Source organism: Rutidosis leptorrhynchoides, chromosome 1 (genome assembly GCF_046630445.1).
Source record: "Rutidosis leptorrhynchoides isolate AG116_Rl617_1_P2 chromosome 1, CSIRO_AGI_Rlap_v1, whole genome shotgun sequence".
Classification (NCBI taxonomy): domain Eukaryota; kingdom Viridiplantae; phylum Streptophyta; class Magnoliopsida; order Asterales; family Asteraceae; genus Rutidosis; species Rutidosis leptorrhynchoides.
Genome location: NC_092333.1, coordinates 620666003 through 620738091, shown reverse-complemented (window position 1 = coordinate 620738091; position 72089 = coordinate 620666003).

Below are 72089 nucleotides of genomic sequence, written 5' to 3'. Positions count from 1 at the left end.
TTCTCAAGTTCCTCTCATATTAGGAAGACCATTCTTAAACACGGCTAAAGCAATGATAGACGTGTTCGGTAAGAAACTGACCCTAAGTATAGAGGATGAGAGTGTTACCTTTTCAGTTGATAGAGCAATGCAACAACCACAATCTGCAGATGATACATGTTATTATATTCAAACTATAGATGCACATGCGGAATTATTAGAAGAATTTCCAGAATTACAAGGAACAGGAGAATGTTCTTTAGGAGAAGGTAATGAACCAATTGATGAAGCTGAAATGTTAGCTACACTTATAGCTAATGGATATGAACCAACAACAGAAGAAATTCAAATGCTAAAAGAAGAAGACAGATATCGATATAAATCATCGATAGAAGAACCTCCGAAATTAGAGTTAAAGCCACTTCCAAACCATTTGGAATACGCTTATTTACATGGTGAATCTGAATTACCTGTAATAATATCGTCTTCTCTTACTGAAAATGAGAAATCACAACTCATTTCTGTGTTGAAAGCTCATAAACCAGCCATTGCATGGAAGATTCATGATATTAAAGGAATAAGTCCTTCGTATTGCACACATAAAATCCTTATGGAAGAAGGTCATAAAACGTATGTGCAACGCCAACGAAGACTAAATCCTAATATGCAAGATGTAGTTAAGAAAGAGATTATTAAACTGCTAGATGCAGGTTTAATATATCCAATCTCTGATAGTCCATGGGTAAGCCCAGTTCAATGCGTGCCTAAGAAGGGTGGCATGACTGTCATCACAAATGAGAAAAATGAGCTTATTCCTACTAGGACTGTAACAGGATGGCGTGTATGTATTGATTATAGAAAATTAAATGACGCCACCAGAAAAGATCACTTTCCCTTACCTTTCATAGATCAAATGTTGGAAAGATTAGCCGGAAATAGTTACTATTGTTTTCTAGATGGATTTTCCGGATATTTTCAAATTCCAATAGCACCCGAAGATCAAGAGAAAACCACATTCACGTGCCCTTATGGTACTTTTGCTTACAAAAGAATGCCATTTGGACTTTGTAACGCCCCTGCAACCTTTCAAAGGTGTATGATGGCGATTTTTCACGACATGATAGAAGAATGCATGGAAGTATTCATGGATGACTTTTCAGTCTTCGGTGATACATTTAAATCATGTCTAGTTAATCTGGAACGAATGCTAATTAGATGCGAAAAATCAAATCTAGTACTTAATTGGGAGAAATGCCATTTCATGGTTAAAGAAGGCATCGTTCTTGGACATAAAATTTCAAAAGAAGGAATTGAAGTGGATAGAGCTAAAGTAGATGTAATTGCTAAACTTCCACATCCCACCAATGTTAGAGGAGTTAGGAGTTTTCTAGGGCATGCCGGTTTTTACCGACGTTTCATAAAAGATTTTTCTAAAATTGCCACTCCTATGAATAAACTCCTAGAAAAGGATGCGCCATTCATCTTTTCAGATGAATGTATCAAATCTTTTAATATTCTTAAAGAAAAACTCACTAATGCACCAATCATGATAACACCAAATTGGAATCTACCATTTGAACTAATGTGCGATGCAAGTGATTTTGCAATGGGAGCCGTTTTAGGACAAAGGATTGAAAAACGATTTCAACCTATATATTATGCTAGTAAGACATTACAAGGAGCACAAACGAACTATACAACTACTGAAAAAGAACTCCTTGCTATTGTCTTTGCTTTTGACAAATTTCGATCATATCTCGTTCTAGCAAAAACGGTGGTCTATACCGACCATTCTGCTCTTAGATACCTATTTTCAAAACAAGATGCTAAACCAAGATTAATCCGTTGGATCTTACTCTTACAAGAGTTTGATATTGAAATCCGAGATAAAAGAGGAGCAGAAAATCTCGCCGCTGATCATCTTTCTCGTCTTGAAAATCCCGAATTAGAAGTTCTGAATGAATCGGCCATACAAGACAACTTTCCTGATGAATATCTATTGAAGATAGATTATAAAGAAATCCCATGGTTTGCAGACTATGCAAACTACTTAGTTTGTGGATTCCTTGAAAAAGGATTATCGTACCAAAGACGAAAGAAATTCTTCAGTGATATAAAACACTATTTCTGGGAAGATCCACATCTGTTTAAAAGTTGTCCCGATGGAATAATACGCCGATGCGTATTTGGAGATGAAGCTAGTAAAATTTTAAACCATTGTCACACAGGACCAACAGGAGGGCATTATGGGCCTCAACTAACAGCAAGAAAAGTTTATGAAGCTGGATTCTATTGGCCTACAATTTACAAAGACGCACACCTTCTTTGCAAATCCTGTGATGCATGTCAAAGGGCCGGAAAAATAAGTCAACGTGATGAAATGCCACAAAATATCATCCAAGTATGTGAAGTATTTGACATTTGGGGTATTGACTTTATGGGTCCATTTCCAAAATCTCATAATAATCTATATATACTCGTAGCCATTGATTATGTATCTAAATGGGCGGAAGCACAAGCTCTCCCAACTAACGATGCACGAGTTGTAGTCAACTTTTTAAAACGTCTTTTTGCAAGGTTTGGAACACCGAAAGCTTTAATAAGTGATCGGGGTACTCATTTCTGTAATAATCAACTTGAGAAAGTTCTTAAAAGATATGGAGTAACTCATAAAATCTCCACCGCTTATCATCCACAAACAAGTGGACAAGTTGAAAATACCAACCGAGCTTTAAAACGTATTCTAGAGAAAACCGTAGGATCAAATCCGAAGGAATGGTCCATTAAATTGGAGGATGCACTCTGGGCTTTTAGAACAGCCTACAAAACTCCAATTGGAACCACACCTTTTAGACTTGTTTATGGAAAAGCGTGTCATCTTCCAGTAGAAATTGAACACAAAGCATTTTGGGCTTTGAAGACATGTAATCTTGATTTACATGAAGCCGGACGTCTACGATTAAGTCAACTAAACGAATTAGAAGAATTAAGACATGAAGCATACGAAAATTCGTTAATCTATAAAGAAAGAACGAAGAAATGGCATGATAAAAGAATCAGAAGTTCAAAAGAATTTAAAGAAGGAGACAGAGTTCTTCTTTTCAATTCACGATTCAAGCTATTTCCTGGAAAATTGAAATCAAGATGGTCTGGACCATTCATAGTCAAAAGAGTTTTCCCATACGGAACGATAGAATTAATAAATTCAAATGGGATTGAATTTAAAGTTAATGGTCACAGAGTTAAACATTACATACAAGGTCCGGTGGAAGTCGACAACGAAGTTAATCACAATTTCGACACCACAGCTAACTAAGTGTGGGGAGAATCAAGTCTTTAAAGGATAATATGTATTTCTGTTAGAGTTAGATTGTCTGTTTTCGTGTAGTTCTCGAAAATGGAACACGTATGGTCTTTCCCTAGCAGACCCTAAAGAACTAGTCTTCTCCCCCCATTCTGAATTTTTATTTTTTTAGGTTTTTACGAAATGAAGACTGCCTGTGAACTAAACCATGGTCTAATGCTACACGCTTTGATCACTAAACGTAATAATGACATACTCCCGAGTGAAATAGTATCAGTAATCAGAGAAAGAATGGACGGAGTCAGAAAAGGATCCAGATGCGAAGATAATAAGATACAATTTGGTAAAGGAAAATCAAAATCCGCAGCGAAAAGAAGAGCACGACACCTAGAACGATGTCACAAATGCGGAAAATGGTCACATGGAGGTAAATGTTCAAATAATCAAACCTATTCAAATACCGAATTTGTTACTTTATGCAGAGACGGACCGTTCATATGTTTAGAAGAAAAGACAATGAATGCTCGAGGTTACGCCTATGCAGCCATGGAAAATCAATTAAACCGACTATCTTATGAATATAATAGATCATATAACTAAGAAATCTATTTCACAGGTAAGTCTGTACAGTTTTTATTTTTATTTTTATTTTTAACCTTTTGATAATAAACGCTACTTTGTTCGCTAAAAAGTATTAAATTGGTATTAAATAAAATTAGGTTTGGCGACCGAAATTATTGATATCGTTCAAAAATTTATTACATCACTGCGAAATTTAACGTTTATTCTTAAGGTATAAATATCTTTAATCAATCAACCCAAAATATTTCAAAAATTCGTCATGAGTTAAATTAGGTCTTGGAACCGAAATTACTTTACCGAAAAGAGGGGCGCATATTTTTGATAATATTTGATTGATTAAAGTGGGATAAAAAAACAAAAAGATTTTCAATTTTATTTTTACCATGTTTTTAAAAAATTAATATTTAAATCTTAAATTAATATTGTAAACTTTGTAAAAACAATATTTTTAAAATTGTAAATATTTGAAAAATTAATATAAGTTTGGTGTGAATTTATAATATGAATTTTTAAATTAAGTTTGGTGTGAATTTTTAATTTTTAAAATATGAATTTTAATTTTATGCATTTTAAATTTTGAGTTTGGTGTGAATTTTTAATTTTAATTTTGAATTTTATATTTATGTTGTGTGAATTTAAAAACAAAAATTTACTTTATCTAATTAAGTTAAGAATATGATTTTTAAAATTCGTCGTAAGTTGAAGACTAGGTCTTTGAACCGAAATTGCTTTACCCGAGGGAGGGACGAGAACTTTTATTATCATTATTTTTAATCTTATTGATTTAAAGTATGCCAAAAACATTGAAAAAACCCAAAAATCTTAGCTTTTAAAACAATCGCTACAAAAAGACAAATTTTAAAATTTTGTCGAGGGACGGACTAGGACATCGATCCGAAACGACCTCGTCCTAAATAACAAGGGAAACAAAATTTTAAAATTAATTTCTTAATTGTTTTATAAGTTAAAGATTATATAAAAAAAAAAAAAAAAAAAAAAAAAAAGGGTAAACTCCGCGACTCGCGGAGTTTGCAGTGCAAACCTCCGCGACTCGCGGAGGGTCCAAAACCCAGAAAAAAAAATAAAAGAGCTGCTCGATCAGTTTACCTCCCCCACACAAAAACACTGCGAACAAACTGCGAAAAAGAACCCGAAAATACACCCAAAAACACTCCAAAAATCTCAATTTTTAACCGTTAATCACCAAATTTTTTGCTACAATCATGTTGAGAAGGATGATATCTAGGAACTACTCAAGAAAAACGGTAAATTTCTACACCTAAACACCATTTAATTCGAATTTTAGTGTTCTTGAGCTATTTTTCCCCAATTTGATTTTGATGCTTTTTAGTGTAATTAGACTTAAATTGTTTATGTATTATGCTTGTATAACCTAGATTGATGCTGTTTAACATGATTAGAAACCTTAAACTTCAAATTTTGAATAATCTAGGGTTTGTGTTCTTGAGCAATTTGGGGCTTTTTGATATAAACAGGTTATGGCCGATTTTTATCATGAATTGTTGCTAAATTGAGTAGTGTAACATGTCTAGGTAGTTAAATGATCCAAACTTTGAGCCTAAACATGATTTTGAGAATTAAAGAGGACTTTTTCAAGTCCAAAATTCATGAACTTGATTTTTGAAAGATAATGCCATTTGAGACTTGTTTATTTGCTAGTAATGATTATTTTGACATGTTATTTGAGTTGAATGCTTATGAACTTGGCGAAAATTTTCGTATATGCTTATTTGAAAAAGTATAGATTTGATAAAAATGTGAAAATAAGCTTAAGTTTGATGTAAATTGATAATGTCATTGTAATTATTTTGATTGATGATTTTGCTGACACTAATGCATATTTGGATGCACAAAATTTGTGTTTGATGTGTTTTGCAGAATGAAAGGGGTGAATCTTCATCCCAAGCCCGCCATGCTCCTGCTGAGAACTTGGAACAACAGGAGGTAGATAACTATTACAAGCAGGATGTACCTCATCCAGTCATGACCTTTTCAGATATGCACTTGGAACAGTTGCACCCGAACCTGCGATTTGACAGACTATGGATAGATTATCCAAAATATCAACGGGGTTTGCATACTCTTCATTCCAAGGTTGTTGAGGTACCGAGGGTCATAGAATGGGGACCCTTGGAAGCTGTAGAATTGGCCGGGCCAATTAGGGAATTACTGGTACAGAGGTATGGTAATTCTTCTTTTAATGACTGGATATGTTTATTCACCATACGCAGACCTGTATATAAAGTATGGTGTGAAGAATTGTTATGTAGTATAGAGTTGAATGATCGGGTAGCTAGTTTAACCGATCGTTCTTTTATTAGATTTTTGTTAGGCGGTTCGATGCGCCACATGTCTTTACTGGACATGGCTCAGGCTTTACGTATATATACGCCTGAGGAATTAGCGTCTGCCGATTGTAGAGGATTGATACTAAACGGTAGAAAGATAGATGAGAATTTTGATACACACGGTGTGTGGAGTCAAATGACAAGCCATCACCGTTTCAAAGGGGGAAACTACTCTTATTTGGATATAGATAGAGCCGAATTAAGAGTAATACATAGGTTTTTAGCTAATTCGATTACACAAAGGGGTAAAAACAAAGAAAAGGTAAATGAACAAGATTTGTTTTACCATATGTGTATTCGAGACCCACACAGCGCTGTAAGTATACCATATTGTGTGGGTTATTATTTATCAGCTATGGTTCGAGGGATGCGTCCACATAGCATAATAGGAGGTGGTATTTTTATTACTTTGATTGGTGAATATCTCGGTGTGGATATAAGTCGGGGGGATTATTAGTAGAAGAGCCGGAACCCCGCGACACTATAGGTTTAAATGTATACCATGGTGCGAAAGTTTTGAAGCGGCGAAATAACGCCGCAGTACGATACAATGGTAGACATCCACAGGTAGAGAGAAACCAGGAACAAGGTAATGTAGGAGGGGGGAATGAGATGCAAGAAATGCATAGGTTTATAGCTTCTCAGGAATACGAAAATGCTAGACAGAGAGCATTTGAAGATTGGCAAGTTCATCAGAACCAGATCATAGCGCATTGCCAACATATAGGTAGAAACTATATTCCTACACCAAAACCCGTCTTCCCTCCTTGGTCGATAGAGATGCAGCCACCATATCCTACGTATGATCCTGCCGAAGCATTCTATAGCACGTATGGGTATGCCTGGAACCCCTATTGGTACCAATATCATCCTTAGTTTACTTATTATTTTTTTTATTATTTTGTAATTTGTAATTATTGATACATTTAATATTTTTGTTAATATTGTAATCATTTTTATAATTATCTAACTTTTATTCATAGATTTTAATAATTTTTGAATGTGGGGTAATAAACCAAACTTCAAAAATATGTATATATATGTTTGCAGTTTATCTTATGTACACAACAGGGTAAAACAACGCATTTTCAAAGACTGGCATTAAGTTCAGCAAAAGCAACTAATTTTGACGACAAGATGCAAAATGTATGTGAAATAACAACAAGACGGAATGAACAAATGACGTGCACCATTTATCATTCAGCAAACAAACGCCAATATATTTGGAAACTTTGGTAAAAATTTAATCATTTTCACACAAATCACCCTCAATAATTTAAATTGTTACTGATTTCTTGCAAATGAGGGCATTGCAAGATCTTAAGTGTGGGAAGGGGTTAAATTCTTTCGGATTTTAAAATTTTTATAGTAAACACTTGGTTACCATTAAAAATACTAGTAAAGCAGTAGTTGTATTAGAATCTAGTGCTCTCTGATAAAAAAAGAACAGCCCTAGTCTTATATACTGACTACCCAATTCTAGTAAAATTTTTCAAAATTTTCAATTAAATGAATTCAAATCATGTTTATACATATTTATGAACGATAAAACTAGGTTTTAACACCGAAATTATTGTTACCTCGGAAAGGACATAAATTGAGAAACAAACTAAAATGTTAAAATTCATTTAAAATGGAATAGAGGACGATAAAAAGAAAAATAAAAACCAAGTGTGGGAAAATTTACCAAGTTATTTTAAACATATGTCACATATATCTGTAACAAATAACTGAAAATACTTTTGCTTTGGACTAAACTAAACTGTTTTACCCGATGAAAGAAAAGAAGAGATGGATCTACACGATGAATCAATTCCATCATTAAAAGGAAGTAAAGTCTTCCGAAAAAGACACGCGCTTCTTGATTTAGGTCATGAAGTTGTCGTCCAGACCAGCTGTAGGTTGACGAAAAATCTAGAAAAGTCATCACTAAAATCAGCTGGAAATCCACGGACCTCAGCATTAAACAGGGTCGCCAAGTGGTCAGATTTATCCTAACCATGAGAAGGATTTATCTCGTACAATGGGGGGGCACCATGCAAATTAGCTGGATAAGACTAATGAATCAGATCCCCAGAAAGGATAATCTCCTTAAAGATTAAAAATCAGCTTTTAAGCCTGATATTACTCAATCCTAGAGATTGACCTTAAAGATTGAGAATTCAAACTCATGGAATTCAATGATATCTAAACTCGAGCTTGAACGAGAAAATATTTTGATCAAAAATACAAACCGATTTGTTTTCTGAAAACCCATTTTCAATGCGTTCATTACCATTGAACGTAAAATCCTAGGAATTCACCTGGAATTCATTAGGTCACCTGAACTAAATCGGGTGTCAACCGTAAGAACGGTGGTTGCATAGCATGGTCAAAGACAGGACCTTGTGCCAGACTGACAAATTATAAGGGTGAGCTTTACTATTGCTCCTACCAAGGATAGTAATTGCGTCCGACACGTTATAGACCATAATCAAAAGCATGTCACGGGACATTGCCTTAACAGTTGCTTGTTCAACGCTTTCCTTTACAACCGGACGGTAGTTTGCCGAAAGGTAATATACGGGACAAGTAAACTGGACGTGTTGCTTTCCAAATACAAGGTTAGCAAGTGGGTGACACAAAACCGCAAGTTTTGAGCTAAAATTTTCAAATCTGAAACCCACCAAACCCACAAAAATATTTTGCAAACACCGGTAAAGGGTTATTCCGGAAAACTTATCTAGGGTAAAAACTAGATTTAATTTTCAAAAGATCAAATGTTTTCATAAAGATCCAATTTCCTTAATGGATCTAAATTTTTATAGTCATGTGGGACTGTAAACCATATCGTTACTACCATTGTTTATACCGCCGTATAGAAATCACTGATGTACAAAGTGTGAAGAATAAAGAAGTGATTCTAGTATTTCAAGACGATATTGCTTGAGGACAAGCAACGCTCAAGTGTGGGAATATTTGATAATGCTAAAAACGAACATATATTTCATAGCATTATTCCTCAAGAAAGACAAGCTTTTAGTTGCAATTGTTCTATTTACAAGTGATATTCGTTTAAAGAATAAAAGGTGAAGACAAAAGACAGATTCGACGAATTGAAGACGCAAACGACCAAAAAGCTCAAAAGTACAAAAGACAATCAAAAAGGTTCCAATTATTGATAAGAAACGTCTCGAAATCACAAGAGTACAAGATTCAAAACGCAAAGTACAAGATATTAAATTGTACGCGAGGACGTTCGAAAATCCGGAACCGGGACTAGAGTCAACTCTTAACGCTCGACGCAACGGACTAAAAATTACAAGTTAACTATGTATATAAATATAATATAATATATAATTAATTATATTAATTATATATATATTATATATATATATTAAAAACCGTCGGCAGCAGGAAACTCCAAGGGTGTGAGCTGTAAATATATCTCCGCGACTCGCGGAGTTTTAAGGCCATTTTGCCGCGAGTCGCGGAGCCCCAATTTTCAACCCTGGCTATAAAGCAACCCGAATTCTGATAAAAAAAACACATCTTTTTTCTCTTCCTCTTCATACGTAAATATATTTATATTTATAATTTATATTTTAATTTTAATTATAATTCTAATAATAAGGGTATGTTAGCGAATGTTGTAAGGGTGTAAGTCGAAATTCTGTCCGTGTAACGCTACGCTATTTTTAATCATTGTAAGTTATGTTCAACCTTTTTATATTAATGTCTCGTAGCTAAGTTATTATTATGCTTATTTAAAACGAAGTAATCATGATGTTGGGCTAATTACTAAAATTGGGTAATTGGGCTTTGTACCATAATTGGGGTTTGGACAAAAGAACGACACTTGTGGAAACTAGGCTATGGGCTATTAATGGGCTTTATATTTGTTTAACTAAATGAAAGTTTGTTAATGTTAATATAAAGATTTACAATTGGGCGTCCCTATAAATTACCATATACACTCGATCGGACACGATGGGCGGGGTATTTATATGTACGAATAATCATTCATTTAACCGGACACGGGAATGGATTAATAGCCACTAGAATAATTAAAACAGGGGTGAAATTACATTCAAGGGTAATTGGTGTAATTGTTAACAAAGTAGTAAAACCTTGGTTTACACGCAGTCGATAACCTGGTGTATTCATTAAACAAAGTATTAAAACCTTGTTACAATTCGAATCCCCAATTAGTTGGAATATTTAACTTCGGGTATAATAATAATTTGACAAGGACACTTGCACTTTATATTTATGACTGATGGACTGTTATGGACAAAAACCAGACGGACATATTGAATAATCCAGGACAAAGGACAATTAACCCATGGGCATAAAACTAAAATCAACACGTCAAACATCATGATTACGGAAGTTTAAATAAGCATAATTCTTTTATTTCATATTTAATTTCCTTTATTTTATATTTAATTGCACTTCTAATTATCGCACTTTTATTTATTGTTATTTTATTTAATCGCACTTTTAATTATCGTACTTTTAATTATCGCAATTTAATTTTATCGCATTTTTATTATTCGCAATTTCATTATCGTTATTTACTTTACGCTTTAATTTAAAGTCTTGTATTTATTTTATATTTTACATTAAGTTTTAACTGCGACTAAAGTTTTAAAATCGACAAACCGGTCATTAAACGGTAAAACCCCCCCTTTATAATAATAATATTACTTATATATATATTTGTATTTCTATAAAAGTAAACTAATATAGCGTTGAGCTTTGTTTAAAGATCTCCCTGTGGAACGAACCGGACTTACTAAAAACTACACTACTGTACGATTAGGTACACTGCCTATAAGTGTTGTAGCAAGGTTTAAGTATATCCATTCTATAAATAAATAAATATCTTGTGTAAAATTGTATCGTATTTAATAGTATTTTCCTAGTAAAATAATAACTATTTTATATACACCTCGTTCGACATCAACATCCTTATGTTGACTAATTATAAACTAGTACCACCTTTTGTTAACTAAAAAATATAAAACAAAATAAAATCATTAATTAGAACATCCTTATGTTGACTAACACTCTAATACTTGCACTATATAAACTCCTAGTTTCTCATTCACAAATCACACCAAAATCCTCTCTAAAAAAAACAATCTCTCCCTCTCCCTCTCTTGTGGTATTCGGATCTTCAAGCTTGTTCTTCGTGTTCTTCAAGAATCTTCAAGGAGTTCTTCAAGATTTTCAAGGCTTTGATCTTCCATCTTCATCGTGTTCATCTTTTCTTTGTTAATTATCTTGAATCTTCAAAGGTATAACATAAACCCTAAACTATTTACATAAACTTTAATCTTTGTTAATTCATATTCATATTATAAACTTGTTATTCATACGTATATACATAAACACACCTAGATTTATATATACATATATACATGTAAAAATAAAATATTTTTATATATATATATATACATATATATACGAATTATATATACATATACATATTAAAACCTTAAACCCTAATACTACTTATACTAGTACTTAACATGTATACACTATTACTATTACTATTACTAGCACCTATAACCTACTACTTATATTGTAGCACAAAAACATTTTGGGATATGTATTAGAGATGTATAGATCTTCGAACTTTCTTGACGAATGGTTTCTACGAGATTCTAGGCAGAGGGTTTGGATTTCCGATTTAAAGGGTCCTATGGCTCAAGCCCCTAGATCTAAATTAGCCATTCGAAGGGAAAGGGGTGATTGGAAGCTTATCTAATACGGCAAGTATCCTAAAATGGAAAACACTCATAAAAGTAGAAACTCTCTAGTCATAGAAGCTTAGTAAAATAAGAAACTTTCTAAAAATGGAAACTTTATAAAAATAGTAACGTACTAAGAATAGAAACTTAGTAAAACAAACTATACTTAAACACATACTTAAACTTAAACATGAGCAAAACACTTAACTACTCTTAAATGTCAATAGGTTGACTTTCCTGCTCACTCGTTCAACTCTTTATTTCGAGGAATAACTCTCTCTACTTACTAAGGTGAATTCATAGCCCCACTCTTTATTGCTAGCAAACTTATTTAACTTTTTGGGGTGAGACACATGCTGCTTTTACTATTTACAATTTAGACACAAGTACTAACTGCTAAAACTATGCTATACCCGGCTATGTCCGACTAAGTCCCTACAGTGATATTTTTAAGTGCTGCGGCATGCTTATTTATTGGGGGTAGGCCTATCGGGAGTAACGTCCCCGATACATTTGACTCAGTCTTTGTATTACTTGATAATGAAATTTAAACCGACAAGGACAGACACAACTTGTCATGGGGCAAACTTGAACGTTTAGTCTAAATATCACGCACTGGCATAACTTTTGATCCTGCGGGAGATCAACGTTACAAACTAAATCTTGTGGTCTAAAACAACGATAACTACTTTTGTTAAACCTATGAACTTCACTCAACCTTTTTGGTTGACACTTTAGCATGTTTTGTCTCAGGTGCCGTTTGATTCAAGCTTTCTTATCTACTACTTATGTGATGCTACTTGGACTTAGGATCAAGAGATATCGCATTTATTACTTCTGCATATGAACAATTACTTTATCGTTATTTCCATTATTGTAATGACATTTCATTTTCCGCTGCGTACTCAATAAAGTTAAATTTTCTCATTTAGTATTGTTCTCGCATTATAATATGTTGGTTTATTTGATATTAGTAACATTTCTTCCAGACCCTACTGGGAGGACGTTACAGATTGGTATCAGAGCATAACCAGGCTGTTATAGAGAACCAGGATTGCATTTTTATGTGTGCCTTACTTGCTAGCTAGGGTGCCTTAGCAATCTAGGAAACTATAACCTTTCCTTAGACTTAAAGCACTTAGGATTGCCTTATAATCTTAACAATCATGCATTACCAAACTTAACTTAAAGATTCTAATCAAAGTCTCTTTCCTAATGTAGGACTACAACTTTCCTTGACCATAGTGCCTGTAATTGTTGCATTTAACTGTTAAATGCTACACTATACTTTAAAAACTTTACTTATCTTAGAATGCCGAGCTATTCTAAGAACTCTGCTCACTTTCCTGAGTACTATCCAATTACACCACCGCATCTAAATGCGACACAATGATTTCAGAAATTCTTGACATTCATAAGTCATCTATCATGGTTATGTGTATTACATATGTATTACATGAAATATTATCCATGATTTTGAAACTCTTATAATTGTTACTACTCACACTCAAACGTATATAACTTTCTGTTATATCACGTACCTATATGCCTTATGCCTTTATGCATCATTTTGCGAATCAAAAAATGTCATTGGGTTATCACAGTATACGAATTGAAAGTCTTTAATCAAAAGATTATTAGATTACATACTTATCACTTTATGATCTCGACACGTCCTACTGCCATTATTAAAGTATAGACACATCATATCTTATTATATCTTATCGTATCTATCCCAATAGATTTTGTCTAAACACTTTTCCTAAATTCCCTCCGTAAATTATGGAAATCTTTTTGCTATATACACGTATTCGAGGAGACGAATATATCATCCAGTATTCAACACTAATCTCATATCAAAAACCCTAATTCCAAACACATAATATGGATTCCTCGAACTCTTCGAGCTCCAATGGTAGCGTAACCGGAATGAACCAACCAATCAGTCATCATCTATTTTGGATGAATTGGGGATGGGTTCATAGTAAACTTAATCAATGGAGAGAAGAAGAAGGTGATCCCTTCCACCAACCGAATTCACCTCTTGGTGAAGAACCTGAAGCACTTACTGGCGAACCCGTTCGGAACACTATTTTCACCCTCATTTTCAGGATATCCAGTCACGAATATATAATATCTAAAATTTTAGATCTTATTCATCCACTTGTCCGAACCGCCAATCATCCCGGAATAATAGAAGAAGTCAACGAGCTTCGCGCTCGAGTAGTGGCTCTGGAGAATATGGTGCGAAACCTACGAACACCAGCAGCATAACCAGTACCACCAGTACCATCAGCATCACCACCAACATCACCAGCTTCACCAACGACAACATCCACATTTCACGCCTCAACATCACACTCAGTACCTCAAACATCAACATCATACGCCCCATAGATACCACGGAATATTAGTAATAATGAGTTAAGATGTATTGACTCATTCTTCCTGAAGAATTACATATGTATACTTTATATATATGGGTTGGAACAATAATAAATCTTTTCGTGCTAAGCTATTACGTGTGAATCTTAACTAGTATGTACTACATGGTTAATTCATATCACAATATGCTATGATGTACATCTTTTGTTAATAACTTAACAATCGTTAATCATTGCTTCAACACAATAAACTTCATTTCGTAATAAACCAAGTGTATTACTCAAATACATGATTGATTGTATACTTTAATTTTCGATGTACTCGAAACTTTCTAGAAAACATCATTAGTGCCTTATGAATTTCACAAGAATTCCACGAGCACCAACATCATATACCGAAATATATCAATAACAATGAACGATGAAGTATTGATTCATAACTTCATTAGCGAAATATTTCACGACAATTATGAAATCTCTAAGGTTTTGGAGATTATTTATTCTCGTTTCAACAGCAAATCAAATGAGTTTAATATTATATTAACTCATTAAAACCATGATTACATCTGAAGAATACATATATGAACGTATATCTTCTTTTTTTGTACAAACTGTTAATTGTAAAAAAATATTTTAATGGGTAGGTAAAACCCGAGAGATATTCATATCTCATATAAATATGTTACATTGTACATTCTTCCATTCTGATTCAGCAGTTGTTAACTACACTACTTACATTCACATGATGTATGTATATGTTCACCAAAGAACAACCATTTTCATACAAATTCAGTTACATACTCTGATTTTGACATATCGGAACTTAAGTAAAGCTTTAGCAAGTGTTATCTTCCTAAAGATCACTACATTCATGAATTATATTCATTCGTATTCTATGATGAATTATCACATCAAACCACCGAACTTACCATTCCTTACTTTTGAAAATCACAACATTTCTTCGTCAACCGTTAGATCCATTGATGGATGCATCTTACACTTAAACACTTCAAATTCAAAATTCTTAAAAACATCCTTTGAATCTTGACGATCATAATTAGCATTTAATCATCTAAAAACGAAATTTCTTGAAACCATATCGGATTGATAACCGATGATTCAAATATGGCTGCATTAAATGCAGAGGAAACAGAAAAATTGTAGATGGTCTTAAGGGCCAATAGTTTGATAATAAAGAATGGTACGTTGGAAAAGCTCAAAAGAAAATTTGGAACTGAAAAACGGATTGAGCTAACCATGGAGGAGACCAAGGACAAACACAAGGGCCAAACCCTATATTCAAAGAATCCAGGTAATTCTGGATCCAGTGAAATCTTTAGAGAATATCTTGCTCCGAAGTCATGTTAAAAGCTTGCGGAAAATTTTTCTTCATCAACTTTCGAACTTAGAAATTCCAAAATATCATCATAAATATCCTCTATATTTCGGAAGATATCTTCATAACGATTCATGTCCGCAATTAAGTATCTCTTTGCGATATCTTTATAAAGGAAACTGTTTTAGTTTCTATATTCTGTAAAATTCGAGTTTAAATTATAAATGCTTTGAAGAAGTGTTGGCAATTGAAGCATGAGTTAGTATAATATAATGACGTCAGGCCAACGTGATTATATTACAGTAAGTCATGCTAAGTTTTTAATGGAAGATGATGATTCATAGATTTTATAATCATCATTTGCCATGTTACACGACTCTTACATTCTGTTTAACCTCTAAACATATCAAGAAAATATTTTTCTTGATGATTCGGTCTTTTCCGGATATTCTGGTAATATGACAAATCAAATCGTGCTATTACCTTTCCTTTCTACTTTATATATTATGATCATTCGAAACTTCATACCTATGAATTCTGGACCATTACTCGCTTGACTTGAAGTCGGGAAGAAGAAACAAAAGCATAAAGCTCCGACATATAAGGGAAAATATAAAGCCCGATAACGACTCCGAAATTACAAACCGTGTATATCAATACGTATAGCAATATAAAGACACGGGATAATTAAAAACACTATAACCCCAAGAGCATAGTAGAAGTAAACAGATTCCTCTGGCGGTAAAAGAAAAAGAAGAATGACTGCAAATATGGTCAATATAATAACCAGGATCAGAACTGGATTAAGCATTTTCTTAATCTTTTGGAAGTTTGAAATGAGGAAGAAAGTATAGAAGTAGTGAAGATAATGAAACGGAAGAAGCTAATTTATAGAAAAATTCCAAACACAACAATCGAGACAATCCACCGCATTTAATCAAAGAAAATCTCAAATTCCTTAATTACCGGATAATCAAATCTTATAGATTACGAAGATTTCTTTTAATTCCTTGAATTCAGGAAATCAATCGTGACTACGTCAAAAGTTAAGGCGAACATTTAATTTTCTCATTTCACTCTTTTATGATAGCTTCGTTTATACTCTTCCTATAAACGAATCGTTCTATCCATATTATTCAATAGTGATAAAACTTTATTTTTCAACTTATATTCATCATTAAAATATTCTTGTTGTAAACAATGAAGATCTCTATCAAATTTCATGACTGTGGTTTTCACGAAATCCTCTGTGTTTGTCTGCCCTAATATTGTGGCATAAAATGCTCAAGGTTTTAAATGAGCTCAATACTATTCATAACACATTTCATGTATCCAATTTACTGAAATGACTTGTATAACATCATCATTTTGAATGATCTTCACATTAATGATAAAATGCACTTCGTTGAATAATCTATAGAAATCATGGAAGGAGAGGTCAAACAAACGCGTAAAAGCAACATACCTATCATTAAAGTCTGTTGAAATTCGCGTAGAGGCCCTGAATATACCTGGGAACGCAAAGACCATATGAAACGGAAATATCCCCATCTCTTCTCAACTGTTGATGCATCCGAGAAGTCTACCTAAAACTTCGGGATGAAGTTTTTATTAACGGGGATGTACTATAACAACCCTCACTTTTTGACTTCTGAAATTACTGAAATAACCCTAGGGTTTACTGTCTGACTATACGTATTAATTATTTAAGGGTTGTTATATACACAATCAATTTAACGTTGACCAAATAATAAACTTTTATTCGACACTCACTGCTAATTAAAATTTATGCATTTCAGTAATATTATTTATAACTATTAATCTATAAGTAATAAATAAAAAGTGTCATTTATATAAATAATAAAACAATTGGGAACTAAATAAAAATAAATACAAGTCATGAATTAGTAAAAAGAAAATAATACTTATCATGTAGTAAATGTAATAATAATAATAATAATAATAATAATAATAATAATAATAATAATAATAGTAATAATAATGAGACTAAAGAATCTTAAACAATTACATCCTTATGTTGACTAAAAATAAAGTATAAACTAGTACATCCTTATATTGACTAATTATAAACTAGTACCACCTTTTGTTGACTAAAAAATATAAAACAAAATAAAATCATTAATTAGAACATCCTTATGTTGACTAACACTCTAATACTTGCACTATATAAACTCCTAGTTTCTCATTCACAAATCACACCAAAATCCTCTCTAAAAAAAAACAATCTCTCCCTCTCCCTCTCTTGTGGTATTCGGATCTTCAAGCTTGTTCTTCGTGTTCTTCAAGAATCTTTAAGGAGTTCTTCAAGATTTTCAAGGCTTTGATATTCCATCTTCATCGTGTTCATCTTTTCTTTGTTAATTATCTTGAATCTTCAAAGGTATAACATAAACCCTAAACTATTTACATAAAATTTAATCTTTGTTAATTCATATTCATATTATAAACTTGTTATTCATACATATATACATAAACACACCTAGATTTATATATACATATATACATGTAAAAATAAAATATTTATATATATATATACATATATATACGAATTATATATACATATACATATTAAAACCTTAAAACCTAATACTACTTATACTAGTACTTAACATGTATACACTATTACTATTACTAGCACCTATAACCTACTACTTATATTGTAGCACAAAAACATTTTGGGAAATGTATTAGAGATGTATAGATCTTCGAACTTTCTTGACGAATGGTTTCTACGAGATTCTAGGCAGAGGGTTTGGATTTCCGATTTAAAGGGTCCTATGGCTTAAGCCCCTAGATCTAAATTAGCCATTCGAAGGGAAAGGGGTGATTGGAAGCTTATCTAATACGGCAAGTATCCTAAAATGGAAAACACTCATCAAAGTAGAAACTCTCTAGTCATAGAAGCTTAGTAAAATAAGAAACTTTCTAAAAATGGAAACTTTATAAAAATAGTAACGTACTAAGAATAGAAACTTAGTAAAACAAACTATACTTAAACACATACTTAAACTTAAACATGAGCAAAACACTTAACTACTCTTAAATGTCAATAGGTTGACTTTCCTGCTCACTCGTTCAACTCTTTATTCCGAGGAATAACTCTCTCTACTTACTAAGGTGAATTCATAGCCCCACTCTTTATTGCTAGCAAACTTATTTAACTTTTTGGGGTGAGACACATGCTGCTTTTACTATTTACAATTTAGACACAAGTACCAACTGCTAAAACTATGCTATACCCGGCTATGTCCGACTAAGTCCCTACAGTGATATTTTTAAGTGCTGCGGCATGCTTATTTATTGGGGGTAGGCCTATCGGGAGTAACGTCCCCGATACATTTGACTCAGTCTTTGTATTACTTGATAATGAAATTTAAACCGACAAGGACAGACACAACTTGTCATGGGGCAAACTTGAACGTTTAGTCTAAATATCACGCACTGGCATAACTTTTGATCCTGCGGGAGATCAACGTTACAAACTAAATCTTGTGGTCTAAAACAACGATAACTACTTTTGTTAAACCTATGAACTTCACTTAACCTTTTTGGTTGACACTTTAGCATGTTTTGTCTCAGGTGCCGTTTGATTCAAGCTTTCTTATCTACTACTTATGTGATGCTACTTGGACTTAGGATCAAGAGATATCGCATTTATTACTTCTGCATATGAACAATTACTTTATCGTTATTTCCATTATTGTAATGACATTTCATTTTCCGCTGCGTACTCAATAAAGTTAAATTTTCTCATTTAGTATTGTTCTCGTATTATAATATGTTGGTTTATTTGATATTAGTAACGTTTCTTCCAGACCCTATTGGGAGGACGTTACACTAGAGGAGTGTATATTCTTGTGTCTTTGTGTTAGAAGCTCTATGCAAGGTGAGTACATAAGTAGGTAAATGGGGTCGTATGCCCTTAGGTGCATACATGAAAGTGATGGAATATGATTTTGAGAAAGAGTCTCCAATGAGGTAGGTGGTTAAGTAGCCGTGTGCAGTTATCACATTGATTTTGTGCATGTGGTAATTGTATTGTACTATTTTGATGCTAGTTTGACCATGAATCCATAGGTTATGCGGCAGTATGTGGTAGTAAGTGATGTTATATATATATATATATATATATATATATATATATATGTGTGTGTGTGTGTGTGTGTGTGTGTGTGTGTGTGTGTGTGTGGTAGGATCAAGGGGGAAGTAACCAATCGGGGAGAAGCGGGGGGAAGCAAATGTTTTTTTTTCTTTCCATTTTTTGAAAAAACTTTGTTCACGAACATTATAGATTGCATGAAAATATGAACATTTAATAAAGACACTTTGTGATAAATGTTTTTATCTTGGCGGGAAAACACTCGAAGAATTAATATATAACAATTATCGTGTTTTTCGAGCGTATGTTGAGGTTTTAGATATTAGGGTTTACAGGGTTTAGATATTAGGGTTTAGAAATTTAGGGTTTAGGGTTTAGATTTAGGATTTAGATTGAATTTTTAACACGAACGGTTTAGAGTTAGGGGTTTAGGGTTTAGGGTTTAGGGTTTAGGGTTTTGGGTTTAGGGACCCTAAAATCTAAACCGGGCTAAATTTTACTTCACAAAACATGAAGAAAAAAAAAAACGTTAACATTCTTCACGATCAACATTATCTTGAATGTTATTTTTTTAGATCGTTTTCCCGCCTAAATAATAACATTTAGCACGAAGTGTCTTTTTTAAATGTTCATATTTTCGTGTGATCTTGATGCCTGAAAAACAAAATTCCAAAATAAATAAATAAATTTTTGTTTCCCTCCGTTTCCCCCTGATTGGTTACTTCCCTATTGATCATGCCCCTATACACACACACATACACACACACACACACACATATATATATATATATACACACACACACACACACACACACACACATTGCTACATGGTAGATTTATCTGTTTATGTATTTATGTACTCACTAAGCTTAATGCTTACTCGTTATAGTGTGGATATTTTGATAGGTTTGAAGGTTTACGGACATGTGGGATGCAATTGATGGTAGCTCGGGATTAGCTTAAAGATGCTCTAGGGTAAGTGGATATTCTATTTTTCCATCCTCATGAAGATAAAGACCACTACAACGTAAAATGCTATTTCGGTAGTCATGTTGCCAGTTTTATTGTGTCATTCAAGTTTTGAGTTAAAGGTATGAAGTTTTGTTTGGAGGTCATTTTGTTGGAATATGGTCAAGCCAAATTGTATGCGATTTTGTAATCAAAGTTATAGAAGTCAAAGTGATTTATTAACATTGTAGATTAAAATATCAAAATGATAGTAGTGCGGAACTGAAGTTGATTAGTTTTAGAATGCAAAATGTGAAGTGGTACGGTATGATTAAATCGCCAATGGAGTGGATCATTGAATGTTTATAAATTTAATGAAACATTTAAGGTTGTTCCTTTGAAGTGGAGTCTTGAAGATATTTGTTTTGTATAATATGTCATTTTGTCACATTTGTAAGTATTGTGTAATGATTAAAGTCGTTTTGGAGTCAAACGGGCTAGATGTCAATTTGGGTCAAATATGAAAATTGTAAGCAAGTCTGGTTTTAGGGCATTACATAAGTATCACGTGAACTGAACAAATTTGAATTTTAACCCAAAACATAAATTCAAGTTTATCGTGAATAAATGAGTTAAACCAACCAGGTTTCAACTCAACCAGCTTAAACCAGGTTTCAACCAAATAAGTTTCAACCCAACGGTTAAACCAACCCGGTTTAAACACAAATAGGTAAACCAAAATGTTTCAACTAAACAGTTAAACTAACCTGTTTAACATAAACGGATAAACCATACATATTTTAACCCAACTATTAAATCAAAGATGTTTAAAATCAGTTTAATAACGATCTAAAACTTTTGGAAATAGTCTGAAAACTGTTCAAAAGCAGTCCAAAACAGACTAGAAACGGTCAGGTAATAGTCCGAAAACCTGTTCAAGACCATGTTCAAATACAGTCCGGAAATGGTCTAAAATGGTTCAAATACACATTATAGAACAAACCGGCTATGTCATTCAATACGTAGTTACGTCATAAAGAATCTGAATGATGTCAAGCCTGAACTGCACTCACAATTTGAGCATCTTGTTCCCCTTTAACAAGTTGGGGATCAGTTTCAGTCAAGAACCTTGCAAGGTTCAACGTGGTCAGGTAAAAGAACATCTTTTGCTGCCAACTTTTAAAGTTCACACATGTGAGCTTATCAGGTGTTTCAGCCTAAGTAATAAGTGCATTAGGATGCAGTGCAATAAACGAGCTAGTAACAGTGCTAGTAGCAGAGGTCATGATCGGCTGAGTGCTCGAGAGCATCATTCCATTTGATAATAGGTCAAAACAGAATCAATAAACACCAATTAATTAATAAACACTAATTAATTAATAAACGCCAATTACTTAGGTAGATTGACAAATGTACATTTATCAGTTTGAGTAAATCGTATAAACAATGATGTCGAAAATTCTAATCAAAATGAATATATTTCACATATATAGGCTATGGTTCTCTATATGCATTAGAGATATATCTATATGTTAATCATTATGATATATATATATATATATATATATATATATATATATATATATATATATATATATATATATATATATATATATATATATATATATATATATATATATATATATATATATGGGCATGATCAATGGGAAGTAACCAATCGGGGGAAGCAAATTTTTTTTTCTTCGTTTTTTTGGAATTTTTTTTCTCAGGCATTAAAATCACACGAAAATATGAACATTTAAAAAGACACTTTGTGATGAATGTTATTATTTATGCGGGAAAACGATCGACACAAATAACATTCAAGATAATATTGATCGTGAAGAATGTTAACGTTTTTTTTCATTTTTTGTGAAGTGCCTTTTATCAAAATTTAGCCCGATTTAGAGTTTAGGGTTCAGGGTTTAGTGTTTTGGGTTTAGGGACTAAACCCAAAACACTAAACCTTAAACCCTAAACTCTAAACCGTTCGTGTTAAAAACTCAATCTAAATCCTAAATCTAAACCCTAAACCCTAAATTTCTAAACCCTAATATCTAAACCCTAATATATAAAACCTCAAAATCCGCTCGAAAAAAACGATAATTGTTATATATTGATTCTTCGAGCATTTTTCCCGCCAAAATAAATACATTTATCACAAAATGTCTTTATTAAATGTTCATATTTTCATCCAATCTATAATGTTCGTGAACAAAGGTTTTTCAAAAAATGAAAAAAACAAAATTTGCTTCCCTCCGATTGGTTACTTCCCCCCTTGATCCTACCAAATATATATATATATATATATATATATATATATATATATATATATATATATATATATATATATATATATATATATATATATATATATATATATATATATGATGACGACAAAGAAACCATGAGAAATAACTTTGTTCTGTTATCTTTAAACATCTTTTCTTGGAGAGTAAAACGTAAAAAAATTTCGGTTCGGATTGAGCTTGATAAAAGAAGTATTGACATGGATACTCAGTACGAAATCACAATGTATCAAACAATCATGCTACAATTTAATAATGTGCAGTTTCATCTACCTATTAAACAATAAAATTAAATCAATCAATCAGCAAATAAGACTTTTTACGAATTCGATCAACATATTTATTTAGCATATTACATTCAGTTTCGGACAACGAATGTGTTTAAGTCTGTAGGTAAAATATATACGAAATTTAAATAAGCAAACATATCACACCAAACATGAAAATCTTACTATAAGCATTCATAACAAATAATTAGATTATTAACAGAAAATTAAAACGATCTAACCGATAATAGGATGAATAGGCTTATGTGACACAATTTCCTTAAACAAATTCTTTGTTTGTTCCCAGGGTACACTGGTTCGAAGCAGCGTACTGCCGAACATGAAAATTTGTCCGAAAAATAACCGGAATAGAGAGACCATGTTGCGACTGAGAGGTAAAAGAAAACTTATGTGTATATTTACTCAACTTGTGATGTATGTTACTATACATATTTTGATGCCTCTTTCAACAAAACCTAAAAACTTTATTTAAAGTGGAGGCTAACTCCTTAAGTTTCTTCCCACTTTCGATGTGGGATAACTTTCACTTCTTTTCAATCCTTTCAATTTTTGCACTAAACTACCAATTTTGAGACTCGATATCTCATTCACCTTTAATCTGTTTTGGACACTCTTTAATTTGCTGTAAAGCCCTCGTTAGAAGCTACAAACTCCACTAAAGTGGTTATCAATATACGTCACTCAACTATATAGCTATTTGTGTCTAAAGTTGGTGAAAACATATCAATTTTTCCAACAAATCTATGGTGTTAACACTTGCGAGCATGTTCTATGATCACTAACTTTCTCTTAACTATGTCCATTTTAAAGAGCTTTCCCTAAATGTCTAGATTATATTTTCATCGCGTGTAGATTCGTAATTACTTTATTGAGGAATTATCTGAGTTGGTGGAATGACCCATATCATGGCCGTTACCTATTTGAGATTCAAATGCTATTAGTTCGGGTAACTACTCACTAGGTTCGGAGAAAGGAAATAAGTTGAGCTTGTGATACAATCTATTCGAGTCGGTTAAACTCCAAGAAATGAGACTTTTGGAAGGGAAAACACTTGAAGCAATTTTCTCATATATTCCATTACTAAACCATGCATTACAAATTACAAATTTATACTAAGAAAAGAAATCAACGGTTACATATCAACTACTTTTGTTGGAATTTAGTTAGTTTCTAGACATACCAGAAATGAGCTGCCGAAACGAGTAGGATCGACGTTTAGATCACCGGTCGGGAAAACAATCACAAATGAAAAGTTTTCACAGTTTCACGGCCTAAGTTCATTCAACGGTTTGCAATGTCCTACTTGAACAAGTGTACTCACAATCTCTCATAAACTATTGTATCACTGTATGTTATTCGAATGTGTATTGTTATTTGCAGTGATCGATCATGCAAATGGGTCAACAACTCCCATTATTATATTATATAATATCAACATATGATAGTGGAAATGAGATAGCACTTATTATACAATACAAACATGTACTAGTGGCAATGAAATGTCAATGAGTCAACAACCACTCTCACTCATAAAACAATTATTTGTGGGTGACATCAATTAATTTCTAACAACTTTGACCCACTATTCTGATGCATGAAATCATGAGATCATGGAAGCTGCATGCGAAACTTGGGGAGTACTTGAAGACTCTTTCTATCCCACGTGCACTTACCAATCTTTATTATGCAAATATGACTGGAACTAAAATCAAATACACTGATGGGCTTCTTATTTCATGATGGGCCTAGAGCCATCAATCTCTATAACGGGCCGGTAATACTTTAGTACGAGTGGGTCTTCCAGATACTTGGGCTCCTGCTTGTGGATCACTATCAGCTTGTTACAAGATATGTGTTACTATAGTGAATATGGCAGTGGCAAAATTAAGGTGATCGATTCATTGTGTTCCGGGATCAAGGAATTAATGACATTATGATAAGCAAAAGGTTGTTATCTCATTTTTGGTTATCCAATCAGCGTAGATAGTTCAAGTCTAGCATGGAAAAATAGAAAGCGAATCTGAAAGGCATGGTGGAAAACCTCTAGTATAAGACTGCAGGATAGGAGTTGTTTATAATTGTATCGTAATAGTGTAGCTTCTTGGGTCTCAGATTGTATATAAAGGAGTCCATTTGGAGGTTCGCCTCTAATACCCCATCATTGTAACTTGGATTTGAGCTTTTCAAGTTTTAATAAATTTCTAGCTTTTCAAAAAAATAATAATAAAAAAGTAAAAAAATTACTGAGGATTTTGTTAATACTTTTGCTATAAAATGGGGAGGTAGTTGTAAAATAGTTCTTCAATATGAATTTGAATTTGCTATTGTAAACTTCTCAAGATCCGTATAATATTATACACGTCGATAGTATTTATTCAACATATTAAAACCTACTAACATTATATAACTCACAATTAAAACGAGTGTTACGTAAAAATATTCATCATTATATATTATTACAGAAACATCAGAGTTATTGAAACTGTGTCAAATATATCATGGTCAACATAGCTCCATCTCATCCTAAAACATGCAATCATCTAACTTGCAGGGGAATATGTGTAGCACGAAGCTAAATGAAGGAGATACCCAAAAAGATATCACTATAATGTTTTAAGCCCAGCTTCTAGCAAAAAAAGTAAGCACATACTAAGGTATAACAAGAGGACCGACAACCCATAGCTAATCGGGCTAGAGTGTACAATTAGTCCTTGCTACTGATTCACTAGCATAGTATTCCCAACGCAACATATGCGTCATTTGAACTACACCACTTAGACAGTATATATCACTTGAACCCAACCTACTCTCCCGTCTAATAACACCAAGGTGGAAGGGTTGACCTCTTACATCTGATAACACTAAGACGATTAAGTCCGATAACACCAAGACGATAAACAATTGGCGCACATATAATCACATATAGTCACATATACACAGTTTACACAATAACAATATAATCACTTATAAAAAACCAATCTAATCATGCAATTCATGCCAATAACTAGTAACTACGCATGTTAGTATGTTACTAAATAACAACATCCGCAAGGATAGTCCGAGTCACTGATTACCATTAACACTCAATGATCATATATTACTGAGTGTTCTCATTTTCTTTATCACCTCAGTTGATGTAATTCACTATATCACTATCACGAATTCAATTGCTTGTTAACGTGAGGATTGAAGAATCAAATTTCTTAGGGTTGAAGCAAGATGATGCGATTGGTTTTCTTGTTTTCCAAAAATGAAAATCAAAATTGAATTGATACATATGATGGGAACCGCCTCAAGTAGACACTCACATAAACACAATGTTCACGTTAGGCGGCCCTAATAGAGTCCAAATGAGACAAACATATATATTTTGCGACCATTGTTACAAAATGAATTCATGTGAGCAGTTAATAAATTATAAACCACATAATTTATTATTTCACTTTTGTAATTAATTGTAGGAATATAGTATACGAAACTGAAACACGCTAAATAGGTTATTACAAACAAAATAATCTGATTACTAATAAATAATTAAAAGAGAAAGTTAAAAATGATCTAACCGATATTAGGTTGAACCAGGCTTGTGTTTGATACAATTCCCTTAAACAAATCCGACGTATGTTCCCAGGTACACCGGCTCGAGCAGCGTACTGCCGGACTTGAACACTTGCCTGAAAGGTAACTGAAACGGGGAGACCTTGTTGCGACTAAGAGGAAAAAACTAATTGTGTTTGTGCTCTCTAGTTTTTGGTGTCTTTCAACAAAGCCTAAAGGCTTTATTTATAGTGGAGAATAAGGCCTTAGGTTTGTTCTCACTTTCGATGTGGGACAACCTCCACTTCTTTTCAATCTCTTTAATTTTGCACCAAACTAGAAACTTTGAGACTCGATATCTCATTCACCAATCATCCGTTTTGGATACTCTTTAGTTCGTTGTAAAGCCCTCATCAAAGGCTACATACCCCACCAAATGGTTATCGATTTTTGTCACTCAACTATATAATTATTTGTGTCCAAAGTTGATGAAAACTCACTTTTCAACACATTTTTTTCAACATTAATTCCCATTCATCAACCACAATTTAAATATCATATTCTAACTATACAATATACAATACTAAACATAAAATTATTTATTTTATTCAGACCAATAATTCAGGTGTTACAAATAGAGTGAAAACACACGTCACTAGAAAATAAAAAAACTTCTAATGTACCAAATAGAAAATCTTAAATATCAAATATAATAAAACAACAAACATGTTTATTCATTATTTTTAAATGGATCAAAGAATTTGAGATCACTGATGTGACGTGGGGATACCATGCATAACTCTCAAAATTTATATAAGATGCAAATATTACAAATAAGCACGCACAACTATCGAGCACTTAAAACCCGGTTATTATAGCACTTAATGTAAGTATTCTTATCAAGTTCGTCCCGTGAGATCGGTGTAAGTTGAATACTTGAAACTAATAGTTATCCTAGGGGTTTGTTTGATTGGGGGGTTTGCGAGAGATTTTAACTAACAACTAAACTTTGCAATTAAACAAACTAAAACTTAACTAGCAACAAGTAGCAAGTAATTAAGAAATGAAATTTAATCAATAAGACAAAGAGTGTTCACTTATCTAATTCTCTCTATGCTTGGATGGCCCTTGTTTTACCCAATTTGATATCACTTAAGTTGTTTGAACTAGTAAATGTTCTTAATCAAATTATACTTTAGCAAATTCACATAAGCATGGTATCCTAAGATCAAGTAATGTATGAGTTGATTATTGAGATTATGCTTGGGTTGAAATCACTTAAAACCCTTCAACCATCAAAGTCACCTAAGATAGTCAAACATCACTATGATGAACAAAGGTCAATTGAAAACTAACCTAGACTAGAAACACAATCACTTGAAATCCCTATTCTAGTTGTCTAGATCACCTAAGGTGTTGAAGCACAAGTTGATTCACTTCTCAAATCACTTAGAGAGCTGCTCAACCTATGTAATCAAAGTAAAACCAATATCAAACATAGCAATGGACCTCATAGCTAACTCAATGACACTAGCTCATGTATTTTCATTCAAAACAACTTCATTCAATACATTAAGGGCACATCTTATGCATTAGAGATTCATAGATAAGCAAACACAAGTGATTTAGCCAAACATAGCAAAGATTACACTAGCAATAATCATAAAAACATCAATAAACATCATCTTGAGTGATTACAAGCAATACATTCAAAGCTAGATGAAGATAAACAAAGATTACAACTAATTAATGCAAGATATGTAAAATAAAGTATAGATTACAACCAATTAGTGCAAAATAGATAAAGTAAAGTAGAGATTACAACCCAAAATGAATAAAAGAGAAAGATCTAGAGCTAATGATGATGAAACTTGAGCTTGCTTCCTCCAATTCACCTTAGAACTCTAATGGATTATGAAATTAGGGTTTTGTGTGTGAAATTCGAAGTAAAAACTGCAGCTCTCTTGAAAATGACCTATCTCTTTCCTTTTATAGTGGTGAAAATTCGGCTGAAACAGCGTCAGGAGCGCCGCTTTTCCTTCAGGGGCAGCGCTTTTTGTCATAACCCGTCCTTAACCATAAGAACGTGTTAAATAACGTATGATTTCATTGCGAGGTATTGACCTCTATATGCGACATTTTTAAAAGAAAAACTGCATATATTATACATTACAAACCATGATTCTTATTTTTGTTACAAGCTTTGGACAACATAAAAATGATTATCGTTTAGCGATAATCTTCGACTTACAAACTTTACATATAATGATAACAACACGGTTTCTAGCATATTTTACAACACAGATCCTCGGGTATGCAGTTTTATTTTTGACACAAATATGCGTACGCAAGATCCTGCTCAAATTCAACATTATGCAGCGGAAGCTTTAGTAATCTCCTGAGAATAGACATGTTTTAAAAGGTCAACATAAAGTTGGTGAGATATAGGTTTAGTGCCGGCAGTAATATATATATATATAGACCACAAGATTTCGTATATAAACAGTTTAATAAAAATATTCTAAGTGGTTGAGCACTTGGTAACCATACTTAACATTTAATCACGTCGCATATTCCCTTTAATATGAAATCTTACTACACCGTACCAAGTGTAGTCACAAAACAAAGTACTGTGCAACCGTTGAATACTGGTCGTCCAGTACGGTTGGGGTTGTCAGGCCCGATAGATCTATCAACAGGATTCGCGTTTACAATACCGCTGTAAATAACAGTTACCAAGCTACAGGGAAGTATGCCAGTGGTACAACTCAACGTAGAATATATTTTCAGTTACTTGTGTCCATAACGTAAAACATAAAATACATGTATTCTCATCCCGAAATATTTAGAGTTTAAAAGTGGGACTATATACTCACTTTCGTCTTGAAGATATGTAATTTTGACTTGGTCTCCGATTGATATCACGAACCTATCCATATATAATATATCAATACCTTTTTCTTTTTAAACAACCGTCACATATATATACATATTATACTTTTAATACTTTTAATAATTCCTTAGTCCGTAGTTAGCAGTCTGATGTTAGTAATTCAATTTTAATGGTTCATTTTTAGGTGATTAATAAACCCCCAATGAAATAAATAAAAACCCCATCGTATATGTATTGGTCGAGATTAATCTTGACCCATGGTACCGGTGTTGTCAAATGACGTGTTGCGTACATAAAGTACCGGTGTTGTCAAATGACGTGTTGCGTACAATCATGGGATCTTATGATTAATCTTCTCGTATTGTTTACGGGTGATCCTGAACCATATAAAATTAAATTATGAGTACATATATATAAAATATCATGTTATTTTAGAAAGATGTGATTTATTTAATTTTTTTCCAATTAATCACGTAGCTAAATTAGTCTTGGATATCCGATTTCGTTTTGGTCATAGTTTCTTCGTTACAACTCTGTTTTCGTTGGTTCAACTTGCCACTTCCTTGGATCGAGTCCCTCTTTAAGAATATGAACTGTGAATATCTTAGTTTGTATTCGAAATCACAGGTCATAGGTCAAACTTTGGTGAAACTTATGAAGTTAATCATTTTCCATCATGTAAACAACCTTAAATGATTATTTTTCTAAAAATACTTATACTTTGAGTTAAATCATAAAATTTTTATGTGTTAACATATTCATAGTAAAAATCATTTTTCCAGAAAATAAACCTCCAATTCAAAGTTTAAGATGGTTTTTAATTATCCAACCCAAAACAGCCCCCGGTTACACTCCGACGTCGTAAAAACAGTTTTTAAGGTGTTCTTTGAAAAACCAAGTTAAACCTTGTTAAATTAGCATATATTTAAGATATATTACAGGTCTGGAAATATTTTAAAAGTTAAGTTAGAAGGATCTATTTAGTTTGCAAACAAGTTTGAAAACATTCAAACTATGTTCTTGTTGTTAAAATTTTATACCACAAAATAAGATAGCTATATATATATATGAATCGAATAAGGTTATGAACAAAGTTACTACCTCAAGTTACTTGGACAAGATTGCTGTAAAAGAGGAGTAAGAACCTAGAACCAAAAGGGTGATGGAATTGGATGAAAGATTGGAAGTAAGTTTGTGTTCTTGGAAGGATTCTTGAAGTGTTTTTGTAAGAGTTTTCTTATGGTGATTAAGTGATGTTTTTATGGCTAGATCTTCATGGATATTAGCTGAATGGTTATGGAGTTTAAGACTCTTAAAAGTGTGTGTGTTTTTAGCTAGAGGTTTGAGGTAAAAATGAATCAAAAATTGAAAATGGATGGAGTATAAATGGTGATGTAAAAGGTGTATAAGTTTGTGATTTTGTGAAAAAATCTTTTAATCATGTGAAATTGTCATACTAGATAACAAAAGTAGTTACCTTATACATAAGGCATTGAACAAGGGCTGGTTGGTGGTGATTTGATGTGTATATACCAATAGTAAATACGTATAGAAGCTAGGTATGATACGAGTACATGTACTCTAGATATACGTATAGAAATTTTGTGAAAAATGGAATGAGAATTCAAATATAGCTATCTTTTGTGAATACACTTATATTGTTTTATGTATTTAAGTCCTTAAAAAGTGATTAAATACATTACTTATACGATATATGTATAAACATTATAGGTCATAAGTATTTATGTCAAATAACGTTACGTATGGTTATCGTTTTGAAAACTTAAGTTAGTAGTTTCAAAATATACTTATAACTTATTGTTATTAATACAAAATGAGGTATTAAAACATCCTTAGATCATGTTAAATATGTATATATACATATATATACACAAACGTATAATTATCATATATTGTATAGTTCGTGATATCATCGGTCAAACTAGACGGTCAAACGTTGTGTAAAACTCATTTCAAAAACATAAGTCTCAACAATTTGGATTGCTTATCATGTTGGTAAGGTTTAATTTATGTAAATATTAATCTTATAAGTATAAATTGATCGAAAAAGTGCGGGTCATTACAGTACCTACCCGTTAAATAAATTTCGTCCCGAAATTTTAAAATTGTACCTATTTTGCGTCATCGAGAAACAAGTGCGGGTATTTTTGTTTCATTTGATCCTCTCGCTCCCAAGTAAACTCGGGACCTCTTCGTGCATTCCAACGAACTTTAACGATCGGTATGTTGCTCTGCTTGAGCCGTTTAACTTCACGATCCATGATTTCGATTGGTTCTTCGATGAATTGTAGTTTCTCGTCGACATGGATTTCTTCAAGAGGAATGGTGAGGTCTTCCTTTGCAAGACACTTCTTAAGGTTCGAGACGTGAAAGGTATTATGTACTCCGGCGAGTTGTTGCGGTAACTCGAGTCGATAAGCTACCGGTCCAATGCGTTCGATGATCTTGAACGGGCCTACATATCTTGGGTTCAGTTTACCTCTTTTACCGAAACGTATTACACCTTTCCAAGGTGACACCTTTAGCATAACCATGTCACCGATCTGAAACTCTAATGGTTTCCTTCGGACATCGGCGTAGCTCTTTTGGCGACTACGGGCTGTTTTCAATCTCTCTTTGATTTGTACTATCTTTTCAGTAGTTTCATGTATGATCTCGGGACCAGTTAATTGTCGATCTCCTACTTCATTCCAACAGATAGGAGATCTACACTTCCTTTCGTACAATGCTTCGAATGGTGCAGCTTTAATGCTCGCATGATAACTATTATTATACGAGAATTCTGCTAATGGTAGATACTTATCCCATCCGTTTCCAAAATCGATCACACATGCCCTGAGCATGTCTTCAAGAGTCTGAATTGTTATTTCACTCTGCCCGTCCGTTTGCGGATGATATGCGGTACTCATATCCAAACGAGTTCCTAGTGCCTCCTGTAGTGATTGCCAGAACTTTGAGGTAAATCTACTATCACGATCAGATATAATGGAAATAGGTATTCCATGCCTTGAAACTATTTCCTTTATATATAATCGTAATAATTTCTCCATTCTATCTGTTTCCTTTATAGGCAAGAAATGTGCAGATTTGGTAAGACGATCAACAATTACCCAAATGGTGTCGTATCCCCAGGCAGTCTTTGGTAACTTCGTGATGAAATCCATGGTAATACCGTCCCATTTCCATTCTGGAATTTCTGGTTGTTGAAGTAACCCTGACGGCTTCTGGTGTTCTGCTTTGACTTTGGAACAAGTTAAACATTCCCCAACATATGTTGCAACGTCTGTCTTCAAATTAGGCCACCAATAATGCGTTTTAAGATCTTGGTACATCTTTCCAACTCCAGGATGTATCGAATATCTTGTCTTATGTGCCTCGTTCAATATCAACTTCCTTAATCCACCCAACTTCGGTACCCAAATACGATTTGCAAAATATCGAATTCCATCTTCCCGCATAACGAGTTGCTTCTCATACTTCTTCATTATTTCATTTCCTATATTTTCTTTAGTAAGTGCTTCTCGTTGAACTTCTTTGATTTGTGAGTTGAGATTCATGCGAATTTTTATGTTCATCGCTCGTACTCGAATTGGTTGTCGTTCCTTTCTGCTTAATGCGTCAGCCACTACATTCGCTTTCCCGGGATGATAGCGAATCTCACAATCGTAGTCGTTTATCAGCTCGACCCACCTACGTTGCCTCATGTTCAGCTGTTTCTGATCGAAAATATGTTGAAGACTTTTATGATCAGTAAACACAGTGCATCTAACCCCATATAAGTAGTGTCTCCATATCTTTAACGCATACACGACTGCTCCCAGTTCTAGATCATGCGTCGTATAATTCCGCTCGTGAATCTTCAATTGTCGAGATGCGTATGCAATAACTTTCTTTCGTTGCATAAGAACACAACCAAAACCTTGTCGCGAAGCGTCACAATATATTTCAAAATCATCGTTCCCTTCAGGTAACGATAAAATAGGCGCCGTAGTTAACTTCTTCTTCAGTAATTGAAATGCGTTCTCCTGCTCCGAGGTCCATTCGTATTTCTTCCCTTTTTGCGTTAATGCTGTCAACGGCTTAGCTATTCAGGAAAAATCTTGAATAAACCTTCTATAATAACCGGCTAAACCCAAAAATTGGCGTATCTGCGTTGGTGTCTTAGGAGTCTCCCATTTTTCAATGGCTTCAATTTTTGCTGGATCAACCTGAATTCCTTTGCTACTAACAACGTGGCCAAGAAATTGCACTTCTTTCAACCAGAAAGCACATTTAGAAAATTTAGCATATAGCTGTTCTTTTCTTAACAACTCTAATATCAACCTTACATGCTGCTCATGCTCTTGCTCACTCTTGGAATAGATAAGAATATCATCAATGAAAACGATAACAAACTTATCTAAATATGGACTACAAACTCGATTCATGAGGTCCATGAATACAGCTGGCGCATTCGTCAATCCAAACGGCATAACCAAAAATTCGTAATGACCGTAGCGTGTCCGAAAAGCAGTTGTCGGTATATCTTCTTCTTTGACACGTAATTGATGATAGCCCGATCTTAGGTCAATTTTCGAGTACACACATGATCCTTGGAGTTGATCAAATAAGTCGTCAATTCTCGGTAGTGGATACCGATTCTTGATAGTTAACTTATTTAATTCACGATAATCTATACACATTCGGAAAGATCCGTCTTTCTTCTTGACGAATAAAATTGGAGCTCCCCACGGTGAAGTACTTGGTCGTATGAATCCACGATCCAGTAATTCTTTTAAATGACTCTGAAGTTCTTTTAACTCGGACGGTGCAAGTCTATATGGAGCACGGGCAACCGGTGCAGCTCCTGGTACAAGATCTATTTGAAATTCTACAGATCTAAATGGAGGTAATCCCGGCAACTCTTCCGGAAATACTTCAGGAAAATCTCTTGCCACAGGCACGTCATTGATGCACTTCTCTTTTTCTTTCTTTTCGACTTTATTAACATGTGCTAAGATAGCATAGCACCCTTTCTTCAAGCACTTTTGAGCTTTCAAATAACTAATGAGTTTTAGCTTTGAGTTACCCTTCTCTCCATAAATCATTACTGGCGTTTTATTCTTACGAGGAATGCGAATTGCCTTCTTGGCGCACACAACTTCGGCTCCTATTTTGGACATCCAGTCCATGCCGAATATTACATCAAAACTTCCTAATTCTACGGGTATCAAATCAATCTTAAATGTTTCTCCGGCTAAATTTATTTTACAATCACGGCAAATTTTATCGGCTTTAATTAGTTTACCATTAGCTAACTCAATCATGTACTTAGCATCTAGAGATAATGATGAACAATTCAATTTAGCGTGAAAGTCTCTACACACGTAACTTCTATCAGCACCAGTATCAAATATAATAGATGCGGATAAGTTATTAATGGTAAACGTACCCGTAACAAGCTCCGGGTCTTCACACGCCTCTCTAGCATTAATAACAAATGCTCTACCTCGTGCAGGTCCGATATTTTTCTCTGGATTCGGGCACTGGCTCTTATAGTGACCTTGTTTTCCACACCCATAACAAGTAATGGTAGCCAAAGCAGTTCTATTTGCATTGGTGGCAGGAGTCTTGGTACCATTTGTATTTATAACGAGAGCCCTACAATCTTCAGCAAGATGACCCTTTCGATTACATTTGTTGCACACCACATTACAGTAACCAGAGTGATGTTTGTGGCATCGGTTGCATAAAGGATTTTGTCCTTTATAACCAAAGCTTAAACCACTACCCGCACCTTGCGTGATTTCTTGTTTCTTAAAAGATTGTTGTTGGTTACCTCGATCATAATTTCCATTCCACTTTTTTTTGTTACCTGATACCTTCACATCAGTATTGGATACTTTCTTATCCATGATGACCTGATCCATTAGCTAGTTTGCCATGGTTATAGCTTCATGAATTGTCTTAGGTTTCGATGCTGTAACGTTTGCCTTGACCTTTTTGGGCAAACCATCTTTGTACATTTCAATCTTCCGTTCTTCGGTTGGAACCAATTCAGGACATAGCAAAACTAATTCCATGAATCGCTGATTGTAGTTGGTGATTTCAGTACCAACAACCTTCAGACTTCGTAATTCATCTTCCAACTTCCTAACCTCGTTCCTTGGACAATATTCGTTGATTAACATTGTTTTGAATTCTTCCCTTGGAGTATCATAAGCTACATCTCATCCTACAGCCTTCACATAATTTTTTCACCACGTGAGTGCACTATCTTGTAAAGTGCATGATGCATACTTGGTCATGTCCTTTTCAACACAACCACTGATTTTAAACACAGTCTCCATCTTTTCTATCCATCGGGTTAAACCGATCGGTCCTTCTGTTCCACTGAATGATGAGGGCTTGCAAGCTTGAAAAGTTTTGTAAGTGCACCCCACACGAGGATTTGGGTTAACTGCAGCACCTCTTGCAGCCTCGACCCATAACATTCTGTCGTTCACTCGTTGATTGATGAGTTCCTGGATTTCTTGTTCCGTCATTCGGTTCAATCGCGCCATATTCTTCTATAAGAATGAAAAGAAAATAATTATTCACATGGAATATTATAGATGTAGTGTATATTTACAGTACATTATAGCTTATTAATAATATGAACCAGGTATTATTATAAAAGCCTTTTCTTCTTATTAGCGTTTTATAATTATATCTAGGGTAGTACCTACCCGTTAATGTCCATACTTAATAGCTTAGTACAGAATCAATTACTACCATCTAAATAATACTTAACCATGGAAAATTATTGCATTTCACACTTCACTATTTTACATATGCTTATCTTACATCGAACATTAAGCAAACCACACTAATAATATTATACAAAACATTATATGATCCTATGGTTTAATACGGCAGCGCATCGTTTGGTCTATTTTCTAGGACGTTTAGGTTCAAAGAATCGCTTAACGCTTATCCTGGCTGTCTGCCTATATTTTGGCTGTGGGACTGAAGAACTGGATGCCGGGATAGAACGAATAGGAATAGCGGGAATAGGGGTGGTAGTGTCTAGTGGAGTTGGTGCCACATCATCCTTATTAAACTCAGGATTTGAATTTTCTAATTCATTAGCCTTTCGTTTCTTTCCTAGTTCGAACTCGTCTTTTGTAATTTCCTGTATTTCTTCCTCGGGTTCACTTTCCTCCTCGGGTTCACTTTCCTCCTCGGGTTCACTTTCCTCCTCGGGTTCACTTTCCGGGTTCTCTATAGTTGGTTCATCCGGAATTTGTGAGTCTTCCCCAAAGATATCATTTTCGTCATCGGATAGGTTAATGACTGGAACACCATCTGAAGATTCTGGTTCGGAGTCGCTGAATGTGATAACAAGTTTTGAGCCCGACATCTATCATACAACAACTAACCCATTAGTACTACATAATATTTACATATAAATTTTAACCAACAATGATAAGCAATGGTTTTTAAATCAGACCCGGTCAAAGTCCAGACTTACTAATGTATCCTAACGACTTATCGGTTAGACACACTAATGCAAACCTGGTTCGCTAAGACCACCGCTCTGATACCACAGTCATAACCCGTCCTTAACCATAAGAACGTGTTAAATAACGTATGATTTCATTGCGAGGTATTGACCTCTATATGCGACATTTTTAAAAGAAAAACTGCATATATTATACATTACAAACCATGATTCTTATTTTTGTTACAAGCTTTGGACAACATAAAAATGATTATCGTTTAGCGATAATCTTCGACTTACAAACTTTACATATAATGATAACAACACGGTTTCTAGCATATTTTACAACACAGATCCTCGGGTATGCAGTTTTATTTTTGACACAAATATGCGTACGCAAGATCCTGCTCAAATTCAACATTATGCAGCGGAAGCTTTAGTAATCTCCTGAGAATAGACATGTTTTAAAAGGTCAACATAAAGTTGGTGAGATATAGGTTTAGTGCCGGCAGCAATATATATATATAGACCACAAGATTTCGTATATAAACAGTTTAATAAAAATATTCTAAGTGGTTGAGCACTTGGTAACCATACTTAACATTTAATCACGTTGCATATTCCCTTTAATATGAAATCTTACTACACCGTACCAAGTGTAGTCACAAAACAAAGTACTGTGCAACCGTTGAATACTGGTCGTCCAGTCCGGTTGGGGTTGTCAGGCCCGATAGATCTATCATCAGGATTCGCGTTTACAATACCGCTGTAAATAACAGTTACCAAGCTACAGGGAAGTATGCCAGTGGTACAACTCAACGTAGAATATATTTTTCAGTTACTTGTGTCCATAACGTAAAACATAAAATACATGTATTCTCATCCCGAAATATTTAGAGTTTAAAATTGGGACTATATACTCACTTTCGTCTTGAAGATATGTAATTTTGACTTGGTCTCCGATTGATATCACGAACCTATCCATATATAATATATCAATACCTTTTTCTTTTTAAATAACCGTCACATATATATACATATTATACTTTTAATACTTTTAATAATTCCTTAGTCCGTAGTTAGCAGTCTGATGTTAGTAATTCAATTTTAATGGTTCATTTTTAGGTGATTAATAAACCCCCAATGAAATAAATAAAAACCCCATCGTATATGTATTGGCCGAGATTAATCTTGACCCATGGTACCGGTGTTGTCAAATGACGTGTTGCGTACATAAAGTACCGGTGTTGTCAAATGACGTGTTGCGTACAATCATGGGATCTTATGATTAATCTTCTCGTATTGTTTACGGGTGATCCTGAACCATATAAAATTAAATTATGAGTACATATATATAAAATATCATGTTATTTTAGAAAGATGTGATTTATTTAATTTTTTTCCAATTAATCACGTAGCTAAATTAGTCTTGGATATCCGATTTCGTTTTGGTCATAGTTTCTTCGTTACAACTCTGTTTTCGTTGGTTCAACTTGCCACTTCCTTGGATCGAGTCCCTCTTTAAGAATATGAACTGTGAATATCTTAGTTTGTATTCGAAATCACAGGTCATAGGTCAAACTTTGGTGAAACTTATGAAGTTAATCATTTTCCATCATGTAAACAACCTTAAATGATTATTTTTCTAAAAATACTTATACTTTGAGTTAAATCATAAAATTTTTATGTGTTAACATATTCATAGTAAAAATCATTTTTCCAGAAAATAAACCTCCAATTCAAAGTTTAAGATGGTTTTTAATTATCCAACCCAAAACAGCCCCCGGTTACACTCCGACGTCGTAAAAACAGTTTTTAAGGTGTTCTTTGAAAAACCAAGTTAAACCTTGTTAAATTAGCATATATTTAAGATATATTACAGGTCTTGAAGTATTTTAAAAGTTAAGTTAGAAGGATCTATTTAGTTTGCAAACAAGTTTGAAAACATTCAAACTATGTTCTTGTTGTTAAAATTTTATACCACAAAATAAGATAGCTATATATATATGAATCGAATAAGGTTATGAACAAAGTTACTACCTCAAGTTACTTGGACAAGATTGCTGTAAAAGAGGAGTAAGAACCTAGAACCAAAAGGGTGATGGAATTGGATGAAAGATTGGAAGTAAGTTTGTGTTCTTGGAAGGATTCTTGAAGTGTTTTTGTAAGAGTTTTCTTATGGTGATTAAGTGATGTTTTTATGGCTAGATCTTCATGGATATTAGCTGAATGGTTATGGAGTTTAAGACTCTTAAAAGTGTGTGTGTTTTTAGCTAGAGGTTTGAGGTAAAAATGAATCAAAAATTGAAAATGGATGGAGTATAAATGGTGATGTAAAAGGTGTATAAGTTTGTAATTTTGTGAAAAAATCTTTTAATCATGTGAAATTGTCATACTAGATAACAAAAGTAGTTACCTTATACATAAGGCATTGAACAAGGGCTGGTTGGTGGTGATTTGATGTGTATATACCAATAGTAAATACGTATAGAAGCTAGGTATGATACGAGTACATGTACTCTAGATATACGTATAGAAATTTTGTGAAAAATGGAATGAGAATTCAAATATAGCTATCTTTTGTGAATACACTTATATTGTTTTATGTATTTAAGTCCTTAAAAAGTGATTAAATACATTACTTATACGATATATGTATAAACATTATAGGTCATAAGTATTTATGTCAAATAACGTTACGTATGGTTATCGTTTTGAAAACTTAAGTTAGTAGTTTCAAAATATACTTATAACTTATTGTTATTAATACAAAATGAGGTATTAAAACATCCTTAGATCATGTTAAATATGTATATATACATATATATACACAAACGTATAATTATCATATATTGTATAGTTCGTGATATCATCGGTCAAACTAGACGGTCAAACGTTGTGTAAAACTCATTTCAAAAACATAAGTCTCAACAATTTGGATTGCTTATCATGTTGGTAAGGTTTAATTTATGTAAATATTAATCTTATAAGTATAAATTGATCGAAAAAGTGCGGGTCATTACACTTTTGGCTTAACACAGGAGCGGAGCTTTTGACTTTGGTGCGTCTCTTTTGGCTTGACATGAGCGACGCTTTTGACATGTAGAACGGCGCTTCTGCTCACTAATGAAAAATGGAGACAAATCATGCATAAGAGCGCCGCTTTTCCTTCTGGAGCGGCGCTTTTGGACCTTCAGGAGCGGCGCTTTTTGAGCTGTTTCCTGCACTTGTCATTTTCTTTGCACTTTTTAAGCATTTCTTGGTCAATTTTACACCAAGTTAGGCATTTTGCCTTGAGTCGACACTTTGGCGCAGGAAAACAACTTTTGGGCCCAACGAACATCAAAACCGAATGAAATGAGGGTGATATTGCGTAATAAAATATATATAAATAGAGCAGTATCAAACCCCCTATATTTGAATCTTGTTTGTCTTCGAGCAAGCAAATCAATAGAACAAGACTTGGAGAAAATTAACGTTCAAAGATTAAAGCCAAAGTGCAGTGATTAGGCAACTAGTGATACCCCCAAAAATGAGCACTTTGATTGGCTAGAATGAACTCCAAGACCTTTACAATTACTGAGGACCAAGCATTCTTCTTCTCTACTTCTTCTACTAGTGACATGAGCACAAATCAACGCTTCAATAGTCTTCAATCACCACAAAATTAACTACAATTCAAACCTAGGTCTACCCGAAACAATCATTCCCCGGTCAAAGTCAACTCCATCACCTAAGAGATCATCAAACACCAAATCATCAAGCAAAAGATCTTTACAATAACAACTTTGACCTCCTTGACTTTTGACCAATTGTGTAGGATTTGCGGGATAGCCATCATTTCAACCAAATCAAACCTCAACATTATTCACAATACAATCAAATTCACCAAAATACATAAAAAGTGACTCAAAATATATGCAACAAGCTCAAATCACCATAAAGCTCACAAAATGTACCCAAAATGAGAATGGGTCATGAAAATCATCAAAATTACCGTTCGCCAAGGATTCCTTCGTGTTATAAGCGTATGCCCCGAAAAGTATGATCCTTTAGTCAACCCTGCGATGGCTATCCCTCTTCCACCTCCATGCCCCAAAACACCAATGTTTAGTCAATTCCAAATATAATATTGTCAATTCCATGTTTGGGTTAAGGTGGGTGCGCCAAAGCTAGGGGACTGGGTACCCCTATCTTTATTGGTCAACCTGGGCTCGGTCCAACCGGCACTCATCAAGCTTTCTATCACAACTCTATAGTTTCTTACATAGTAGGGCGAAAGCATTGACGGAGCTTCGTGGAATTAGGGCCCCACGTGGCTAAAATAAGAGATCCATCAATTCCAAATTTTGGGAGGAATTTGAATTCCTTGTCGAGCGGGTGTGAGCCACTCAGGAGTGTTAAAGATGAGACCTTTAACACCCGGCTAGGGAGACTTTACTCCCTAAATGAATCAAACTTAACTTGGGAGACTTTACTCCCAAGCTTGGAACAAAAACTTGACTTGAAAGACTTTACTTTCAAGTTTGGTACACGAGAATACTTGGAAGACTTTACTTCCAAGTTTGGAGCACAAAAGTACTTGGAAGACTTTACTTCCAAGTGTTGTTCTACTTCCCACATAACAAGCTTTTATGATTATTTTAAGAAAAGGTAGGAAGTAGTTACTACCTTTTCGTTAGTTGAAAGATCAACGGGGTGCCATAGCTTTTGGCTATGGGTTGTGTTGTCTAGCAACACTAGCACGAAGCCATTGCTCTTCATCAAGAAGATAGCACACGTTGAAGCTCGGTGGCTCCTCTTCCCATGGTATGATACATCGGTTGAACCATCGTGAAATGATGAGACAACCAATGTCAATATGAAATGGTGTGGTGTGACGATCACTCCAAATCCATATGGACGAACACATCATTAATCGATTTCATTGCGAGGTATTTGACCTCTATATGATACGTTTTGTAAACATTGCATTCTTTTGAAAAGGCACACCATAAATGAATATTTAAATCAAAGGTTTTCGACATCTGATGATTTCTATATATAGACAATCACCATAAATAATAGTTTACAACAGTACTTCCGTTGACAATGCAGTCAAAATAAGATACATGGTGATGATTTGGTGAATGCAACATTTCCTTGAAAAATATGCCATGTAAGACTCCATGCACATAGCTTGTCTAACATATAAGCAAACAGCGGAAGACTTCTAGGGAACCTGAGATAAACATGCTAACAAGTGTCAGCACAAAGGTTGGTGAGTTCATAGTTTTAATGTTTTGCATAATCTGTACATAAAGGTGGATCACAAGATTTCAGTTGTTTCATCCGAAACGTTTATCAAAAAATTCTACGTAATTGAGCACCCTGGTAACTAAACTTAACGTGTATATAATTTGCACCCTTTGTATAATCATCTTAATAATACACGCAAACCAATGTGTACGCTTCTCAAATAGCATACGTCCATTAAAAGGCTAGTGCTCTAGCTCGAACGGGGATATCAAGCCCTATGGATCCATATATAACTACTCGCGCCCACCAGTTCTTATAACTGGCAGTTACTAGTTACCAAAGCTAAAGGATTTTTGGTTCAAACTCGGTGTAGAATTTAGTATGTACTTGTATCCATTGCGTTTAAAATAAAGTGCATGTATTCTCAGCCCAAAAATATAGATTGCAAAAGCAATAAAAAAAGGGAGCAAATGAAACTCACATTAGCAGCACATAAAGTTGTTCACCGAAATATGAACGAAACTCGGAATACCAAATAACCGTAGATCTCAACCTAGAGAACATATGTTGGTCAATAAATGTCTATCAAGCTAGGTCAGGTCATAGTGTATCACAATCCTAATGCTCGAGATCGACATATAAAAGTTATCAAAAGTCATTTCAAAAAGTCAACCTGACTCAATAATGACTTTTAAAATCTATACTATAGTTTGAATGATCATGGCAATCGAAAATAGTTTAACATTTCACATGGTTTCCCAATACTGGTATAATTAGACTATAGTTTTATAAAGCTTTAAAATATGATAAAACAGTCAACTTGACCATTGTTCAACAGAACAAGACATGCCTTATTTAAGAATTCATTTACTCAGCTGGTAACATTTAAAAAAAATTCACTTTATCAATCTTATAAACAAGTAGTTTAAATATTAATTGCAGATTCAAAAGCAATTCTAATTAACGTTGATCATAATTCAGTTGCCCATATCTTTTAATTCGTTCATCGAAATTACGCGATTTCTAAATGAAAAGTTATTGATTTTTTGTTAGCTTTCCAATAACATGCATATCATATACCTTATATTAGTAATATATGTATTAAATTCATGATTCATCATAAACTATTTAACGACGAAATTTAGCATACAAGCATGCATAAATATATACTCGAGCACTAGACATGGATACACTATTAATATATAAAAGATAAGATATGAATGCTCACGTATCAATATTGTGATTCAATATTGCAGAAAACTACGTAGACGTAACATAGATGATAAACACTAGGTTTGACTTGCAAATAATACCCACGATCATTACCCATAATCTCCATAGCTATAACCCATAGTTTCCTTAGCTCTATCCCGTTCCAAAACTCGTTTTGAAATTAACCCGCTAATAACCTCATCGTAATATTTTATGTATAATACTATTAATAATAATACTCCTAACCCTAAGATTAATAATATTTATCTTAATAATAATTATAATAATAATAATAATAATAATAATAATAATAATAATAATAATAATAATAATATAAATATATATACAGAGAGAGATAGATGTGTGTGAGACAGAAACCAGAAATGATCGAGCTTTTATACAACTTGCCTGTCCTCAGACCCCATGCGATCGCATAGGTCTTCCTTGCTTTGGCCATGCGATCGCATGGCCACCTGGCTCCAGCTCATTTCGTTTAACTTATTGTTTGTCAACATAAATTTATATAATATATTTAATTTATATAATTATTTATATATTATATTATATTTACGTGCATAGTTAACTTGTAACTTTTGTTCTGATAAGTCGTACGTCGTCACTCGCCTTATGTCCCGGTTCCAGTTTTTCGAACGTCCTTTCGTACACTTAGAAAACTAGTACTTTTCGTTACGCGACGTGTAACTTTATCAAAAATTAAACTTAATCATTGATAAACTATGTCACTCGAAGTGTAGCTTTAATCAATTAAGTGTTTTGGTTATTTGCTTCTATAAATCATCGTCTCGTAGTATATACATATACATATATACATTTTCATTTTGAAATAGTGTTTTACTGTAGCAAATAGTGATTTTCGAAAACACTGTAGCTTTTCGGGTACTGTAGTAATTCGAAAATACTGTAGCAAATTAGTGTTTTACTGGTTCATCTTAAACGTTTTAGTTAACTTATCTAAATATCAATCGAATCAATAATCGAATGTTACTATCGTTTACTAAATAACTTGAAAACATATATATTCAAATAGATATATAAACCAATAAGTTTAATGTACGGTATCATGCAATTAAAACTTTATTACGTTTTCAAGTTATAGTATATATATTTATCTATTTACATATAATGGTTCGCGAATCGTTGAGAACAACCGAAGGGTACTTGAATAGTTCAAAATTTTTGAGATTCAGTTTTACAGACTTTGCTTATCGTGTCAGAAACGTTAAATCATTTAAAGATAAAGTTTAAATTTGGTCAAAAATTTCCAGGTTGTCACATGTGGATTAGGAAGTATCCCACACCAAGTAGTACAAAATTCGGGAGACTTTACTCCCTACCAAAGTGGATGGACTTGAGTCATCCGGAAGTGCTAAAGCACGAAGCTTTAAACACTTGGTTTTGAAGTAATGTGCATGAAAGACTCTAACTTTCAAGCACAAGTTTTGATTTTTCTCTAGAATTTAACATTTGAAGCACAATCATTTGAAAAGTGAAAGACTTTACTTTCACTTGGAGTGACAATTACCAACATAAAGGGAAGACTTTACTCCCCTAATTTTGTGAAACACAAAGGAAAAAACTTTACTTTTTCCAAAAAATTTCAAGTTTCAACCATTTTAGTGTTTATGATGTAAGTTGATGTAATGGTTAAAAACTTGCTCCAAAAATTGTTCAACAATGCAAGTTTTAATCTTTATAGAGTATATGTGACAAGTTTAACCCGAAAAAGTTCAAAATGGCCCAAATTTTACTCTCCCCCTACATTTAGTTTGATGCAATGCCCTCATTGTATTAAACGAAAGAATAAGTGAAAATGAGGGACATTTTGTAAATAGAATAGAAGAGAGAAGAGGAAATAAAAATCGGAGTAGATCAATTGATCTTTGTTGTCACCATTTGAGTACTACTTAGTCACCATAGTCGCTTGCATGTTGTTGTACCACTTGTTGAGCCAAAAGAAGGGGCCAAGTGCATATGGCATTCCCTACAATTGAAGTATGCTCACAAAGTACAAAATGTGTGGGGCAATACTCGGGGGAGTATGCGCACCCACAATAAAGTCATAACGCTCCAAAGATAAAAACTAGGTCATACAAACATCCATCGTCATAATGAAATACTCAACCAATTTACCTACTTCAACAAGATCACATGCAAAAGGTAATCTCAATGCTTCAACAAACAAGCACAATATAACAATGATCAACATCACACATGCATAATTCGACGAATCAACCAACACATCATATCGACATCAAACATATAATCAACAATAAATAAAAACATCGCAATTCTAAATAGTGTCGAGTTATTACATACCAAATTTAAATTCAAATTGTTTTATCCGGGAATCACATGCCCTTCGGATATGAATACCTAACATCATTACCAACATTCAAAGACAATATTAAAATGTTTTCATCACCCCAAACACATCACGATCTGTAAGACCCTAAACCTAAGTGTATATGTGTACATAAATGTCAAATAATCAAACTGTATTAAACTGAAACTCACAGACTGATTTTGAGTGTGTGCGCGCCGCGCACATTCAGGGGTGCGCTCCGCGCAAAGTCCCTGCGACAGAATCCTTTTTTTCTATTTTGAGTTAAATGAAGGGTAGTTTGGTTTTTTCACTTGTTGGACGATTTGAGGCCACAAAACCTGATCCAATCTCATTTGGATCTCATTCTTTATCTCTTCCACACACTTTCAAACCCTAGAGAGAGAAATAGAGTTTAGAGAGAGCTTCAATTGGAGAAGAAGAAGCTTGAATAAATCGAAGTTGCAAGTGTTAAAGTTGTTCATCTCGTTCACGGCTACGTTGTGGTGGCATTGGTAAGCTCTAACTCCGAGTTTTCATAGTATGATTAGTGTTCATATTTGGGGTTTTGATTTGGGTGTTCATGAGTAAACCCACTAGTTGATAGTTGGGTGATTGAGCTAGTAAATGGTGTTAATGACCATTGTTGGTTGGTTTGGGTTGGTTAGTGAATTTGATTAGTTGATAATCATGTTTGATTGTTGAAATCACTAGTTAACTTAGGTTATAAGTGATTAATTGTGTAAGCTTGCAAAATGGGTGTTTTGACTTGAGATTAGGTCAAAATGGGTTTTGTGTAAATTGATGCAAGTAATATGTTTTGATGATGAAACCTTGAGTAAAAATGAGTTGTTGGAACATAATCACTAGTCGATTGTGATTATGGGGGTTTTCGGGTGATATTTGACTTAGTCAAAGTGGAAGTAAGTGCTAATGGGTCGAAATTTCACTTATGGTGTTTTAGGCATAAGCTAGAGTATTTAGCTTATTTGTTTTTGAATTACTTAGATGAATTGCATTTAGACGTTTAAGAGCTCAAGCGGGATTGCTTTTCAAGTAACCGAGGTGAGTGGAATATTTATACGTTTATGTATATAATTTAGTTGCTTGTGTGCGGCGTGGTAAGTGACATCCGTTAGGATTCACTTTTCGGGGACCACAATTGGGTTGGAAAATATAGTGAGTGATATCCGTGTGGATAGCTCTTCGTTGGTTATATTTGGTTGCGATATGTGGTGAGTGATATTGATATTGCTTTAAACATACATATATTTCGACGCAATATCATTTATATTTCATAGGCTTATACCGTTTACGAAGACATTCAATGCATAATTCACGAGAAAAATGACAAAAGTAAACACGAGCTTGAAGTTTGAAGGAACGACGATAAACGACGAATTTAAACCAATTATATATCGAGAAAAATGTTTATCCGAAATCAAGAATAAAAGACGAAAAAATGCAAGTTCAAGATGATTGAAGAAAAAAGAGTTCAAATCAAAGCTCCAAGTCAATATACGTCAACACGGAGTCATCAAAGAACAAACATAAAAATAAAAATAAAAAAATTGCTGTTTACTCTTACGCGAATCGCGTAAATATCCACGCGAAACGCGTAAGTTATGATACAAATACAGATTCGAACTCATAAATGCAGGTTCAAAATTACACTTACGCGGAACGCGTAAATCTTTACGCGAAACGCGTAATGTTGTGACATTTTCAGATTCCAGTTTACTCTTACGCGAAACGCGTAAGGTTCTATCCAGATTCAGATCCAAAATTCACATGGGACGGCCACTTTTAAATTAAAATACAGAGCGGTTAGCACGCCTTGAGTATTATACCAATACTTTTACAAAAAAAAAGGGAAAAAGGAGATTAACTACTTCTCCACTTACTACTTCTCAAATGATATATTACGGAGTACTATCAAGTTCAAGAGTACAATATACATTTTTACAAGAGAGCAGAGAGAGAATCATTACAAATTTATTTTACTAGTATCTTTATTTCTTTCAAGTATTCGTATCAATTTTATTTCAGTTCCAATTAATTTTCAAGTTCAAGATTAGGATAGTTTCAATATTAAGGGTGTATTGTTCGTGATTAAGGGTATTATTGTGCGAGTGCAAGGGTGTTGTTATTGTAATTTTCTACCGTTTGAAGTTAATGAAAGTGAAGATTTTCGTAAGTATATTCTATTAAAATTATCGTTATCAATTTTTATCATCATTATTATGTTTGTATACTTGTATTTTTATGTTTACCCTAGTATAATGAGTAGCTAAATTTCCATAATGTTTGCTTAGATGTAGAGCCCCTAGTGAAATGGATTGTTATCATTTGTAAAAATTAAAATGTAACTTAAGTATTTTTAACATTGAGCCTAATTAAAAGAACCATTATTATGTATTTAGATATTTAACCCTTGTCACTTAATTTATTAGATTCAAATAACGAAAGTTATTTTTATTTATATAAATTAAGCTTCAACATTAATAGTGATTTAGACGAACTTATGAATAAGTTATTAACACTAATTTAGAAATAAAGTTCGGTGGTTTGGGTGATATCATTAGTTATATAATAGTCAAATTGTAAAAAGGGAAACCGTTATGATTTGGGTTTTGGCGAAAGTCAAAATTAGATTGGGTCTCAATTTAAATACTTGGGGAATAGTAAACTACCTAAATAAGGTCAAATGAAAATTAGATTTAATTTAGCTAGTTGAAACTTTATATATTCGAAAGAAAAATATAAAGTTTTATACTAAAACATTTTAATAGAGCTTAATTTTAAAACAATCCATGGATCTAGAGGTAAAACATTTAAGTGAACACTCCAATTTATATATTGCAAATAATTATTATTATTATTTATACGTATTATTATTCAGCTAAAATTAAGATTATAACTCAAATATACTTCAGTCTTTATACATACTGTTTTGTCACATCGTATAAAACATACGCGTATCGCGTATAAATTCACACAAATCGTGTATCTCCAAAATATACGCGGAACGTGTATATGTCTACGCGAAACGCGTAAGTGTAATACCAGTACTGTTACTTATTTTATTAAATTCCAAGTTTTAATTAAAATCTTTATTATTACTTTTAAAGTATTTAATTTATAATTAGTATAATTATGATAATTCTCTTTAATTCATCTTTAATTTAATTAAAATTTATTATTATTATTTAGTTAATTTAAATAATTTGTATTTTATTTTATTGGTTAAAATAAATTCCTAATCATTTAGTTTTATTACAAATTATTGTTTTACTTATTATTCAACAATGCAATTGTTTTATCATAAATAGTATAATTTCATTTTGTTCACTTTTAAGTTAATGATTATAAATCATGTAATCTTGTAATTTTATTTATAAAGTAAGCACATTAAGTAATTTTTCATTATTGTTATTGTTATATTATATAATTCCTAATCCAAAACCTCCTTTAAATAAGTTTAACTTCAAAGACTATTAAAAACCATTAAACACTCCATCTCCCTGTGGAACGAATCGGATTTACCTATAAAACTAAACTACGCGGATAGGAATAGTTGCCTATATATGTGTGAAATCAATCCGAATTCATTAAAACACTATATTTACAATAAATCAATTCGTGTAACAAACAACTCAAATCCGTTCATAAATAAAGGTAAAGTTTCACCACATCAACTTTTTGGCGCAACTGCCGGGGAGTTGGCAGTTAAATAAATAGATAATTTTTATGATTCGTAGTAGTAGTTCGATTTATACATGGACTGGGTTATTGGAGCCAAACAGTACCCAATTATATTGGGACCAAACGAATCCTGCCCCTCTGCCGTATCTTTTGGCTATTCGAAACGTGAGCAAAATCAGAAGAAAAATCTGTTTGTTTAAAGGTTTTTATCATTGTTTTTATGTTATTCGATCCTTTTGTAGGAATTCAATTCCTAGAAAAGCTTTTGGTGTTGTGATTGCATAATAGAAATTAATGCATGAATTTACGTTCTTCCAACACTTATTTAACTTCTTCATATCCTGAACCCGAAAGGGAATTTCACGAACACTTAAGAGCTCAAGAAGTAGAGTCTCTCGCTGAGGGTTTAGAATCACTTTCATTGGATTCTAACTCTGAACCAGTTATTCAACCAATCATAGAGCCAGTTATTAAAGAAGAAGAAGAGATGGCTGCTACAAATCAAACGATGGATGCATTAATGAAGGCGACAAGAACAGGTCAAGGCCACGCAATTATTCAACCTACGATGACTGACGGCTTTGAAATAAAGGGTCAATTTCTCCACATGGTGACTAATACATGCCAATTCGGTGGAGCTCCAAATGAGGATGCTAACGAGCATCTTCGTAAGTTTGTAAGCATTTGCAAGCTATTCAAGATCAAAGATGTCTTCGATGAAGTCGCATGTTTAAAAAACTTTCCATGGTCACTAAATGATGATGCAAGAGATTGGCTAGACTCATTACCAGAAGGTTATATCGAAGACTGGAATGATATTATGGACAAGTTTTTGTCAGAATTCTTCCCTTCTTCAAAAGCAGCAAAGTTGCAAAGTGATATAAATCACTTCAAGCAAAAGCCTAATGAGACTCTTTATGAAGCTTGAACCCGATTCAATAAAATGCTTAGGGTATGTCCTCAACACGGGTTGAATACATTCCAAAAGGTCTAAATATTCTATAAAGGAGTCAATGTAGCTACTCGAAAGGATATTGATGTTGCAGCAGGAGGATCAATCATGAAAAAAAAAGCCCGAAGAAGCACACACAATCATTGCCGATATAGCAGCACATTCTCATAATTGGCATCAAGAGATGGAGTTCTCTAGATCAACCACTGTTGCTAGTATCAAAAGCAACGATGAAATCGCTGCTTTAAAAGTTCAATTGGCAAATCAAGGAAGACAAATTGAGAAGGTGATGAAACAAATGCATGCTATTAGGGTAGGGTGTGAATTGTGTCAAGGTTCTCACCTTACTAGAGATTGTGATCAAACAACAATGGAAGAGCAAGCAAATTTCTTAGGTTACTTGCGAAAAGGTGAAATGAATTTCAACAATTTTCCGGCTGTTGAAGTAATGAATCGGAAATATCCTCCTATCAACATCTATCAATTAGGAGGACCTTCAAGTTCAAACAATAATTACCAAGGAGGAAATCCGGTTTACCAAAATAACCGGAATTTCTCAAAACAAAATCAAAGAAATGCACCACCGGGTTACAATCACCTAAACAACCGAAATCAACCTCAACGAAATTACCAAAATAATTTCCAACACAATCAACCACAAGCACATATACAACCACAACTCGAGAAGAAATCTGGTTTAGAAGATCTTTTGAGAGATTTTATGGTTAAGCACGAGAAAACTGCGGAACTTCAAACTCAGCAAATTCGAAATCAACAAGCTACGATACAGAATTTAGAAAGAGATGTTGGAAGGATCTCACAGTTACTAGCAGAGAGACCACCAGACGCTCTCCCCTCAAATACTCAAATGAATCCCAACAATATCTAATGACCCGTCCTAATCCATCTGGACGAAGTCTTCAATAGTTGGGTCCCATTGCGAGGTTCTGATCTCTATATGCCATGAACGACTCCATGTAATATGAGCAAATGCACAGCGGAAGTTTCTTTCATACCTGAAAATAAACATGCTTTAAAGTGTCAACCAAAAGGTTGGTGAGTTCATAAGTTTAGCATAAAACAGTAAAATTCATCATTTTGATAGACCACAAGATTTAAATCCTGCATGGTACAAATAGGCCCGAATCCTATACTCACCTCTAATGTACATGCGATATCTTTTAAATACAGTACACCTTTCTCGTGTACGAAATCATTTTTCATAAATCTTAGTAACCGTACACATATCTTGTGCACAAAAATAACATACACATAACCTGTGTATAAAATCATTTTCTCGATACATAACATTCACTTTTCATTGCTTTCATAGCTTGGCTTGGAAACCGACCTTAACATATAATGTGCATAATAATATCCCCAAAACAGAACATCTCGTCTGTATAATAATCATATAAACTTCGAAGTACTAAACACCACGCCCACTAGCACTTCCGTCTAGTGAACATTCTGGGTGGGGGTGTTAAACCCGGTAGCTACCTTTAGGATTTGCGTGAGTTAGGGTCATACCCGATTCTAATTCTTAGGTTACCAAGCAATAATAATCATTGGAAAAATATTCATATCAATTGTGGCAATTATCACGTCCACATAATTCAATGGTGGTAATTATCACGTCCACATAATTCATTCGAGGAATGTTTTGCTCGTGTCTATCTCGTCAAACATTTATAAAAGCATTTCATGTATTCGCAGTTCAAAATGTATTTCAAAAGCATTTAATAAAGCAGTTGTAAAAGTAGCGCATGTATTTTTAGTCCCAAAAATGTAAAGAGTAAAAGGGAATCAAATGAACTCACGCATATAAATATTGTAAAACAATTAATAAAGCATTTGCATGTATTCTCAGCCCAAAAATGTAAAGAGTAAAAAGGAGCAAATAAACTCGCAATACTGTATTTTGTAGTAAAAATACATATGACGTCATCGAACAAGTGTAGGGTTGGTCTCGGATTCACGAACCTATATTATTCATATATATATTAAAACATATTCTTGTAATCGAATAATGCTATTTATTATTATTAATGATGTATTTGCTATATCTAATAATTTATAAGTTTCATTATTTATTTTTATATTTTCATTTTTATATATAGAAATTTTAATATAGTTAAGTTATGTAATATTAGTGTATATGTAATTGTAGTTATGTAAAATTTATACTAAAATTCATTAAAAATCATATACTTATATTATATCTTAAATTATATGTTACTTATGTTTATTTTGTATATATATCTAAAATGATTAATATAGTTATATTAATATCTATATATATTTAGTATTATATTAAAAATACCTAAATTATTATATATAAGTATTTATATAGATAATGTTAATATGTTTTATATATAGTTATATGAAATATCAATATAATTATATTATATGTAATAAGTATGTTTTTATGTATAAAATATTTATTTTTTAAAAATGATAATTTTGACATTAATGATCTACTAATGATAATAATAATAATAACTAAAATAACCATAATAATAACAACAAGTAATAATAATAATAAAAAATTTAAAATGGAAAACTACCTCAAAATCTGTTTTAAAAAAAGAAAGCTCCCCGAACCGGGCTCGAACCCGCGACCTCCCGCTTAACCCCAACACTCCAAAACCATCCCTCTGCTCTCTCATATCTATTTTAATTCACAGAATTAACTATATATTTAACTGTTTCTCTTCTTCATTTTTAAACATCATCGTTCATATATATCATCATCATCCTTACCTCATCATAATCATACCATCATCATAATACATCAAACCATCATCTCGATCATCATAAATTATTATTCATGCCGTCATCATCGAACCTCATCATAGTCATGCGATTCATCATCATCATTATATGTCATCATTTATATATATTTTATCAATCATCACGGCTTAAAAAAAAAATATAGAAGCAGGCCCAACAAATATATAACACAGTATAATAGCAGCCCACTTCAAGGATATTGTAGCAGCCCAATACAGAAATTTAATAAGTCCAAATAAGATCTTATGGCATGTCTGGTTCCTTCTTGAGTTCGACCGGCAGTGTTTAAAAGAAAAAAAAATTACCGCATCTATTTAATCATTCATTTTTCATCACCTTCATTACATTATAACCATCTTCATCTTCATTTTTTTTTCATTTTCATCATCAACCTGCTCGTTGTTTCCTCTCACCCTCACCATTACATAAATAAATAAATAAAATTGAAAGAGTATTAGCAGAAGGTATTTACAGGTTATTGGTTTGGTTTGTTGTTGACATCAGTAACAACAATGAAGATGGTGTCGATGATGTTTGAAACGGAAATAGGAGACAAGTAAGTAGCAGCAGTGGTTCACGAAGGTGGTGATGAATAGTAGTGGGTATTCAAAGATGGTGGATCTTGGTGATGATTTCGGTTGTAAACAGAAGAATTATAGCAGTTGCACGCTACAAGACATACCGCAGCAGTTATTAGTTCATTTTGATTGGGGGTTTACGGCGGTTGCATTAGTAAACAAGGGTGGTAGTGGTGGTTTTCTAACAACACATAAAAAGAGAAATAGATGAGAGAGAGGAAAAAGTTGGAGGGTGGTTACTATGGTGTTTCTCGGTGGTGTTGGGCCAAGGGTGGTGGCGATGGTGGCCGGTTGACAGGAATCAAGAAGGAGAAAAGAAGGAGAAAGAAAGGATTGGTGGTCATCCTTTTCTATATCATGTATGTGATTTTATATATGTATATAATATAGATTTTAAAAGTAATAATATAATATTATAATATAAATCATATATCATAATTCATAATGAAGAGAAAACGTGCAGATGAAAATAATAATAAACAAATAATTAGCAGCCTTGAATCTAACATTATCTGCCGACGCTATTCCCCGGATGGCTATATCGTGTCCATTGCTAAACAGTTAACGTATAAAAGTGTCCCTAAAAATTCCAAATTTTTAGATTAAATATAATTAATTATTTCACTCATTAACTGTTTGAAACCTGATCAAAAAGGTTCGATAATTATTTATTTTCTGTTCCAATTTATATGTACGGAGTACTAATATTTAAACTTAAAAAGGTAAAAATATTTTTAACAAATCTAACATCTCCGTAATCGATTTACAGTTCAACTTTTATTTTAGTCCTTCATGAACATATAATATATCTATATTAAAACTAACGAAACGTCAACCGAGTGTTACTGACGTTTACTAATTAGGCTCGAAATCATTCATTTTCAATATACACATTATATATATATATATATATATATATATATATATATATATATATATATATAAAATCTTAATTAACAAGTTTAAGTAAATAAATATATTAATTATATTCTTTTAAACATCTAAATATAATATTATAAATTTACAAGTAATATATATATATATATATATATATTTAAATATATATGTAACTATTTACAAATAGTTGTTCGTGAATCGTCGGAAATGGTCAAAGGTCAATTGAATATATGAAACAGTTCAAAATTTTTGAGATCCAACCTAACAGACTTTGCTTATCGTGTTGAAAATACAATATTGTATCAAGAGTTTTATTTAAAATTAGTCGAAATTTTTCGGGTCACTATAGTACCTACCCGTTAAAGAAATTTCGTCCCGAAATTTGAGTAAGGTTGTCATGGCTAACAATAAAAATGTTTTCATGACGAATATGAGTTGATAAATAGAGTTTTATCATCATTGAGTAATATGAATAAAACGATTCGATTATGTGAAGCGTACGAATGAAGCTGTCACAAAAGAGTGAAATGAGGAAATTAAAGATTCATCTTAACTTTTGATGTAGTCTCGGTTGATTTTCGAGAATCAAGGAATTTAAGGAATTCGTCTAACCAGAAAGAAAATGTAATAGCACGATTTATTAGCAATTTGTTGGAATTACGGAAAAACGGAAATATCAAGGAAATATTTTCGTGATATGCTTAGAAATTAAATAGAATGAAAGAGTCGTGTAACATGGCACATGATGATGGTATGATCTGTGATCCATCATCACGTTTCATTAGAAATTTAGCATGACTTACTGTAATATAATCACGTTGGCCGGGCGTCATTATATTATACTAACTCATGCTTCAATTCCCAACACTTCTCCAGAAATCATTCATAATTTAAACTCGAATTTTATAGAAGTTTAGAAACTAATATATTTTCTTTTATGATGTAACACAGGTAGCACGAAGAGATAAATAATTTCGGACAAGAATATTTATGAAAATATCCTCAGAAATATCGAAGATATTTATGATGATATTTTCAGAATTTCTAAGATCGAAGGTTGATGAAGAAAGATTTTTCACAAGATTTAACATGGGTACGGAGCAAGATATTCTCTAAAGATTTCATCGAATCCAGATTTATCTGGGTTCTTTGAATATATGGTTTGGTCCTTGTATTTGTCCTTGGTCTCCTTCGTGGTTAGCTCAATCCGTTTTTCAGTTCCCACTTTTCTGAGCTTTACCAACATTCTATTCTTTATTATTAAACTTCCGATGATTAAGGTCATTTACGGTTGTCTACGGTTTCTGCTGCTTCATTCAGCTTTCTCGACATTTAGAGTATTGTTTTGTAGTCTGAGTGCTTTCCAGAATTTCAGAATGAAAGATCATAATTCTAAAAGATAAATGTTATACATATAACTGTTGATGTAGATATGCTGTGAGTTTTCAAAGTACTGATTGCTGATCCCGGTAATTGGTATGGCAGTTCTCATTACAAGATGCGGATGAGTATATGATAGGGTTTCAATGAATAAATATAATAATTTATCGGAGAGATTTAAACCAAGAAGCAACGAGGTTGCTGGTACGTCTGCTGGTAACATGGTAGAATATGAAAGGTTCTCCAGTAACAATAAATGAGCATGCATATATATCAAGTTATAATAAGACTAGTATGGTTGAAAAGACGAAGTTGACTTGCTGGAGCTGTGACAAAATTGGCTAATTCGGAAAAGAATTGCATTGTTATTTACGGTAATAACAATGCCAAAGGAGCTAGCACAGATACGTGTTATACGTTTACTCAGGTTCCGAGTGTGTATAACTATATGCATCAATCTTTTCTTCCGTAGATGAAATGCGGTTGGTTCATCCTCTCAATTGAGGTGTTTTTCAAGAATTACGAAAGGTTTAAACGCAGATTGTAATCGTCAAGATACAAATGAGGTTTAAGATGAAATCAAGTGGCAAACTTGAAGAAATGTTTAGTTTCATATGTTATAATCAATATTTTAATTCATTTTAATTGTCCAATGTTATTTGTCCACAGTCGATAGTCTACATTTAACAGTCCAATAATTCATACATAGTTTAATATATAATATTCAAATTAATTAATACGTATTGTGACCCGTGTACATGTCTCAGACTCGATCACAACTCAAACTGTAAGACCCGAATAATTGAAGTGTACACATGTGTATATAAGTGTATTGTGCGGTACTCGAATCGGGGTTTGGTTGTATATTTTTAAAAAGGCAAAAGGAGCTGGACTGGGAGAGTTGCGCGCCGCGCGGCCTGGTGGCGCGCCGCGCCATCTGTCTGTGACAGATTCTCTCTTTCTTTTTAATTAGATATTTTGAGGGTATTTTGGTAAAATGACTTGGAGGCCGGATTTAATGCCTTAGATCAGTTTTGGGGAGTTCATTTACTCCTTCCACAACTACCAACACTTATCCAAATCAATTCTAGAGAGAGAGTGGCTTTTAGTGAGGGAAACCCCATTTTGGAGAAGAAGAAGAAGGTTTCTTGCTTAAGTCCAAGCATTAAAGTTGTTCGCCTTCCCTCTAGCTTCGTTGTGATAGTTGTGGTATGCTCTAATCTTAATTTCTTTGTTTAATTTGATTTAGGGCTAGGGTTTGGGGTGAAGATGAACATAAAACCCATTTTGTTAGTGTTTTGGGTGTTCTAGGGTAATTTGAGTCATGTAGACTCAATATTGGGTTAACTAGGGTTTGGAAGAGTTACTTGTTGTTAGAGAACCCTAATTAGCTAGTAAAATTGCTAGAACACCATGATTTTTGTAAATGGGTGTAAATGGGTTAGTGGTTGACCCAAAATGGGTAGGTTGACTTTGAAAGTGTCAAATGGGTCAAAATGAACCTAAGCTAATTAATATGTGTGGTTGAAGCCTAAAACTAGTGTTAAAATGTGTAATGAACCTACTTTGGTTAATGATAGGGTTTTGTGATGAGTTAACCCGATTTTAGGGTTAAGGGTGCAAATGGGTCGGATTTGCACCATGGGTCAAATTAACACTAGGAGTGAGCTTTAGAGTGTTGACCAACTGGAGTTGTGATTTTGATATTGTGATAAATGTAATAGGTGCGTTACATTGAAGTGTTCAAGCTCGGTTATCTTTCACCAAGAGATTTTGAGGTGAGTGGAATAATTATGCATTCGTGTATATGGCGTGTTTATTTGTAGGTGTTATGGTATGAACCATCGAGCCGGTAGTACCATAGCATGTGTGTAAATTGATGTGAACCACGAGCCGGTAGCATCGAGTGTGAACCACGAGCCGGTAGCACTATAAAATAATTGATGTGAACCACGAGCCGGTAGCATCGAGTGTGAACCACGAGCCGGTAGCACTATAAACAAAGTGTGAACCACGAGCCGGTAGCACTATAAACGAGTGAGACTCAATGCGTATGGTGTGAACCACGAGCCGGTAGCACCATAGCGTCATGGTTAACCATATTAAGATTTGTTGATATTTAGCATGCTAAATTATTTATGGTTGTGTTGAGTATATGCTAACTCGGTTATGTTATTGTATGACTTGTTAAGTGTTTGAGGTTGATGACATGCTTTTGTGTTACACGTTTCGTACGAGGTATCTTGTGTTGTGATTGCAAATAGATGGGCGATATATATGTATGTGTAATTATTGCATTCACTAAGCTTTACTTACCCTCTCGTTGTTTACCACTTTTATAGGTTCGGTGTTGGACAAGGGTAAGGGCATCGTTTTGGACTAGGGATCCCGCTTGTTGCTAAGGGACGCTTTTGGTTTTAGTAGCTCTCGGAGTTTGACCGATAGTTGGGTAGTTTAATCCCAAACGCCATGCTCATTGTGTAGTTTGGAACTTAAACTTTTTGGTGGTCGAAACTCCTAAATTGTACTAAACTTGTAATTTGGGTCGTGTAGGCCCCGCTTGTAAAACTTTAATTTTATGTTTGAAACATGTTAGTTTTACATATTTGGTTGTATGGTAAAAAGCGTTTTATCTAAAAGTGCCGGGAACTAGTCAATCTTTTCGCGGTTAAAAGTCCCGGGGACAGCCAGATATGGCGCGGCGCGCGGGCCATATGGCGCGGCGCGCCGATGGTCTGCAACAGAAATTTTTTTTTTATTTCGTATTTTCACAAGGTTTTGTCGGGTGTTGGTTTGGGTTGTTATACAAACTATATATATTATTGTAAAATCAACCTCAACCCTGTATAGCTAACTCCAGCATTACTGCATATAGAGTGTCTATAGTTATTCCAAATAATATATATAGATGCGTCGATATGATATGTCAAAACCTTGTATACGTGTCCCGATATTTAAAGTGCGTAAAATAAATAACTGAAATTAAATGACGATAAATAAAATTGCGAGAATATAATTGCGATAAATAAATTGCGATGAATAAAATGTAATCAGTTAGCTAGGAACAATTAGCTAGGAACAGTTAGCGTGGATTCTTAACAAAATTTTTTTTTCTCGTAGTTTATTTGTTTGTTTCTAACAAATTTTATTTTATCCAATGTTTTCTTCATTATGCCAGTTGTTAAATTCTGATAGGTAAAAATCCAAATATGAAATTGAATGAAATTGGTTATTCTGTGGTGAACGTATTCGTATAGCTGTGGATGTAAGTGGGATAGTAAATGAATGTTGAATCAGATTTGAAGAATGTACAGTGTAACTTATTAATGTGAAATCTAAATATTCCTCGGGTATTACCTACCCGTTAAAATATTGATGTGGTAGCGTGGGGGTACGTGAAATAGTACTATATTTTACTACGAAATACGTTACAATTTACACAAGTTTTAATTATTTATTTACAAATGGGATATACCTAAACCTTGCTACAACACTATAGGCAGTGTACCTAATCGTACAGTAGTGCAGTTTTTAGTAAGTCCGGTTCGTTCCACAGGGAGCGGGCTTATTGCACACTATATTTTTAAACAATTATATTTGTACAAAATATATTATATTAATAATATATAAAAGGGGGTTTACCGTTTAATGACCGGTTTGTCGATTTTATATTTTAAGCGAAGCGTAAAGTAAATGACGATATTTAACCAATATAAAATAAATAACAATAATTAAAATGACAATAAATAAAAGTACGAGGAAATATGAAATAAAATATATTATGCTTATTTAAACTTCCGTAACTATGATGTTTGACGTTTTGATTTTAATTTATTGTCCTGGGTTAATTGTCCTTTGTCCTGGATGTATTTGAAACCTATCTGGTTTTTGTCCACAATAGTTCATCGATCATAATTATAAAATGCTCGGCAAATTTAACCTTATGCCCGAAGTCAAATATTCCAACTAACTGGGGATTCGAACTGTAACAAGGTCTTAATACTTTGTTTAATGAATACACCAGGTTATCGACTGTGTGTAATCCAAGGTTTTAATACTTTGTTAACAATTACACCAATTACCCTTGAATGTAATCCACCCCTGTTTTAATGAGTCCATTGACTATTAATCCATCCCCGTGTCCGGTCAAATGAACAATTATTAGTATTTATAGATATCCCGCCCATCGTGTCCGATCGAGCGTATGTGGTTATTTATATCTACGTCAAATTGTAAATCTCTATATTAATTTAATGAGGTATCATTTAGTTAATATAAATCCCATTAATAGCCCATAGTCTAATTTCCACAAGTGTCGTTCTTTTGTCCAAACCCCAATTATGGTACAAAGCCCAATAACCCCATCTTTAATATTTAGCCCAACATCATAATTACTTCGGCTCAAATAAGCATAATAATAACTTAGTTACGAGACATTAATTTAAAAAGGAGAACATAACTTACATTGAGTATTTATCGCGTAGTGTTACACGGACAGAATTTCGACTTCAAAAACCCGTAAAATAACCTTTACATAACCCAAACTAATCTAATATAAAACTAATACTAATTTATAATATATATATATATATATATATATATATATATATATATATATATATATATATATATATATATATTATATATATATTAATACAGAGAGATAGATTGATTTTTGTGTAAAAAACTCGGCAGAAGCTCGTGCCTTTTATAGGAATTTCTGATTTCTGACAGCTCCGCGAGTCGTGGAGTTTTAAGCCTTCAAACTCCGCGAGTCGTGGAGTTTGAAAATCCAGCTCACATACTTTTGGAACCTTGCTTGTCGACATATTTTATATATAAATATAAAATATAAATAATTAATATAATTATTTATATATTATATTATATTCTTGTGCATAGTAGACTTGTAATTTTTGGTCCATTGCGTCGGGCGTTGATAGTTGGCTCGGGTACCGGTTCCGGATTTTCGAACGTCCTTTCGTATAATTTAATATCTTGTACTTTGCGTTTTGTAACTTGTACTCTTGTCATTTTTAGACGTTTTTCATCAATAAATTGAACCTTTTGAATTGTATCTTGAACATTTGAGCTTTTTGGACGTTTGTGTCTTCAAATCTTCGTTTTCGCCTTTTGTCTTCGCACTTATTTATTTAAACAATTACAATGAAAATATAATACAATTACATATGAAAACCTATTATTTAGGAGGGATATTGCTATGAAATATATGTTCCTTTTTAGCCTTATCAAATATCCCCACACTTGAGCGTTGTTTGTCCTCAAGCAATACAGAACATGAAATGAAAACATACATGAATCACTTTTTTATTCATCACACTTTGTACATCAGTGATTTTGATATGGTGGTATAAACAATGATAGTAATGATAGAACCATGGTTAAAGGTGGGTGTGTCATCCACAGTTGCCTCGGGTTTAGGTCAACGACACTTGCAATCAAATAGCCGATTTACTTTCGGTTTCCAAAGCAAAGTGCACATTTGAAAGGCGGTTTACAGTCCCACATGACTATGAAAATTTAGATCCGTAAGGAAATTGGATCTTTATGAAAACATTTGATCTTTTGAAAATTCAATCTAGTTTTTACCCTAGATAAGTTTTCCGGAATAACCCTTCACCGGTGTTTGCAAATTATTTTTGTGGGTTGTGTGGGTTTCAGATTTGAAAATTTTAGCTCAATACTTGTGGTTTTGTGTTACCCACTTGCTAACCTTGTATTGGGAAAGCAACACGTCCAGTATACTTGCTCCGTATATTACCTTTCGGTAAACTACCGTCCGGTTGTAAAGGAAAGCGATGAACAAGAAACTGTTAAGGCAATGTCCCATGACTTGCTTTTGATTATGGTCTATAAACGTGTCGGATGCTATTACTATCCTTTGTAGGAGCAATAGTAAAGATCATCCTATGATTTTTTGGTCTGGCACAAGGTCCTGTCTCCGACCATGCTATGCAACCACCGTTCTTACGGTTGACACCCGATTTGGTTCAGGTGACCTAATGAATTCCAGGTGAATTTCTAGGATTTTACGTTCAAAGGTAATGAACGCATTGAAAATGGGTTTTCAGAAAACAAATCGGTTTTATTTTTGATCAAAATATTTTCTCGTTCAAGCTCGAGTTTAGATATCATTGAATTCCATGAGTTTGTAATTCTCAATCTTTAAGGTCAATCTCAAGGATTGAGTAATATCAGGCTTAAAAGCTGATTTTTGATCTTTAAGGAGATTATCCTTTCTGGGGATCTGATTCATTATTCTTATCAAGCTAATTTGCACGGTGCCCCCCCATTGTACGAGATAAATCCTTCTCATGGTTAGGATAAATCTGACCACTTGGCGATCCTGTTTGATGCTGAGGTCCGTGGATTTCCTGCTGATTTTAGAGATGACTTTTCTAGATTTTTCGTCAACCTACAGCTGGTCTGGACGACAACTTCATGACCTAAATCAAGAATCGCGTGTCTTTTTCAGAAGACTTTACTTCCTTTTAATGATGGAATTGATTCATCGTGTAGATCCATCTTTTCTTTCAAATATATTACAGTAAATCGGGTAAAACAGTTAATTTAGTCCAAAACAAAAGCACCTGCAATAACTTTACAGAAACATGTGATATATAGTTTTTAATTGAATAACTTGGTACATTCTCCCCACACTTAGTTTCTTTCTTTGCCTTTTTATTCTCCTTTATTCCATTTTAAATGAATTCAATCGTTTTAGGGTGTTTCTCAATTTATGTCCTTTCCGAGGTAACGATAATTTCGGTATTAACACCTAGTTTTCACCGTTCATAAATATATATAAACATGATTTTAAATTCATTTAGTTGAATTTTTTTTTAAAATTTTCACAAAATTTGGCAAATAAAACCAAGTGTAAACCCGAGAGAATTTATAACCCTTCCCCACACTTAAGATCATGCAATGCCCTCATTTGCATGAAATCAGACTATAATTATAAATTCATGAGGGTGATTAGTGTAGAAAGTAGTTAAAGATACCATAAAATTGCAGGATGATAGATGGTGCACCTCATCGTTCATTCCTTCTTGTTTTATCACACATATTTTTCTTCAAAAACGGTTGCTTTTCTGAACTGTTTGATAATTTTTGAAAATGCGTCTTTTACCCTAATCGTGCATTTTTATTAACGAGTTATGCACTAACCCGAACCCCTAATTTAACGTTAAGTGGGGTTAAACTTCCCCACTCTTAGCTGACGACATGTGAAGTCGGTAGAATAAGTTCCACGAATTAGAGTAGTGAGCCAGTTATTTACATCTCGGGTGGTGTATAATATATCAATGGGTTTAAAGTTTAGACTCGCCCGATTGTCACTACTTAATTCTTTTTTAAGTGTAGCTTTTAGTAAATGGATATGTCTTTTTTCTGGTTCTTGGTCAAATGGATCGATATACATCGACATACATATTTCTATAGGGTGGATAATTCCTAACATTTCCTTCCGTTCATTCTCGGGATCAAAGGTTTCACCTCTATTACCTAATTGGGTGAAATTCAAGGTGTCATTATCTATTAAAGCTCGTAGTTCATCTTCGGTAGATGACTCGTCTATTGAGAATATTGGGTTGGAAGGTTGTGGAATGGTGAATTTCGGGATTGGAGTAGATTCTTCTTCATTAACGGTACTTATTGTTCTCACCATTTTGGTCTCGGGGGTAAAATTTTCAACGTTATCGTTTTCCCAAGAGTACCAATTTGTCACCCTTACTTCTTCTTTATCCATTGATGGATCGATGATTTCGTCGGTAGAGGCTAATGTGTCGATATGTTGTGAAATTGGTAAGACTGAATAAAAAGTATCATCGGGATAGTTGGTGATTTCGGAGCTCTCGAATTCATCAAAATTCGATGATATGAGATTTTCTTGCACACGACTCCTCAGATCAACAGGTGTGTAGTCTGATAGAGTTTCAGCTTGCCGGTTTACAAACTCTCTCATTTGTTCATTTTGAGCATTGAGTTCTTCGAGTTTGATTTTCATATTGTCTAATAAATTTTCAGACACGTAATTTTCCTCGTCTACTGGTTGTTGAGTTTGGATATATTCTTGGGAATAATCCCAATTTGAATTGTATTCTTCATAATCATTCCATTCAGGTTCCGTGGGTGCGTAATTTTTCATAGGAACGTAATAATAACATTCCCATGTTGAGTGATAATCTCCACAGATTTCACAACCAGTTATTGTTTCGTCATTCGTGATCCAAGATTGACCGAACGAATTGTCATCAATACTCGTTTGAGAGTATTGATTTAATTGATTTTGGATATCAAAAAGAGTTTCCATAGCCTTGTTTTCAAAATTTTCCATTTTATTGCGATGGCCAAATTTTAGCAACAATGTGGTGCATTTACTAATTATCCTATTAGTTATAAAAATAGAAAAACTTATATAAGTTGTCCAATTAATAGACTTTTCTGCTTTTGCCCACGTTTCGAATAGCCAAAAGATGCAGCAGGGAGCCAGAACCCTTTAAATCGGAAGCTCACAACTCAGCCACTAACAAATCCAACTATTACTACGAAGCAGAAAATTGTCAACGTCCATTAATTTAACCACTTAAATAATTTTTCTTTCTGTTTGAGATATTAGATAAGAAATAGAGAAAATTTCTAAGTCCTAAAAACTAAAGCGTCGAGAAATAAGAAAGAAAAAGAATGTGCGTCGAAAAACGTCGAAAAATAAAAATAAGAAAATAGCGCGTCGTAACTTAAAAAGGAATTAAAAACTAAGAATTAAAAGTTGCGTCTAAAAATATTAAAGCTTAAAAGAAAAACTATATCCCAAATGGTAATAACTTAAAAAGGTACTAAAATATAAAAACGGCGTCGCAAAATTCTAAAGCACCTAAATCTCAGTCTAAAGAAAAAGCACTTAAGGGATTTTACGGCAAAGCCTAAAAATCTAGAAGTAAAAATAACTATGGCAAAAACTAAGTTTAAAACTAAATATGAGCTAAAAATACAAATATTACGCTAAAACGATTAAAAAGGGACAAAATATAAAAATATACAAAAAGTTGTAAAAAGTACAATTTTTATAAAAATATTATTTTTATATTATTTATTTATTAAAACTATTAATTTTACATATAATAAAACTAATTAAAATTTAAAATACAATTTAATTAAAAAAAAAAACTTAAACTAATTATAATAATTAAACTAATTAGGGTTTATTAATAATAATAATAATAAAATCCGTAATTAATGTGAAATTAGGGTTCTGTCACGTGTGTCAAAGTGTCTCCGCGAGTCGCGGTATTTCAAGCAGCAAACCCCGCGAGTCGCGGGGTTCCAAAATTCAACTCTGGTACAGTTTTTAATTCGACGTGTTTTTTTTATTTTTTTTTTATTTTTCTGTTTTAAAATCTAAATATTTATATAATAAAAACTTATATTTAAAAACTAAAATAAAAATAGAACTACTTTATAATTTTATAAATAAAAATCGTAAAACTAGATACATATATATATTTTATTTTTTTTTATTATTTTTTTTTTTTTTATATTGTTTTTCTAAAAATATATTTATACAAATATATATTAAAAATATAGCGTTTCGCCAAGTCCCCGGCAGCGGCGCCAAAAACTTGATGTGGTAGCGTGGGGGTACGTGAAATAGTACTATATTTTACTACGAAATACGTTACAATTTACACAAGTTTTAATTATTTATTTACAAATGGGATATACCTAAACCTTGCTACAACACTATAGGCAGTGTACCTAATCGTACAGTAGTGTAGTTTTTAGTAAGTCCGGTTCGTTCCACAGGGAGCGGGCTTATTGCACACTATATTTTTAAACAATTATATTTGTACAAAATATATTATATTAATAATATATAAAAGGGGGTTTACCGTTTAATGACCGGTTTGTCGATTTTATATTTTAAGCGAAGCGTAAAGTAAATGACGATATTTAACCAATATAAAATAAATAACAATAATTAAAATGACAATAAATAAAAGTACGAGGAAATATGAAATAAAATATATTATGCTTATTTAAACTTCCGTAACTATGATGTTTGACGTTTTGATTTTAATTTATTGTCCTGGGTTAATTGTCCTTTGTCCTGGATGTATTTGAAACCTATCTGGTTTTTGTCCACAATAGTTCATCGATCATAATTATAAAATGCTCGGCAAATTTAACCTTATGCCCGAAGTCAAATATTCCAACTAACTGGGGATTCGAACTGTAACAAGGTCTTAATACTTTGTTTAATGAATACACCAGGTTATCGACTGTGTGTAATCCAAGGTTTTAATACTTTGTTAACAATTACACCAATTACCCTTGAATGTAATCCACCCCTGTTTTAATGAGTCCATTGACTATTAATCCATCCCCGTGTCCGGTCAAATGAACAATTATTAGTATTTATAGATATCCCGCCCATCGTGTCCGATCGAGCGTATGTGGTTATTTATATCTACGTCAAATTGTAAATCTCTATATTAATTTAATGAGGTATCATTTAGTTAATATAAATCCCATTAATAGCCCATAGTCTAATTTCCACAAGTGTCGTTCTTTTGTCCAAACCCCAATTATGGTACAAAGCCCAATAACCCCATCTTTAATATTTAGCCCAACATCATAATTACTTCGGCTCAAATAAGCATAATAATAACTTAGTTACGAGACATTAATTTAAAAAGGAGAACATAACTTACATTGAGTATTTATCGCGTAGTGTTACACGGACAGAATTTCGACTTCAAAAACCCGTAAAATAACCTTTACATAACCCAAACTAATCTAATATAAAACTAATACTAATTTATAATATATATATATATATATATATATATATATATATATATATATATATATATATATATTATATATATTAATACAGAGAGATAGATTGATTTTTGTGTAAAAAACTCGGCAGAAGCTCGTGCCTTTTATAGGAATTTCTGATTTCTGACAGCTCCGCGAGTCGTGGAGTTTTAAGCCTTCAAACTCCGCGAGTCGTGGAGTTTGAAAATCCAGCTCACATACTTTTGGAACCTTGCTTGTCGACATATTTTATATATAAATATAAAATATAAATAATTAATATAATTATTTATATATTATATTATATTCTTGTGCATAGTAGACTTGTAATTTTTGGTCCATTGCGTCGGGCGTTGATAGTTGGCTCGGGTACCGGTTCCGGATTTTCGAACGTCCTTTCGTATAATTTAATATCTTGTACTTTGCGTTTTGTAACTTGTACTCTTGTCATTTTTAGACGTTTTTCATCAATAAATTGAACCTTTTGAATTGTATCTTGAACATTTGAGCTTTTTGGACGTTTGTGTCTTCAAATCTTCGTTTTCGCCTTTTGTCTTCGCACTTATTTATTTAAACAATTACAATGAAAATATAATACAATTACATATGAAAACCTATTATTTAGGAGGGATATTGCTATGAAATATATGTTCCTTTTTAGCCTTATCAAATATTATCACCATTAACAGTTTGTACAAAAGAATTTTTAATTATAATCCTTATGAAAATATATATACATATATATTTTCTTCAGATGTAATCATGAATTTAATGAGTTAATATAATATTAAACTCATTTGGTTTACCGTCAAAACTAGAATACATAATCTCTAAAATGTTAGAAATTTTATAATCGTCATGTAGAATGAAGATAAATGATGTAGAACGATTCGTAGAACGATAATTATGCTCGAGGTACAGAATGAGATGTTGAGGCATGGATTGTTGATACTTGGGTTGTTGGTGATACTAGTGTTGATGTTGGTAGTACTGTTGGTGAAATGTCCCGTTCTTATTGATTAAAAACGTTCCATATTAATTGATTTCGTTGCGAGGTTTTGACCTCTATATGAGACGTTTTTCAAAGACTGCATTCATTTTAAAACAAACCATAACCTTTATTTCATCAATAAAGGTTTAAAAAGCTTTACGTAGATTATCAAATAATGATAATCTAAAATATCCTGTTTACACACGACCATTACATAATGGTTTACAATACAAATATGTTACAACAAAATAAGTTTCTTGAATGCATTTTTTACACAATATCATACAAGCATGGACTCCAAATCTCGTCCTTATTTAAGTATGCGACAGCGGAAGCTCTTAATAATCACCTGAGAATAAACATGCTTAAAACGTCAACAAAAATGTTGGTGAGTTATAGGTTTAACCTATATATATCAAATCATAATAATAGACCACAAGATTTCATATTTCAATACACATCCCATACATAGAGATAAAAATCATTCATATGGTGAACACCTGGTAACCGACATTAACAAGATGCATATATAAGAATATCCCCATCATTCCGGGACACCCTTCGGATATGATATAAATTTCGAAGTACTAAAGCATCTGGTACTTTGGATGGGGTTTGTTAGGCCCAATAGATCTATCTTTAGGATTCGCGTCAATTAGGGTGTCTGTTCCCTAATTCTTAGATTACCAGACTTAATAAAAAGGGGCATATTCGATTTCGATAATTCAACCATAGAATGTAGTTTCACGTACTTGTGTCTATTTTGTAAATCATTTATAAAACCTGCATGTATTCTCATCCCAAAAATATTAGATTTTAAAAGTGGGACTATAACTCACTTTCACAGATTTTTACTTCGTCGGGAAGTAAGACTTGGCCACTGGTTGATTCACGAACCTATAACAATATATACATATATATCAAAGTATGTTCAAAATATATTTACAACACTTTTAATATATTTTGATGTTTTAAGTTTATTAAGTCAGCTGTCCTCGTTAGTAACCTACAACTAGTTGTCCACAGTTAGATGTACAGAAATAAATCGATAAATATTATCTTGAATCAATCCACGACCCAGTGTATACATATCTCAGTATTGATCACAACTCAAACTATATATATTTTGGGATCAACCTCAACCCTGTATAGCTAACTCCAACATTCACATATAGAGTGTCTATGGTTGTTCCGAAATATATATAGATGTGTCGACATGATAGGTCGAAACATTGTATACATGTCTATGGTATCTCAAGATTACATAATATACAATACAAGTTGATTAAGTTATGGTTGGAATAGATTTGTTACCAATTTTCACGTAGCTAAAATGAGAAAAATTATCCAATCTTGTTTTACCCATAACTTCTTCATTTTAAATCCGTTTTGAGTGAATAAAATTGCTATGGTTTCATATTGAACTCTATTTTATGAATCTAAACAGAAAAAGTATAGGTTTATAGTCGGAAAAATAAGTTACAAGTCGTTTTTGTAAAGGTAGTCATTTCAGTCGAAAGAACGACGTCTAGATGACCATTTTAGAAAACATACTTCCACTTTGAGTTTAACCATAATTTTTGGATATAGTTTCATGTTCATAATAAAAATCATTTTCTCAGAATAACAACTTTTAAATCAAAGTTTATCATAGTTTTTAATTAACTAACCCAAAACAGCCCGCGGTGTTACTACGACGGCGTAAATTCGGTTTTACGGTGTTTTTCGTGTTTCCAGGTTTTAAATCATTAAGTTAGCATATCATATAGATATAGAACATGTGTTTAGTTGATTTTAAAAGTCAAGTTAGAAGGATTAACTTTTGTTTGCGAACAAGTTTAGAATTAACTAAACTATGTTCTAGTGATTACAAGTTTAAACCTTCGAATAAGATAGCTTTATATGTATGAATCGAATGATGTTATGAACATCATTACTACCTTAAGTTACTTGGATAAACCTACTGGAAAAGAGAAAAATAGATCTAGCTTCAACGGATCCTTGGATGGCTCGAAGTTCTTGAAGCAGAATCATGACACGAAAACAAGTTCAAGTAAGATCATCACTTGAAATAAGATTGTTATAGTTATAGAAATTGAACCAAAGTTTGAATATGATTATTACCTTGTATTAGAATGATAACCTACTGTAAGAAACAAATATTTCTTGAGGTTGGATGATCACCTTACAAGATTGAAAGTGAGCTAGCAAACTTGAAAGTATTCTTGATTTTATGTAACTAGAACTTGTAGAATATATGAAGAACACTTAGAACTTGAAGATAGAACTTGAGAGAGATCAATTAGATGAAGAAAATTGAAGAATGAAAGTGTTTGTAGGTGTTTTTGGTCGTTGGTGTATGGATTAGATATAAAGGATATGTAATTTTGTTTTCATGTAAATAAGTCATGAATGATTACTCATATTTTTGTAATTTTATGAGATATTTCATGCTAGTTGCCAAATGATGGTTCCCACAAGTGTTAGGTGACTCACATGGGCTGCTAAGAGCTGATCATTGGAGTGTATATACCAATAGTACATACATCTAAAAGCTGTGTATTGTACGAGTACGAATACGGGTGCATACGAGTAGAATTGTTGATGAAACTGAACGAGGATGTAATTGTAAGCATTTTTGTTAAGTAGAAGCATTTTGATAAGTGTATTGAAGTCTTTCAAAAGTGTATAAATACATATTAAAACACTACATGTATATACATTTTAACTGAGTCGTTAAGTCATCATTAGTCGTTACATGTAAGTGTTGTTTTTAAACCTTTAGGTTAACGATCTTGTTAAATGTTGTTAACCCAATGTTTATAATATCAAATGAGATTTTAAATTATTATATTATCATGATATTATAATGTATGAATATCTCTTAATATGATATATATACATTAAATATCTTTACAACGATAATTGTTACATATATGTCTCGTTTAAAAATCATTAAGTTAGTAGTCTTGTTTTTACATATGTAGTTCATTGTTAATATACTTAATGATATGTTTACTTATCATAGTATCATGTTAAATATATATATATATATCCATATATATGTCATCATATAGTTTTTACAAGTTTTAACGTTCGTGAATCACCGGTCAACTTGGGTGGTCAATTGTCTATATGAAACATATTTCAATTAATCAAGTCTTAACAAGTTTGATTGCTTAACATGTTGGAAACATTTAATCATGTAAATATCAATCTCAATTAATATATATAAACATGGAAAAGTTCGGGTCACTACAGTACCTACCCGTTAAATAAATTTCGTCCCGAAATTTTAAGCTGTTGAAGGTGTTGACGAATCTTCTGGAAATAGATGCGGGTATTTCTTCTTCATCTGATCTTCACGCTCCCAATTGAACTCGGGTCCTCTACGAGCATTCCATCGAACCTTAACAATTGGTATCTTGTTTTGCTTAAGCCTTTTAACCTCACGATCCATTATTTCGACGGGTTCTTCGATGAATTGAAGTTTTTCATTGATTTGGATTTCATCTAACGGAATAGTGAGATTTTCTTTAGCAAAACATTTCTTCAAATTCGAGACGTGGAAAGTGTTATGTACAGCTGCGAGTTGTTGAGGTAACTCAAGTCGGTAAGCTACTGGTCCGACACGATCAATAATCTTGAATGGTCCAATATATCTTGGATTTAATTTCTCTTGTTTACCAAATCGAACAACGCCTTTCCAAGGTGAAACTTTAAGCATGACCATCTCTCCAATTTCAAATTCTATATCTTTTCTTTTAATGTCAGCGTAGCTCTTTTGTCGACTTTGGGCGGTTTTCAACCGTTGTTGAATTTGGATGATCTTCTCGGTAGTTTCTTGTATAATCTCCGGACCCGTAATCTGTCTATCCCCCACTTCACTCC